We start from the raw sequence: 70545 nt of genomic DNA on the forward strand, positions 1-70545 counted from the left end.
GTTCCACTATTGCCGCCCTAGTTTCCGTCATATCGGTGTTATGTTCCCGGATTTTGCGTTCCTTACGCGGTTGGGTTATAATGGGAACCCCTTGATAGTTCGCCTTAATTAAAGCTTTTCCAGCAATGCCCAACCTTGGTTTTACCATTCGCCACCTAGCCTCTTTTTCCCTTGGGTTACCGGAGCCCGAGGGTCATCTTATTTTTAACCCCCCCCCCCCCGGGCCAGTGCTCCCTCTGAGTGTTGGTCCGAACTGAGCTGCCTGCGGGGCCACCTCGGGGAAACTTGAGGGTTGGTTTTACTCGTAGCTAGTCTCATCTGAGTGTGCCCTGAGAACGAGATATGTGCAGCTCCTATCGGGATTTGTCGGCACATTCGGGCGGTGTTGCTGGTCTTGTTTTAACCTATCGAAGTGTCTTGAATTACCGAGATACCGAGTCTGATTGGAACGTCTTGGGAGGAGGTCTATTCCTTCGTTGACCGTGAGAGCTTGTCATGGGCTAAGTTAGGACTCCCCTGCAGGGATTGAACTTTCGAAAGCCATGCCCGCGGTTATGGGCAGATGGGAATTTGTTAATGTCCGGTTGTAGATAACTTGAACCTTAACTTAATTAAAATGAATCAACCGAGTGTGTTACCATGATGGCCTCTTCTCGGTGGAGTCCGGGAAGTGGACACGGTGTTGGAGTAATGTTTGCGCAGGTTATTCTCTAGTTTCTCGCTCGTGCTTTGCCTCCTCTTCTCGCTCTCCCTTGCGAATAAGTTAGCCACCATACTTGCTAGTCGCTTGCTGCAGTTCCACTCATATTTTACCTTGCCATACCTATAAGCTTGGATAGTCTTGATCGCGAGGGTACGAGATTGCTGAGTCCCTATGGCTCACATATTACTATTACACCAGATGCAGGGCCTGATGATTCCGCTCCAGGAGACGCGTGTGAGCTCAAGTGGGAGTTCGACGAAGACTCTCAACGATACTATGTTTCCTTTCCCGACGATCAGTAGTGGTGCCAGTTGGGGGTGAACGGGACCGTGTCGCATGTTGGGTTCTCTTTTATTTTGGCACCATAGTCGGGCCTTGAGTGTATGGATGATGTAATGTTGTTTATGTACTTGATTGACATGGCGAGTGTAAGCCAACTATGTTATCTCCCCTTTTATTATTATTACATGGGATGTTGTGAAGATTTCCTAACTTGCGACATATGCCTTCAATGCGATTATGTCTCTAAGTCGTGCCTCGACACGTGGGAGCTATAGTCGCATCGAGGGTGTTACACTCCTGGAGTTCTATGGCCTCCAGCTGCACAACCTCACGCCTGCCTCCATATTGCATATCGCGGGCTTCGTAGCCCTTTGCGAGCTGTTTTTGGGCTGCGAGGCTCATTTCGCGTTGTGGAAAAGGCTATTCTGCCTTGTGCCCCGTTCTAAGAAGGGGTCAATATATCAAGTGGGCGGAGCCGAAGTGTGGCGCATCGCCGGGACCGGATATCTATCCGGAACTTCAAAGAAGGTGTCCGAAGACTGGCCTTCGGAATGGTTTTATATAGAGGACGTCCCGCTGCCGGATCATGTCCGGATCGGCCTCCCTGAGTTCGACAGTGCTCCCCTGAAGAAGCGCCTCAGCTGGCGTCCACGGAGCCCTCAGAAGGAAAGCGACAAGGACGTTCTTTACCTGATGGGCCGGATAAGATTGTTAGCTCATTCCGTACTTACCATGATCGGGGTCATGGCCGCATGCATCATGCGAGGGGTGCAGCCGCTTCAGTATAGAGGTCATCCCATGTGGGACTTCAACGGGGAGGACGACGCCACCCGCCACGGCCGTAAGGGGCCGGATTTGGCTGCCGCTCTAATAAAGATCTTGTCCACTTTGTACAAGGGAGAAGAGGAGGAATTTCTCCGCGTCAACCCACAGGGTGGATTTTCTATGTACAATCCCCCAAGTTGGGTAAGTGGACACTTTTACTTGCCCATCCGTTTTATATTCCCATTGTTAAATATTCAGTCTAATGACTTCAACGCAGGAACTGCGCCAGGCTGTTAAAGAAATAAACAGCCCTCCTCCACAACCCGAGGATCCGGGACAGTTCCTCGACCCGGCCTCTCAAGAGGATCTGGACTTATCTGTGGAGCTGATCGATGGTGTGTTTCATCAATTGAGCAAGGACAACGCCTTGGTAGCCATTACGGCCGATTACCCAGGGCTACTCCCAGCCTCACATGTAACTGAGACCGAAGTCCCAGCACTTTGAAAAGGGATCTATCCTCGCGTGTTTTCGATTGCCGTATGACAACCGTGTTTTGCAGGGGAGGTCCTTGAGACGGGAGGCCAAGCCTGCGGCGACTAGCCAAGAGGCGGCAAGGCCCCGTGGGCTGAAAAGAAGTGTGGTCCGGACTGAGACGCCGGCACAAAGGTATAGCGCGCCATCTTATTCCCAGGTGTTATTCCTTCAAGGCATACTAACGCTCGTGCTCTCTTCAGGACGAAGAGACCTCGCCGGACTATATTCGGAGAGGTTGCCAATTGCGCCTCCACCAGCCAGGCTCCAAAGCCTGGTCCGGAAGCGGAGGCGAACACGAGGTGCGCACTGGACGCTCCTCCGATAGAGGATGCGGACAGGCTGTCTGCCACCAATTCCGAGGTGGAGAGTGCCATGAACCACATGCATCGCCGGGCAGTTCTTCGTGACGCTTGTTTCTCCCAAGAGGCATTGGATGCCTTCAATTCGGGAGATGCGTATCTCTGTGCCGCTCAAAATGGTCTAGCCAGAGCCACGGAGCAATATGTAACAGACATACGGGTAAGAAATTTTTTGGTAATTATATATATACCGGTAGCCCCCGAGACTTGAAACAGTTAGAATAACTGATTTAAGGATCATTTGTTATGCAGGTTCTTACAGAAAAGAATACCCTACTGTCCCAGGAGCTGGAAGAGTGCAAAGCCCAACTTAAGGCCGCACTAGCCGCGGTAGGGGAGCCCAAGGAGACCCCCTCTGGTAATATACGCTTTGAAAGATAAGTATTTTGCGAAGTGCGGCGTGGGTGCAAATCTAACAAATGAAATTGCAGATGGCGCCGGATTAAATCCAGAAGAGCAACAACTCCGACGCCAGCTGAAGGCTGGTGAGAGCATGCTGACAAAGGTGAGGCGAGAGAAGAACGATCTCCAAGATGCCAACACCAAGCTGGGCATTGAACTGAAGGATGTTCGTGCCCAGCTGTTGGACTCCGTCAAGGAGAATCAGCGGCTTCGACGCGGCATATATAGTAAGTGCTTAAACGAACTTTGAAAAAAGAGTTCGACGAGGAAGTCGACTAATAGAATAATGTCTATAGGTATGCTAACATGTCGTCCTGCAGAGGAAATGCCCGGTTCTACAGGTGACCTTCTTCCCGAGCTCTCACAACTACACGAGCGAGTTCGGCAGGTGATGCAAAGCGTCGCCCAGGCCTTGTGGCCATCCGTCTCCATGCCCGAAGGCCTTGGAGAGCTTGTAGAGAAGCTGAAGGGAGTGCGGCGGCGCTTCCGATTGTGGAAGATGTCGGCCTGCCGTCAAGGCGCTAGGGAGGCCTGGGCCATGGTGAAGACGCGGTACACGAAGGCTGACCCAAACCACATGGCCGAGGTCAGACCTGTGGGGGCCGATGGGAAGGAGATCCCTGTGAGCTTAGTATACGGCCAGGTAGAATTGGCCGCAAAGTATTCCCAACAGGTCTGTAAACTAGACAGCCTGTTAGATGGTATTGAAGAGGAATACAATCAGTCAGATTGACTATGTAATTATAATTGACATGTGTAATGCCTTCTAGCCGGATTGTAGATCATTTGTCATGGCCGACCTTTTCGCTTCAACCTCGGGACCTGACGGTCCGGAGTGTGTCCGAATACCCTCATGGTTATATAAGAACCGGGGTATGCATGGAGACCAGGCATAGGGGTCATTAGTGCTTGAACAGACAAGTGCCCAACTAGTTATGTTATATTACATGGTTAGTAAGAAACATCTTCCAGGGAGAATAGTTCCATTAGGGGTTCCTTTCCCTGGGAGGCATGCCCTAAAGTGCATGTCCATTCTGCAAAAAGGGACGCAGGAAAAACATCTGGGGGCGTATAGATAAATAAGTGAAAAAAAGATCACCTTTAGTTCACCGACCGAATATTCCCTTAAGAACGCTAGCTTTCGGCTTCACCCAGTCTGAGGTACACATCCGGCTGACTCGGCAGTAACAATCGCAGAGGTGCTTCCTTTACCACCTAGCCGAACAATCGGGAACGTAGGGGTAAGCACAGGAGCCAGGCAACCCAGCTTGGCCAAAACTTAAGTCATATTGATGCATATAATGGTGAATAAAAGGTACATGCGGAAGTGTGACACATGTGTTGGGCATGAAGCCCGTATAAATAAGCTTCTGTTTAAGGAAGCCCCCAGGTTTAATGAGCGTGGATAGCGCATCACTGTATGAGCCTTTAAAGGCTATAAGAGAGAGAGAGAGGAGAGAAGGAGAGAAATGTAAGACAGAAAGTATATAAAAAATGGACAGAGGAAGGAGACGAACACAAAGTCCGACGCTAGGCGTAGAATCTTCGGAGACGGGCTGCGTTCCATGGGTTCGGCTCGAGTTGGTTATCCGATGCATCTCGCAGGCGGTACACTCCACCAGTCAGGACTTGGTCAATTATGAAGGGACCTTCCCACTTGGGCTTGAGTTTGTCCTTTTTCTTGTCCGGCAGGCGTAGAACTAATTCGCAAACGTTGTAATTTTTGGCCCGTACTTCTCTGCTTTGGTATCTTCGAGCCTGCTGTTGATAGAATGCGGAACGGGCTTTTGCCACGTCACACTCTTCCTCCAAGGCGTCCAAACTGTCCTGCCGATCGAGCTCGGCTTCTCTTTCTTCGTACATGCGCACTCGAGGTGAGTCATGAATTATGTCGCAGGGCAAAACTGCCTCTGCGCCATACACCATGAAGAATGGTGTGTATCCGGTGGTGCGATTTGGCGTGGTCCGCAGCCCCCAGAGTACGGAGGCGAGCTCCTCTACCCAGTGCGTATTAGAGACCGCACTAATCTGGGTTTGATGCCGCTCATGATAAGACCATTTGCACATTTGACCTGGCCGTTAGTTTGTGGGTGATAGACGGAAGCATAATCGAGCTTGATGCCCATGTTTTTGCACCAGAGTTTTACCTCGTCAGCCGTAAAGTTCGTGCCGTTATCAGTGATGATGCTGTGGGGGACGCCGTATCGGTGTACAACCCCGGATATAAAGTCTATCACCGGTCCGGATTCGGCCGTCTTAACAGGCTTGGCTTCTATCCATTTGGTGAACTTATCCACCATGACCAGTAAGTATTTTTTCTTGTGGGTTCCGCCTTTAAGGGGTCCAACCATGTCAAGCCCCCAAACCGCGAAGGGCCAAGTGATGGGGATAGTTTGGAGGGCGGTGGGTGGCATATGGCTTTGGTTTGCAAAAAGCTGGCAACCGACGCATCGTTGGACTAAGTCCTAAGCGTCTGCCCGGGCCGTCGGCCAATAAAAGCCTGTACGGAAGGCCTTGCTTACAAGGGACCGAGCTGCAGCATGATGACCATCGAGTCCGGCATGAATTTCAGCCAGGAGGTTCCGCCCTTCCTCTTCGGAGATGCACCTTTGAAGGACTCCGGTAGCACTTTTCTTATAAAGCTCTCCCTCATGGACTTTATAGGCTTTAGATCGCCGCACTATGCAGCGTGCCTCATTTTGGTCCTCGGGGAGTTCCTGCCTAGTAAGGTAGGCGAGGAATGGTTCTGTCCACGGGGCGATGACGGCCATTATTACGTGGGCTGAAGGTGTTATTTCATTGGCAGAGCCTCCAATTATGTCAGAGTGTTCGGTGTCGGGCAGTGTGGTTGGGTCCGGGCTGTTATTGCCGGGTTCCCCTTCCCATACTATGGATGGCTTGAACAGCCTTTCCAAGAAGATGTTGGGGGGGACTACATCGCGTTTTGCGCCGATGCGTGCCAGGACATCTGCCGCCTGATTATTTTCCCAGGCTATATGGTGAAATTCGAGCCCTTCGAACCGAGCTGACATTTTTAGGACGGCGTTGCGATAAGCTGCCATTTTTGGATCCTTGGCCTCAAAGTCTCCATTTATTTGGGATATTGCGAGGTTCGAGTCCCCGCGCACCTCTAGGCGTTGAATGCCCATGGATACTGCCATCCGGAGACCATGTAAAAGGGCCTCATATTCGGCTGCATTGTTGGAGTCTGTGTACATTATCTGGAGTACGTATTGAATTGTGTCTCCTGTGGGGGACGTCAAAACGACGCCAGCCCCTAGACCGGCCAACATTTTGGAGCCGTCGAAGTGCATGACCCAGTTTGAATATGTGCCGTACTCTTTAGGGAGTTCGGCCTCCGTCCATTCTGCGACGAAGTCGGCCAAAACTTGCGACTTGATAGCTCGTCGTGGCTTGTAAGTTATGTCGAACGGGAGGAGCTCAATGGACCATTTTGCAATCCGGCCCATCGCGTCGCGGTTGTTTATAATATCGTTAAGTGGCACTTCCGAGGCTACTGTTATTGAACACTCTTGAAAGTAGTGTCGCAGCTTTCGGGATGCCATAAATACCGCGTACGCAATCTTTTGATAATGCGGGTACCGTGACTTGCACGGAGTAAGGACAGTGGACACATAGTAGACTGGCTTTTGAAGGGGGAATTTGTGTCCGTCCGTTTCTCGTTTGACGACGAGCACTGCGCTTACGACCTGACGGGTCGCTGCAATGTATAATAGCATTGGTTCGCCAATGTTTGGTGCGGCCAGGACTGGGTTTGTTGCCAAGATGGCTTTTATTTCGTCGAGTCCAGCCGTGGCTGCATCCGTCCACTCGAAGTGTTCGGTGCGCCGAAGGAGGCGGTAAAAGGGTAGGGCATTTTCTCCCAAGCGGGAGATAAAGCGGCTTAGAGCCGCCACGCATCCGGTTAATTTTTGTGTTTGTTTGAGGTCCTTCGGGATATCCAATTGTGACAGAGCTCGGATCTTGGCTGGATTTGCTTCAATTCCTCTACCGGATACAATGAAGCCCAAGAGCTTTCCGGCTGGAACGCCGAAAACACATTTTTCTGGGTTGAGCTTGATGTCGTATGTTCGGAGGTTACCGAATGTTAGCCTCAAGTCATCTACTAGAGATTCGACATGTCTTGTTTTAACGACCACATCATCTACGTATGCCTCCACTGTTTTGCCGATCTGGTTTGCCAGACATGTCTAAATCATGCGCTGATATGTTGCGCCGGCTTTTTTGAGCCCGAAGGGCATTGTGTTGAACCAGAATGGGCCGTATGGTGTGATGAATGCCGTTGCGGCTTGGTCTGACTCTGCCATCTTTATTTGATGGTAGCTAGAGTATGAGTCGAGGAAACACAATGAATCGTGTCCTGCGGTAGCGTCGATAATTTGATCGATGCGGGGGAGAGGGAAGGGATCCTTTGGGCAAGCCTTGTTAAGGTCTTTAAAATCAACGCACAGGCGCCAGGATTTGTCCTTCTTTGGCACCATCACCAGGTTTGCTAGCCAGTCTGGGTGTTTTATATCTTTGATGAATCCGGCCTCCAGTAGCTTGGCTAGTTCCTCTCCCATGGCCTGTCTCTTAGGTTCGGAAAAATGCCGAAGAGCCTGTTTGACTGGCTTGAATCCTTTTAGGATATTTAAGCTGTGTTCGGCCAGCCTGCGTGGGATTCCTAGCATGTCTGAAGGGTGCCAGGCGAAAATGTCCCAATTCTCTCATAGGAACTCTCGCAATGTGGCGTCTACATCAGGGTTTAACTGTGCTGCGATGGAAGCTGTTTTATTGGGGTCCGTTGGATGGACCTGGAATTTGACTATTTCGTCCGCCGGTTTAAAGGAGGTGGACTTGGATCTTTTGTCGAGTATCACATCGTCCCTATTCACCGTGGAGCGCAGCGCAGTCAGTTCCTCAGCCGCTAGGGCTTCGGATAGCGCCTCGAGGGCCAGTGCGGCTGTCTTGTTTTTGGCGCGGAGTGCTATGTCCGGATCACTAGCGAGAGTGATGATTCTGTTAGGCCCGGGCATCTTGAGCTTCATGTACCCGTAATGGGGTATTGCTTGGAAGATTGTAAACGCTTCCCGCCCTAGCAGAGCGTGATATCCGCTACTGAACGGGGCCACTTGGAATGTGACCTCTTTGGACCTGTAATTATCCGGCGTGTCGAACACCACATCTAGTGTGATTTTTCCTGTACAGCGCGCTGCCGGAATGGGGATTATTCCTCTAAAGGTTGTGCTGCTTTGCTCAATGCGGTTCTAGTCTATTTCCATTTTGAAGGGTTTCCTCATAAATGAGGTTCAATCCGCTGCCGCCATCCATGAGTACCTTGGTAAGACGAAAGTCGTCCACTATTGGACTGAGGACCAATGCGGCTGGTGCTCGGGCTGTTCGGAATTTAGGTTCATCACTGGCGTTAAAAGTAATAGCCATGTCACTCCAAGGGTTTATTGTTGCTACTTGGTAGACTTCGGCAAGGCTGCGGAGTGTTCTTTTTCGCATATTATTTGATGCGAAAGTCTCGAAGACTGTTGATATCGTACTGGTGTCTCTGGGGTGGCTTTCTGTGGCTTCTGGAATTAGAAGATCTTTGCCAATTTTTGCCACCTGCCGGAGTATCCAACATGCTCTAAGGCTATGAGTTGGTGTGGCGTCCTCTGCACTATGAATTTTACAGGGTCCATTAAGCCATCCTTCCAGCACGGTTCCGTGCCCTGTAGAGGGCTTTTGCTTTTTGGTATTGAGCCCGGGTGTCTGGCGACGATGCACCCTTTTATTTCGGACTGGGTTTGTATTCAAGGCCGGATTGTCCCAAAATTTTATTTCGGTTTTCCAGGCGCTTTCCATCGCACAGTACTTTCGTACTATGGACGCCAAGTCAGCGAAGCATGTAATATCACGGCGATTTATGGCGTTGAGGATTCCCTTGTCCGTGCAATTATTGCAGAAGAATGAAATTGCGTCTTCCTCGCGGCAGTCCTTTATCCTGTTCATAACCAGGAGGAATCTGGCCCAGTAATGATGTAATGTTTCTTCGGGCTCTTGCCTGATTTGAGATAGATCGCTTATGTACGGGTGGGTGGGTGGAATCAAATCCAAAACCTTACCCAATCTGAGACCCAGGGGCCAAGGAGTTTTCGAACTCGGAAGTTTGGATTCTTGGATGATGTCCAATGAATCTAGCCCGTCGCCCGACTTTAAGTTCAGGTCTTGAATGATGTCCTCCCCTTCACGGGTATCCGGCTTGGAGGGATCGGGAATCCGGACATAGCTAGTCCTTAAGATAGATGAAGGGTCGCCGCACTGTCCCTCTACCACGACAACATGATGGGTGACCCATGGGGAGAGTTAATCTCTCTCAGATCGGGTTTAGGCCCAATCTGGTCGTAATCCGTAGCGACTCCCAGGGCGGCGAAGCAATCCAAGAGCTCGTTTAGGGAAGAGAGCTCCATTGGATCTAGCTGCTCGGCGAATTCCGAGTTGACGTGAAGATTGCTTTCGATGACCCGAGAGGTCATCGTTGGCACAGCAGCCGAACAAGCGGTCATAAGGAAACTACCTAGCCTGAGAGTCTGGCCGACAGCCAAAGCTCCCTTAGCAACGGTGCCGTCTTTAAAGACGGGATGAGGCATCCTTTCTGATGGCGACGACACAGAGGAACTCTCAATGAAAGCACCAATGTCGATGTCAAAACCGACGGATCTCGGGTAGGGGGTCCCGAACTGTGCGTCTAGGCAGATGCTAACAGGAGGCAGGGGACACAATGTTCTACCTAGGTTCGGGCCCTCTTGATGGAGGTAAAACCCTACGTCCTGCTTGATTAATATTGATGATATGGGTAGTACAAGAGTAGATCTACCACGAGATCAAGGAGGCTAAACCCTAGAAGCTAGCCTATGGTATGATTGTTGTTCCTACGGACTAACCCCCCCCCCCCGGTTTATATAGACACCGGAGAGGGCTAGGGTTACACAGAGTCGGTTACAATTGTAGGAAATCTACATATCCGTATCGCCAAGCTTGCCTTCCACGCCAAGGAAAGTCCCTTCCGGACACGGGACGAAGTCTTCAATCTTGTATCTTCATAGTCCAGGAGTCCGGCCGAAGGTATAGTCCGGCTATCCGGACACCCCCTAATCCAGGACTCCCTCACTTATTCTTGAGCAGTTCGAGAAATTGGGATGAGAATTTGATAAAACAGTTGTTCTATCCATGAGGAGATCTTAAAGATGTGTATTCGATCTTCAAGGGATGGTGATTTTGTTGTGTGGCACTTTGAAAAGAATGGGTTGTTTTCTGTTAGAAGCACGTATAAATTGGCGCTGAATCTCAAGGACCGCAAGGAAGATTTGGGCCAAACCAGTGGTGATGTGAATGGGGAGAGAAGGCTTTGGGATATTATTTGGAAGACGAATGTCCCACAAAAGATCAGGATTTTTGCATGGCGAGCGGCTTCAAATAGTTTGGCGGTTCAGGTTAATAGAGTTTCTCACCACCAAATTGGCTATGCTATTTGCCCTATTTATGGCATTGAAGACGGAAATATTTATCATGCACTTGTGATGTGTCCTAAGGCTCGTGCTTTTTGTTACGCTATGAGGGATGTGTGGAATATTTCGAAAAAAGATCTTTAATTTTTCAGGTCCAGACTGGCTCCTTGTTCTTCCGGATCAATTGAATTCTCATGTTCGTGAGCAAGTTTTATTTATTTTGTGGAGAGCTTGGCACTTAAGGAATGATCTAATTTTTCATAAAGGGGAGGAATCTCTCTTTTGCGGCTTTGTTTAAAATATGCCTTACATTCAACATGAAGTGACACTAGTTTCTCTTTTGTTGTGGTACGCTTTTGATATTTATTTTTGCAAAATTAAAAAATTAGCATGTAGTATCAAGAAGGACATCCATGGTTTCTTTCAAAAATTCGCAAAATGAAAAAGGTATATTTTTGTCCCTCAAGTTTACAACAAGTAGACATTTGGCTAGTCATCTTTTCTCTGTTACATTTTGTCCTTCATGTTTCGACACCAGGAATGTTTCGTCCAAAATCAGAGATAAATGGTAAGCCACAGATGCGTCATTAGTTTTCTGGTAAACCGTAGGGACCATTTCGCAAATAACAAATAAACTAAGGACTAAGATGAAAAAATGACCAAAAGAAAGATCCCTTGCCTCTCCCGCGTGATTTCTGGTGAAAAATTGTAAGCCGTTGGCCTTGCTGCATTCGCACCGCTACCTCAGGCAATCGTGCCAATGGGACCACGCCGCGCCCAGGGGACGGGATTAGCCGATGATTGCGGTGGCACACTAGAGGGTGCCTCCTCCAGCACACCCGTGATGAGGGCCATGGCTTTGCCATTACAAGCGGAGATCTGCGTGCAGTTGCTGCTAAGGTCGAGCCATTTGCGCTCAAGTCTTTGATGGACCCTTGCCATGTTGTGCAAGCTCAAAGGCATGGTCATGAGGGCTATTGGGGCAGTGAGCTTGTTGCATCCCTCGACGCAACTGACACCCTGCTCCCCGTCTTGGTCGCGTCCGTGACATCCGCTCTAGAGAACGTCCTCGCGGTGCTCGATGTCTGCTACTTCTTGAGCTTGCATTGGTTTTTCCCTTGAAGAGGAAAGGGTGATGCAGCAAAGTAGAGATAAGTATTTCCCTCAGTTTGAGAACCAAGGTATCAATCCAATAGGAGACAACGCACAAGTCACCGAATACCCGCACAAACAAACAACAACTTGCACCCAATGCGATAAAGGGTTGTTAATCCCTTCATAGTTTACTTGCAAAAGTGAGATCTAATAGAGATAGATAAACAGTAAAATAAATATTTTTGGTATTTTTGGTTTATAGATCGGAAAGCAAAAGATTGCAAAAAGAGTAAATTGGAAACTAAAATTATAGATCGGAAACTTATATGATGGAAAATAGACCCGCGGGCCATAGGTTTCACTAGAGCCTTCTCTCAAGATAGCAAATAATACGGTGGGTGAACAAATTACTGCCGAGCAATTGATAGAAAAGCGCAAAGTTATGAAGATATCTAAGGCAATGATCATGAATATAGGCATCACGTCCGTGTCAAGTAGACCGAAACGATTCTGCATCTACTACTATTACTCCACACATCGACTGCTATCCAACATGCATCTAGAGTATTAAGTTCATAAAGAATGGAGTAACGCATTAAGCAAGATGACATGATGTAGAGGAATTAACTCAAGCAATATGATGAAAAACCCATATTTTTATCCTCGATGGCAACAAATACAATACGTGCCTTGCTGCCCTTACTGTCACTGGGAAAGGACACCGCAAGATTGAACCCAAAGCTAAGCATTTCTCCCATTGCAAGGAAAACCATTCTAGTTGGCCAAACCAAACCGATAGTTCGAAGAGAATTACAAATATATCAAATCATGCATAAAAAGAATTCAGAGGAGATTCAAATAATATTCATAGATAAGCTGATCATAAATCCACAATTCATCGGATCTCGGCAAACACACTGCAAAAGAGTATTACATCGAATAGATCTCCAAGAACATCAAGAAGAACATGATATTGAGAATCAAAGAGAGAGAAGAAGCCATCTAGCTACTAGCTATGGACCTGTAGGTCTGAGGTAAACTACTCACGCTTCATCAGAAGGGCAATAGAGTTGATATAGAAGCCCTCTATGATCGAATCCCCCTCCGGCAGGATGCTGGAAAAGGCCCCTAGATGGGATCTCATGGGTATAGAAGGTTGCGGCGACGGAAAAGTGTTTTCGTGGATGCCTCTATGGTTTGGGGATATATGGGAATATATAGGCGCAAGAATTAGGTCAAGGAGTGCACGAGGGGCCCACAAGGGTGGGGGCGCACCCTCCATCCTCGTGGCTCTTCTGACTTCATCTCCAAGTCTCCTAGTTGTCTTCTGGTCCAAGAAAAATCATCGCGAAGGTTTTATTCCGTTTGGTATTTCTTTTTTGCGAAACTCAAAAACAAGGAAAAACAGGAACTGACACTGGGCTCTAGGTTAATAGGTTAGTCCCAAAAATAATATAAAATAGCATATTAATGCATATAAAACATGCAAAACAGATAATATAATAGCATGAAATAATTAAAAATTATAGATACGTTGGAGACGTATCAATGTCGTCTCCTAGCTTTGGCTCCCGGAGTGTTGCCTTTCAGCATCATCGACATAGATGGTGTGGCACTCGTCGGCGTCCTCGTGTCCACACCATACTGATGCTCCAACGCTCGTGTCCACGCTGTAGTGGCGCTTCGACTATATAAGAGGGCAAAGGGGGTGGGCACGACACACAAGCGGATTAAAGCTGTGGATAGTCTTTGTGCTCTGGGAACGCCGTGCGGGGCGTGCCATCTCAAACTGCTTAATTTATGGTTTTGAATGAAACATGTGTGATATTGACACCTGAGGGACAAAATGTAAACGAAAAAAGTCGAGGGGCCAATTATCTACTTGTTGTAAACTTAAAGGACCAAATAACAATTTTCTCTTGCAAAACTTGAAGTAGACTCTCTTGGGTGCAAACCTGGGTTTTTTTAGACAATCTCGCGAAGCTTTTATTTAAGTCGTCACAATGTTTACAGGGACGAAAGATAGATCACCTGGGTCACCTGGATCGAGAGGCATTCGACAGGCAGATCCGATTTCCCCTTACTTGTTTTTGATTGCAGTGGAGGGCCTTTCGTGCCTTTTAAAGTCCAGTTCTCAGTCATCGGTACTAGAAGGAATCAAGGTGGCACCATCAGCCCGGCTGTGAACCACCTCTTGTTTGCAGATGACAGCCTGCTGTTTTTCAAAGCGAGTGTTGAGGGGGCAAATGCGGTTTCAAACCTATTGGATGCTTATTGTGGGGCATCTGGCCAAAGAGTAAATAATGATAAGTCGACTATTTTATTCAGTAAGGGGTGCCCTCAGACCACCCGAGACAGTGTGAAAACTGCCGTTCAAGTCCATAGAGAATCCTTAAGTGACAAATACTTGGGTATGCCAACAGATGTGGGCCACTCAAAAAACGGCACATTCAAGTACCTTCGAGACCGAATGTGGGAGAAGGTCAAGGGTTGGATGGAGAAGCTACTATCCTCAGCGGGAAAGGAGGTTCTAATCAAATCTATTACTCAGGCTATCCCAGTTTACTCTATGGCGTGCTTCAGGTTACCGAGAGGTCTGTGTGACAGTGTTACGTCCATCATAAGGCAGTCCTGGTGGGGCAGCAAGCAAGGTAAACGGAAACCAGCGTGGGTATCGTGGGAGATCATGGCGAGACCAAAATATATGGGAGGTTTGGGCTTCCGCGACCTTGAGATATTTAACCTTGCGTTACTGGCCAGGCAAGCATGGAGATTGCTAGACAATCCAAACACCCTAAGCTCTTTAATCCTCAAGGCCGCATACTTCCCTGAGACAGGCCTATTGGAGGCCGAACTGGGATCGCACCCCTCATAGATCTGGCGGGCCATACTGGACGGAAGGGATATAATGAAGCAAGGTGTCATTAGAAGAATTGGGACAGGAGAGCACACGCTTATATGGGAACACAACTGGATCCCGAGGCAAGAGGTCCCAAGGCCAATCACTTCCTTAGTTCCCAACCCGCCCATCAGAGTTCATGAACTTATAGATGCGACAACATCCATGTGGAAAGTGGAGGTAGTCCGGTCCATATTCATCCCTATAGATGCTGAGGCAATATTGAAGATACCTTTGTGCACAAGGAGAGTGGAAGATTTCTGGGCCTGGAGCAGAGAAAAGAGAGGTAATTTTACTGTCAGGTCAGCATACCATATGATACAAAACACTAAGCTCAACCGCGAGAATTGGCTGTATGGCACCGAGGGCACTTCTGGCAACGATGAAGGAAGCAGCTGGTCGTCTCTCTGGAAGACAGAAGTACCGAACAAGATCTGTGTGTTCCTGTGGCGTTTGGCGAGAGAGTCTATTCCCAGATATGATATCCTCCATCACCGCCATATGGCAACTTCGCCGGCATGCCAGCTGTGCGGGGCGGCAGATTCCCGGAGGCACGCCTTGCTCGAGTGCGCGTTGTCGAGAAGTGTCTGGTCCTTGGCACCGGAACACCTGGTCGAGCAAATGAGCACATGTGATAATGCCTGCGCCAAAACATGGTTGTTTACTTTGAAGAGCACATTATCGCATGCGGACTTCACCAGACTCGGGGTCACGTTGTGGGCAATCTGGAGTTCTAGGAGGAAATTGATCCACGAGGGGATACATCAAACGCCATATGCAACGAATGGTTTCATTGCTGCTTTCATCAGCGACCTTCAGGTTGTGGCGAAACCGCAGGGTCGGCCCAGGGTGGTTCAGCCTAGTCCGGCAAGGTGGATACCGCCACAGGAAGGGAATTGCAAGATCAATGTTGATGCTGCACTTATGAGGACCAGGCCGGTTGGTGCGGTTGCAGCAGTATGTCGGGACAGGCATGGGATCTTCTTGGGAGCGTCCACTGTCACCTTCCACGGCATAGATGATCCTGCGACGCTGGAGGCGTTGGCAATACGGGAATCACTAGCCTTGGCGGACGATCTTTACGAGCGCAGAATTTCAGTAGCCTCAGACTGCAAAGTAGTTGTCGACGACATCAAGCAAAGGAGTGCAGTGGCATATGGTGCTATCATTAGAGAGATTGTAGATCGATCAAAGTTTTTTATTTCCTGTCTTTTTAGCCATGAGTTTAGGAGCTCGAATGTCAAGGCTCACAATCTAGCAAAGCATGCTCTCTCACTTGGGGTAGGCCGCCGTGTGTGGGTGCAAACCTGATGATATGGGTCGGGCTGGCCTTTGTTGGCCCTTCTATAAAGGGGTTGTGTCAGCCCGAAGTCCTAGCCGTGAGGAGGATTGGCTTGGCACGCCAGATAAAAAGGTTGCCACAGGTTGCGTTTCGGTCTACACAATTTCTTTTTTAAAAGAAAAAAACAAAAAATACAAAAATATTAAAAATCTAAAAAAATATTTTAAAAATACAAAAGGTCGGCCTTTTTGCGTGGCGGGTCAAAGACCGGCCCGGCCCTTTTATTCGTGTGCCGTGTGCCTGGCCCGTGCCCGGCCGAAAATCCATGCCCACGGGCTGGCCAGGTTTGCCTGGGTCCGCTCTCGTGCAGGCAAGCTTTCGCGCTTTTCCTCTTTCCGGTCCGTCTTACCCGAACTCGGTCTGGTTGGACCAACTCGCGCTCCATCTCGGAAAGCCCGTACATCGACACGGCGCGGCGGAGCCACAGGCTCTCGCCGGGCTCGCGGCGGCGGCGGCGGCGGCGCGCGGAGCAGCTCGCTGGCGAGCGCGCCTGCGCACCACCCGCATGAGGGGGAGGCCACACGACGGCGGGATCCGCCGCGCCGTCAAGAGAGACTGCTGAAAGGTGCGTGGTTGTTACCGCTGCTGTCGTTCCTACTTCCTAGTGGTCAGATTGCGCACAGTAGCTTTTAATTTTCCCGGAACGAGGGGCGGGGGGAGGGTTGCGCCTTCGACACGACTGATGATTTGCTGCCCGGCGTGTCACATGAAGATTCGTAGAACAGCGATAGGAAAAAGGCATGTGCAGTGACCCTGTCTGCATTGCAGGATTCAGGGAAATTGACAGTTGTATGCAAAGGTTAATTTGTTAACAAATTGGAGTGTGAGTCTGGTTAAGAAATCTTTTTTGAAACAACATCCCGTGACCGCGATGCTATTTCTAACGCAGTTGTCGTTAGCGAAAGTTCGTATGTGTCAAACCAACCATTTGACATTAGCAGGGTTGGCTTCAGGTGAGGTGAATCGTCCATTAACTTGTGAAGCACTTCGCCTTGCTGGACGAAAGCACGCGGAAGCTTTCTACCGGCCTTGATGGCTCGTTCTTCCCGCTGCCAAGATCTGCATCATTCAGTGTGTGGATGGGATAACATTCTTTTAAACCGCCGCTTACCTAAAAGGGTGCCGAGACGTAACGTTTAAGTTGACTGCTTTGCATTACAGGAATGCTTGCGAAGCTCGCCCAAACTTGAACACATCAACAGCTTGGTAGTATTAAATGACTGACTAATGAATTTCTCAGCGTTTCATTTAGATTTAAGATTATCTCAATCTCGTTTAGCATCGTGTGCATGTGTGTATTGTCACCAAGCCATTTAAAACTTCTAGAATGCTGGAGGTTATTTACTGTACCTTCTCGTTTGCCCGATCATGGGAAGTTGGTGATGGTTGTGTACAAGAAAAGAAGTTTAACTAACACAGGGAAGATGCAGTGGTATCAGTATGGAACCATTATTTGTTGCTAGTGATGAGACATACTAATGACCGCTGAAAGGTAGCTTCTACCTTCCGCATCTAGTTTATATTTATCAGAAGACTGCTAGCAGGTTGCATACTTAGAAGATATGTTCACATTGCCGTATCCATACTGATCCGCGCTGTGTTTCTGGAGTTACCTGATGAACAACGACACTGAAATATATTATAGCTGGAAGCTTCATATATAATACTTTTACTTAATCCAACGTGATGCTGTCATGAAGAAGGAAATTTTCATTTGTGTAGGGCAAATATGGAATATCATGATAGGCAAGTGAACAAGTGATCATAATGTTTCTTATTTTGGTCTTATCTACAACAGATTATCCAGCAGTCGGTGTTGTAAAGGCGTACATCGTATGTACCAATGCATATCACTGCTATATAGTATAATCTTCAATGCTTCCAGCCTCCTACAGCATTTGCAAATTATCCCGCTGATCACAATTTTCTGTTATTTCATACAGCAAAGATAATAGAATAATGGTTTTATTTTTTAACAAGTCTGGGCATGTTGAGCTAAGTCCTGCAAATCGATGGATGTATCCTTTGTGTAAACAAGAAAAAAGTCCTCCCTCAACTGATAAAGAACAAAATTTATGGTTTTGCATGCTAATTAGTATTACAATCCCTGATCGATCATAGTCTCTATGAACACACATATACATAACCTCATATTGACTGCCGCTGTGTCTGGGAGAGGCTGCTGTATTGACATGTTGAATATTGTTGAGATCTTTAGATACTGTTCCAGTAATTTGTTCGTTGTGCGTTGACGCTCATGATTTTTCTTCTTCTTGAAATATCTGTGGCAGATCCTCAATAGTGTGCAGTTTACTGATTTCGAACAAGGAAAAAACATATCGTACCAAAGCAGACTCTCCTCTTGAGGGTGATACTTGCCATGCCCTTGATACCAGTGGTTGTCGTACTCCTTTTGAGTTTGTTCACGTTGGTGGCCTAATAATTGATTGGCCAACTAAATCACTATTATATCTTCAGCTTCATGGTTACTGTCCACTAACACGTTATGAACGGGTTGGTTTTCCAAAGGAGCAGTCTGGCTTGTCTAGAGAGTGAGGCACAGGCTTACAACAGCATTCACATTCATTTCCTAATGAGGTAAGCCTATCAATGTTCTCTGTTGGTTGGATTCGTTTGTTTTATGCACCATTGATCAATTCGAATGTCAAAGAAGCAACAACCATGTTCTTTCCGTGACAACTTAATGCTCATCTTAGTTTAACTGTGTACTACAAGAAAGCAGTAAGGTTAACAAGGGTTGGTGGAGAGTAGAGGTTCTTCATCTAGGTTCTTCATCTAGGTTCTACATGCCAGTATTTAGCTGGTCACGTTTTTTATCATGTACAATTTTTATGTGATTCTAGCACCAAGATAGAAAATTGTGTTGTTGGATTATGCTCCAAAATCCCAGTTTCAGATAAGAAATGCTCATCATGTGATAATTCACCTACATTCTTGGATTTTTGTCAGATTCATTCTAGCCAGGGCTCAGTAAAATGATGTTGGTTTGACGGGATACAAAGGCCTACAAACCTTCTCAAAAAGCAATGTGATTAATGCCTTTTGTGTCATGTGCGCGTTTGTTGATTGTTGTATTGCAAATGAAGTCAAGCCTTCCTTTGCGCTGTACTTCTCCCAAGGTTCACATCATTAATCAACTTTGTACTTCTAGTAAAGGTTTGCCTTTTGTTATGCTCGTCGGTTTGCTGCAATAATGCATGGGATTAATTATGTTTATTGTGAAATGGCTTTATCTGATGGAAGTGAAGTCTGATTATGAAACACTTAATGTTTGAAATTACATGGCAGTCATGTTTGTAACTACATCATTATGAATCTGATTGTGTGAGAAACTGATACAGTGAAAATAGATAGGAAAGTTCTTTTGTTGTCAGTGACGAGCTTGTACCAAAATGTGGATTGATTCATAAGTAGAAAATAATGATACTAAACTCTGCCCCTGTTGATGTGCTCTTTGAAGTTGAAGAGATCAATCCTACGTCATGGATGCGTGAGAGAAATTGACCCGCAACTACTCTCTGTGACCAATTGATAGAATCACGTCAATGCCAAACAGAGTCTCACTGATAAAGTTATCAAATTATTCAACGTCATCACCCAAACAACGACTAAATTAAAGTAGCCGTTTACATCAAAGTTGTTTGTAAGAAACTTGGGCACGCAATCGCTTGTTGTCGGCATGCTTGCCCCACTGCCAAGATTTGTTAGCTAAGCATTCATCTACTCACAGTAGACCTAACAGAGATATATAATTGCATAATTCCTCTTGGCTGCACACTGGGAGGTTTGAAATACAAGTACCTGGATTTCTTGTAGATAAGAGCATTCCACAAGAGTAGCTTTCATGGTCATAGAAAATAGATACTGAACTTCCATCCTACCCGTATGCACTGTGCATTGTTTATGTCCTTTCACTTTCATTTTAATCATTCAAGGAAAACATGAAATCTTTTTTTTCGACATCTGCAAGGTTGATATTGCTTACTCAATATGGATATTTATAGCAGCATAACTGGATAAGTGATGTATATGCCTTGTGTGACACTCGTAGCAATATGCAGTCCAGTAATGCTGGGGGGCATAAATCAATTTATATTTTGTTATTCAATGGTACATCAACCTACGGACATCAATGGATATTTTGTGGCATACATAAACCTACGGACAATAATGGATGTGTTTGTGGAATTATAGGTGGTAGATATCTTTGTTGACTTGGAGATTAGACGGGAAGGAAGAGAAGACTAAAGAAAATACTTAGATTTATGCCTTGGGTATCTCTCATTTAAAGCTGTAGACAGAAACGGAATGTTATGTCTTCAGAACCTAAATGTTTGGATCTTATCTGCTGCTACTAAGTGTCTTTTTCAGCTCATGTGTTATCTAATAAGCATGGAGCCTTTTTATTAGACTGAATTAGCTTGCATGCTAGTTATGGATAAGCAGATCCTTTGGCATAGAGTCATGAATCGAATCTATAAACGATAATATTTTTTATTTCACTTAGAATATGCTATCTTTTACTATGTTCATTTGATCAAAAGCGTCATCTTGTACAATTCAACTTTTATCCCAAAAGCATCATGCAACATTTCTTTTGTCAAAGTTGGAGAAAAGTTGGGCATCCATCAGCATTTTCTTGATTCTCGCGAACATTTTTTCTTATTCACTACATAAGTTATGAGATTAAGAGTTGATTGGCTCACTGCTTTGTTTGAAATTATAATTGACTGCATTTTTGGATGACTTGTTATTTTTCCAACAGGGAACAGTTCGATCCAAAAGTTTTCACAGATGCAAATTCCTTGATGCCATAGACATTGGATGCAGATGAGCATTCTATCTCTCTCAGTCTTGACATAGATTCTGCAGTTGTAGCAAGAAATCTCTGTTTGCTTGCTGGTTGGTCCACTTTTTAGGTGTTCTTAGGTAGGAAAAACAAGCCACAGTATGGATTTGTGATATTTTTTAGACAACAGGTCAACAGCAACAATAGCGTCGTCGCTGTCTGTTAAGGAACAATCCCAAGAGGCGCACTGCAAACAAGGATACAGTTCAGGTCTCTTGTTCTTTCTTTTCCCCCACTCCATCCCCGCTGCATTCATTCCTAGACAAAGCTTAACCCTTCATGTGTTCCTTTCATCTTTTGGGCAGGAAAAACATCTCTGCACCAACCAGGAGAATATCAGTGGGAGCAGTGTCCAGAAAGGCGGCCGCTTATGGCTCGGCGGCATATAGGCTCCAGACGACGCGCTCTCATCTCGCTCACTGGTCGTTGGTCGATTTATCCTGCATAATCGGTGATTTGGCGCTTGTCTGCGGTGTCACAACTGTCGAGCGCCTTACTGAACACTGAGTGCAGTGAGCGAGAAGTTATGTTCTCAAATGTCTGGTGCAGAGACCAGAGTGTCTCCATCTACGGGCTTGCATTTCTTCCATGTGCCAGAGATTCCTTATGTACTTGGCACATTTTTGTTAGTGTTCTAGTGTGTTCTGTCACCTGTTTTACCTCTGTCAGATATATAAATTGTATCTATGCAGAAATGTGAATTGATCAAATGAAGCTTTATTTTTCGAGAGAGGAAATGATAAATGGAGCTTAAATTTACTTTTAGTGTAATCAATCAAGCTTAAATTTACTCCTTTTTTTACAATCAAGCTTAAATTTACTCTTTTTTTACAATCAAGCTTAAATTTACTTTTTAGGGGTATTTACATTTTTTTAGGAAAGGGGTACTTACTTTAGAAAGGGGGTATTTACTACTTTTTTTTTAGAAGAAAGGGGGTATTTACTACTAGGATCGATCAGCGAACTTTTTTTTTAGTAGACGATCAGCGATCTAATTCTGGCATATCAATTGGCCCAATCTTAGCCTGCTAAGAAGAAATGCCTCGTTGCGGGCCCAACGATCGCGCAACAGATGGATAGGCCCAGCCCAGAAGGAGAAAGCACACGCACTAATCCCCAACCCAAAACCCTTCTTCCCCCACGACCCCTCACCCGGAGAACCGCAGGCCGGCGGCGAGGAAGACCAAGACGAAAGCATCACCATGGTGGTCCGGATCCGGCTCGCGCGGTTCGGCTGCCGCAACCGGCCCTTCTACAGGGTGATGGCCGCCGACAGCCGCTCCCCGCGCGACGGCAAGCACCTCGAGGTCCTCGGCTACTACAACCCGCTCCCCGGTGAGGCAGCCCACCTTTCGATCTGTACATGTATCCCCGGCGCCCCACCTCCAACTCCCACCCGGGTCAGCCCCGCTTGGCCGGGCTTGTCTGGGTCAGGATTTGTGGTGCGATTCTGCGCGTGGGCGTGGGGAGCTCTGGTGCTGCTAACTGAAGAATTGCTGATGAGGAAATGTGTCCCTTTTTCTGTTGCTGTCTGCAGGGAAGGATGGTGGCAAGAGGATGGGGCTCAAGTTCGACCGGGTCAAGTGAGTTCTGCCTGCTCCTGATTATCATTTTAGAGAGTATTGTTTAGCTATACTCCTTTTTGGAGAAAAATCTGCTCATTGCAGCTTTTGCTGCACCTACTCTAGAAGTAACATAGAGTAGTAACCGTGTTTGTTCATCCCAGTAGCCTTAATCTTTGATGGCCGGTTGGGCATTTTAGAGGATAAACCTGATTAAATAAGTTATGCCTTTTCTTTGAAACCTAAATAAATCGAGTCTTGTCATTCACATGCCTTGTGGTGGTAGATTGTATCATTGGGGATGTTGAGTAGGTAAAGCAGAAGAAAGACAAGCTAAACTATCTGGTGCTGCGCTATCCTAGTTGATTATAGTGCCAATTGGCAAGCATCATTCACTTCTACGCTTGCTGCCTCCCTCCACCGGAGAAGAAAATTATCGATTTAGTGAATAAGGATATATATATAGTGCTTATTCATCCCAGTAGCCTTATTCTTTGATGGGCGATTGGACATTTTAGAGGTTAAAGCTAAATAGATTATGCCTTCTCTGTGGAACGTAAACAATTCGCGCCTGGCCGTTCTAATGCTCTGTGGCGGTGCATTGTATCATTGGGTATGTTGAGTAGGTAAAGCAGAGGAAAGACAAGCAAAACTATGTGGTGCTGGACTATGCTAGTTGACTGGATGCTAATTTCACAAGCATCATTCAGTTATACAGTCGCTACCTCCATCCATTGGAGAAGGGAATTATTGATTTGCTGAATAGGGGTTCAGGTTTTTCAAGTACATCATTGATTGGATCCATAGTGAGAGTATTTGCTACAAATATGCCATGCTGTTTTTTGCGCCTGCCCTGCAAGACCACATGATATCATACAGCTATAGTGACACCATATAACTATACTTCTGTTGTAGGTACTGGCTATCTGTTGGAGCACAGCCATCAGATCCCGTGCAGCGTATCCTCTTCCGTGCCGGTGTTCTGCCGCCGCCTCCGTTGCTAGCTATGGGCCGGAAGGGTGGACATCGTGACAGGAACCCCATTCATCCGATGACTGGCCGTCCCTTGGATCTTGAGGGTGTCACGATTGTCGATGATCCCAATGCTGCTGAAGGTGATGCTGAAGCACCTACAGAACCTTCGTTGGAGGCGTGATAGATTCTGTTTTGGCATATTGAGTGGTGCTGCAAGACAAAAGAATTTGTTTGTTGTGCTTCTGATAAGATTATGAGCACGTAGTGTATGATCTTCAACAATTTCGTCATGTAACTCTGCTTTGTTAGCCTTTGCTGCACCATGGGTTAGCCAGCCGTCTCCAGTCTACTATGCCGTGTCCTAATATGATTCCTTTTGAATGGATTATGCAATTTCTGCATTCCTTTTGGATGCTCAAGTTGACAAATAATAATTCAAGTAAAGTGTTGAACTGGGTGCCCCATGATCATCTGCGGAGAACCAACATATGCGTGATATCTATGTATGATTATTCCTGCTGTGTGATCCAATCGATGCTTTATCTGATGTGGTTGCAAAGGTGACATATATTGCTTGATTGTGCAACTTAAAAAGGTGCATCTTGTCTTGCGGCATCCTTGTGGATACCTGTGATGTTTGTTTGTGTTGATGTTTTCTTGTGTGATTCCTTCCTTGTATTGGTCAGTTGTCTCACTGCCATGACATGCATGTTGCCTCCTGAAAGCATCTTCAAAATAATTATGTCATAAGCTTCCCAAAATTCTAGACTTATTTAGCTGAAGGGCATGTTGTCATTATGTGGAACATTGTACTGTTTCTCGCTGCTCGTTTGTAAAGGGCTTGTACTTTGATTCCGATAATCGAAATTAAACTGAATAAAACATACTACTCCTTCAACCTTAGTTCAAAACTGGACCACTTTTGGAGGAAGTAGTAGATATATAATTTGAACAAATAGCTGCTCCTTAGGGGTCCTGAAAAACCTGTTTGGTATTCATTCAGTAAAAGAAAGAGCCAATTTACGTCACTGAATTGGCAGCCAAATAAAAAACCACAGGATTTTCATGCTCTTATCCTGAATGACACTTGTGATTGCTAAAGATAATATCTTCGTTTCTGCATTGGACTGTGAGAGATGTGTCCTGTCCTGCCTGCCCACCCACCAGCTGAAACCTGAGCTCTGCCCAATTTGGTGCCATAGTTTGCATGAACAGGTTCAGACTGTACACCTCATCAAAGATATCAAGCCGAGTAAGCCTTGAGAGTCACAGAACATGACTCACTTGATAAATCACCCAATGGTCAATTGGTCAGGGAGCTCAAGAACTACATGATGCAGAGGGAGTTTAAACCTGTGAAGATCCTGAGATCACAGAACATGGTCTCATATTGTCTTGCCAATTATGCCCGAACGGCTCGTAGCACTGCTTGTTGGTTGCAACGGCCACCCCCTTCATTCATAATCTTGTATTAGCCTGTTACTTTGGAATAAAACTTCCTTTAAACCCGCAAAAAAAAAGCCTTGAGAGTCACAGGAGAAGAGAATGTTTGACCAGGAATCAAGGTATATTTTTCCTTTGGGTCTATCTAACTGCATGCCTATTTCTTCTTCCCTAGGCCACCCCCATCATGCCAAACCAACCTCACCAAGAAAAGCAAAGCTTTCCCTGCATGGTTGATGCCTTGATGACAGCACTTGCCCTCACTCTCTTCCTCTTCTTTAAAATCTTGTAAGCATCCTCGCAATGTCTTCTTCCTTCCTTCCGATCGTGACCCCATTTTCCCTTCTCCCATCGACGACGACGTGGGCTGCCGGGTTTTTCCATACACAAGTCACACCATGGGAGAGCCAAGGCATCACTGCAAGCTATGTCTCCTCGTGGCATTGGCGCTGTGGCTGCACGCACCGACGGGCGCGACGACGACGTTCACCATAGCGAACTACTGCGCCTACACGATATGGCCGGGCACGCTGGCCGGTTCCGGCACGCCGCAGCTGTCCACGACGGGGTTCGAGCTCGGGCCGGGGCAGGCGGTGCGGCTGGCGGCGCCGGCGGGGTGGTCGGGGCGGATTTGGGCGCGGACCGGGTGCGTGTTCGACGCGGCCGGCGCCGGCGTCTGCCAGACGGGCGAGTGCGGCGGGCGCGTGGAGTGCCGCGGCGCCGGCGCCACGCCGCCGGCCACGCTCTTCGAGGTCACGCTGGGGAAGGGCGGCGGCGAGGACTTCTACGACGTGAGCCTCGTCGACGGGTACAACCTCCCCGTCGTCGCCATCCCGCGCGCGCTAAGCGGGCCCGGCGCGTGCAACGCCACCGGCTGCTTGGCCGACCTCAACCGATGTAAGTACTCCAGTCTACATCTCCTGCATGCTAGCCTTGCCGTTGCGCGCCATTGCCGGCTCTGACGATCTGGGTGGATGGATCATGGATGGATGGAGCAGCGTGCCCGACGGAGCTGCAGGTAGTCTACGGCGGCGGCGCGATCGCGTGCCGGAGTGCGTGCGAGGCGTTCGGGCAGGACAGGTACTGCTGCAGCGGCGCCTACGGCACCCCGGCGGCGTGCCGGCCGACGTCGTACTCGTCCGTCTTCAAGATGGCGTGCCCGCGCGCCTACAGCTACGCCTACGACGACAGCACCAGCACCTTCACCTGCAGCGCCGACGACTACACCGTCGCCTTCTGCCTCCCCACCTCCGGGTCAGCTCATCAACAACCGTAGCAAACGTACATACACGACACGCGTGTAGCCGTGCGTAGCTAACAGCTTTGTGATCGGCTTTCCGGTGCAGGATAAAGGAGTCGGACGCCGTGTTCCTGGGCGCGCAGATCGTCGGCGGCCGCGGCACCGGTGCTGCCGAAGCCAACGATATCGCGCCGCCGGCGTACGGCAACGGTGGCGCGGGCGCTTATGCACCGCCGACCTACGACAGCCGCAGCGGTGGTGGAGCCGGAGGTCCTTACCTGCCGCCAGTTTACAACTACGGGCCTGGCGGCGACCGCATACCGCCGGCGATGAGGATCTCGTCGGCTTTCACGACGACGGCGGCGACGTACATCCGGCCGTGGCTTCCGCTGCTGCTGCTGCTCCTCTGCTTTGACTGACCGTGTTGGTGTTCCGTTGCCCGCTGCGCAGGAGCTGGCGACAGTTTAAGCTCACTCTGAGTTTAACGGCATCTCCAACCGTTGGCCCCCTCCCGGAGGCATAAAAATCGCTTCCTGGAGGCGAGCCGGCAATACACTCGGCGCTGGGGCGGTTTTGCGCCCAGTCATCGCCCCCAACACGCCCTCAGGCGTCGAAATTGATTCACTTTGCAGCTTAATTTCGGCGAATAAAGGGCCCATATGGACGAGAATAGGTCCATATTCGGCGTGGTTTCGCCATGTCTAGGCGTTCAATTATCAACACAATTATTTCTTATCACATATTTCGTCACAGAAAAATCAAATACTTCAACAAAATAGTACAACAACAAATAGTTCAATACAAATTATATAGTTCAATAAATAAAAACTCGTATTTCATCACACAGCGTCCCCCTTGAGCCTTCATAGGTGCTCAATCAGATCTTTCTGCAGTTGATGATGCATCTGTGGGTCTCGGATCTCCTGACACATACTGAGATAGGCAGTCCAAATTGCCGGTAGCTGGTGATCAACTTCGGCTAGAGGACCCTGCCTGTAGTATGGTTCAATGTCAAACACTGGGTCTTCTTGCTCGCTCTCGATGATCATGTTGTGCAAGATGACACAGCAAGTCATAATCTCCCACATTTGATCTTTGGACCAGGTCTGAGCGGGGTACCGAACAACAGCAAATCGAGATTGGAGCACACCAAATGCCCGCTCGACATCCTTCCTGCAAGCCTCCTGAAGCTACGCAAACCAGGCGTTCTTGTCTCCTGCCACAGGGTTTGAGATCGTCTTCACAAATGTCGACCATCTCGGATAGATACCGTCAGCTAGATAGTACCCCTTGTTGTATTGGTGCCCATTGATCTCAAAGTTCACCGGAGGAGAATGGTCCTCAACGAGCTTGACAAAAACAGGAGAGCACTGCAACACGTTGATGTCATTGTGAGTTCCTGGCATACCAAAGAAGGAGTGCCAAATCCAGAGGTCCTGTGTGGCTACCGCCTCAAGCACCACACTGCAACCGCCTTTGGCGCCTTTGGCGCCTTTGTACATCCCCTGCCAACCAAATGGGCAGTTCTTCCATTTCCAATGCATGCAGTCGATGCTTCCAAGCATCCCAGGAAATCCTCTTGTTGCATTCTGGGCTAGGATCCGAGCAGTGTCTTCCGCATTGGGTGTTCTCAAGTATTGTGGCCCAAACACTGCCACCACTGCCCGACAGAACTTGTAGAAACACTCTATGCTGGTGGACTCGGCCATGCGCCCATAATCGTCGAGTGAATCACTGGGAGCTCCATATGCAAGCATCCTCATCGCTGTCGTGCACTTCTGGATGGAGGTGAATCCAAGAGCGCCAGTGCAATCCATCTTGCACTTGAAGTAGTTGTCGAACTCCCGGATGGAATTCACAATCCTGAGGAAGAGCTTTCGGCTCATCCGATAACGGCGCCGAAATGTTCTCTCGCCATGAAGTGGAGCATCGGCGAAGTAGTCGGAGTAGAGCATGCAGTAGCCTTGGAGACGATGCCGGTTCTTTGCTTTCACCCGCCCCGGCGCCGAGCCACCTCGCCGCGGCTTTTTATTGCTCGCCAGCAGCTGGGCGAGGACGGCGAGCACCATGAGATGCTCTTCTTCCTGGACGTCGGTCGCGGCTTCCTCCTCCAGCAGCGCGGCGAGCTCTTCCTCCTCATCCGAGTCCATCGCCGAGACAGGCAAAACGCCGAACACCTTGCGCTCGGTGGGCGTGTACCCGCCGTTAAACCGCGCCTCCGCGGCCGGAAACGGCCGCCGGAAACGCCCAGCTGCTGTGGGAGGGGCTGCCGCGGCGAAGCGCTGCTATTTTCTGGCGGGGAATGGCTATCTACCGGAGTAGGGCGGCGGCCGTCGCCGGGATATAGCTAGTGGTGGCCGAGGGCGCGGGGGGTGCGAGGCGAGTCGGGGGAAGAAAACCTTGACTTTTCCCCTATCGGTGTGGGCCAGTCATGCTTTTCCCTAGCGCTGGAGCCCCAACTGCTCCCCAGCGCGCCGGGTTCGGCCTGTGACCGCCGGGCGGAAAAAAGGTCCGAACCGGCGATTTTCGGCGTCCTGAGGGCACGACTAGACCGGTTTTTCGGCGCCGGCGCCGAAAAAATGGCTTGGAGGGCCTATTGAGGGCGCGGCTGGAGATGCCCTAACGCAGCCTAGAATAGATGGACGGACAGATCGAGAAGGGCTTTTCATTCATGCCTTGGATGTTTGCACCATCCAAACTTGTTTTCATCCTTCGTGGACATGTTTGCAGATCTCCAACTTACCATACCATTTAGTTGATTAGTTACAGCAGATGCTAGGCCACTAATAGTAAAGATCGGATCCGTCTTACTGTGATTGTTGAACTCCTGAGATCGCTTACAAGTTAGTACAATAGTTGGCACTTATACCTCCCGTGGATTACCTCTCGACAGGACGTGTGTTCATTTTTTTTCATTATAATACATGTTTCATTCATATCATAAAAAATAAAATACAAGTCACGTAAAGACCGACGTGACAAAACTAAAAAAATAGAATAACATCTTTGAATTTGACATCAATGTTCGTCACCTGCCGCCGGCACCACCACAGCAGCCATCGAAGAAAATAATGATAGACCACCTCCTCACCCGAGCTCGACACGGCTCCATCGCTGATATGCAGCTTTGCGAACCTCTAAGGTGGCTCACCAAAAGTGAAGCCATTGTCGTTGAACGAATCAGACTGGGGCAACACCCCAGACACGCCATCGAATTTCAGATCTGACACACCAACATGACTAAGACCCCGAAGAAGAAAACCATACCTACCATCCACGAATCACGAAGCCGGCACACGTTCTGTCTTTCAGATGTCGTCGATGCAAACCACAATCTGCATCCGCTCCCAGACTACATCCCAAGCTCCACGCCGATGCTGGAGCAAACGCCGTCGCAACGGCGAAGTCCAAGGACATAAGTCCACCACGAAGATGCCGCTGCCACGCGACTCCCCTCACCACCAACGACCGAGGTCGCCGGTGGAGGAAAGCCGCTAGAGAACGGCGCTAAAAGATGGCCTCTCCTGACGGCAGCTAAGGTTGAAGGGATAAGAGAAAAACGATCTAATCTGTGCGAGTTGGTACGTGTGTGCAGTATACACACTCATTTGTCGAAAACCTGGGATGAATCCTGTGTAAAGTACGATACATTCTTTTCTTTTTTTCGCGATGAAAAAGAACGATACATGCAGTTCAGGATCACTGAACTTATCCTTCTGACGCGATCGAAAACTGCACAAATACAGTCACACAATTACTCCCTTCGTAAACTAAGAGAGTTATATTTTTTGTGATCTAAACATTTTTATATTAGTTTGGAGAGATAGTACTAAACACAAATATATCCGATACAGACATACGGTCATCAGTTCGCGTGAAAATGGACAAAAATACCTTTATCTAAAACTTCAATACAAAATGGTCTCAGTCTGAAAATATTTCATAAAATGACCCCTTTTGCATGACGCCCAGAGCTAGGGCATCATGCTAGATAGCATGACGACCCGAGATAGGGCGTCATGCTATATGACATGGCGCCCTAGGCCGGGGCGTCATGCTACATGTCGCTACCATAGCACCATAGCCCGAGGTGTCATGCTCTCTAGCACGGCGTCCTATTCGCGGGCGTCATGCAAAAGAAGGCCATTTCATGAAATATTTTTAGTTTGAGATTATTTTGTGTTGAAGTTTTAGATAAGGGCCAGTTTTGTTTATTTTAACCCAGTTCGCTCACTTTCATAATCCACAGTAGAACCTGTGGTCAATGCCCAGATGGTCAACATATCTAGGGGGCCCACTTGCCAGTGTACCGCCTGCCTGGCTAGGCAATTCCGCGAGCATCTCCAGGCCACTCCCAGGCAAACCGGCGAGGTCACAATCCAACTAGCCGCAAATCTGCCCAGACACTCGACCACCGCGCCCCGCCCGCCGGCCGCCGCCGCCTCGATCCCACGCCCCACCGCCTCGGGACAGCCCCGCCGCTCACGCGTCGCCGCCATCGCCGTCCCCGCTCTTCCTCGTCGGGACACCGCGTTCCGCGCCCGCAGTCTCTGGCCGCCTCTGCCGCGCGGATCGCTGGTCCACGGGCGGGATGGACAAGCTGGTGCAGTTCGGGAAGAAGGCGTGGTTCGTGGTGCGGGTCATGTCCGGCTACGAGGAGAGGAGGATCCGGTCCTACAGGCTGCAGCTGCAGCAGCGCCTCCAGCAGGTGAGAAAAAGGCTGGGTCCGCCATTTCTCTGATATGTACTCCTATCTATTCTTTCAATTTTAGGGAAACATCATTCACCGGCCTTCCAAGACTACAACGAATCTTCTAGGCTTCTAGTGGCTGTTTTGTTTTGGAGGATCTCTTGGAATTGGGATAGGGTTGGCCTCCCGGCGTGTGATTTGCGCTCTTAATTTCAGTAGGGCTGACATACAGTTGGTGTTGAATTGGATTCGTCTTCTTCTCGTTAAGTTGTTTGACATGGCTGTAAATGAGAACTGCTTAGTATTAGAAAAAGAAGGAGTGTTGTGCGAATAACTTTGCTCATTTAGTATGGAACTCACAATGAGTATCAGTTGTCCGGCTTGTTCTGTTGGTCATGTCTGGGGGAAAATGTCGCTGTTTCAACTAGCCATCTCCTTTAGTTAGTGTAATGCATCTTACCACAACTGTTTGTTCCCTGGACACTGAATTATCTTGCAAGTTACTTTGGGTTGTAATGGTTAGGAACCCTCTAGAAGCACACCACATATCTGATCAACTTTGTAACTGTTGTGGTCGTGGGTGCACAGGGCTGCAGGAGATATGCATATCCATGAAGGCATTGCGTATGCTATGTTAGACTGTTAGAGATAGGAAGTTTAGGAAAAGGGAAAATTTTGTTTTTGCCACTCTAGATTTTGCCAATTTTCCTTATACCATTCTAGATTTTGACATTTCACTTTTGCCACTCTTAGCTTTTGACAATTATCACAATTGCCACTCCGTGGCAAAAGCAAAATAATTTTATTTCATTTTTGCCACTCTTAGCTTTTGAAATGTATCACAATTACCACTCCGAAAATTTTGCTTTTGCCACCGGAATGGCAATTTAGATAATTGTCAAAAACTAAGAGTGGCAAAAGTGAAATGTCAAAATCTAGAGTGGCATAAGGAAAATTGGCAAAATCTAGAGTGGCAAAAACAAAATTTTCCCGAGTTAATCCAGTAGTATTAAGTATCTTTGTTGGATACATTTGGGTCTATTAGTAAGAGTCTGGTTCTATTAGGAAGATTCCATTTGAACTAGGAAGATAGAGGTATGGTTTGTCTTGAGTTTGAATAGAGATCAGACTTGGGGATCAAGTTAGCTGTCCTATATAAAGGACTAGTGTGTAGCAGATTGAATCAGGTAACAAGAGAATAGTTTGCCAATCTGTTATCCTCCCAAAGCTATGTTCTGCTTCGCAATCCCCTATGCCATGCCATCCGGCCATTCTCATGGTAGTGCTTACCTAGTCTGTTCCAGCAACACTTTTTTGTTTCTGAGTTGATTTCCCTGTCCTAATTGTTGCAAAACATTTGATATTTTTAACTCTATGTTGATAATTTTTATCATTAAACAAAGATAGGAAGGCATTTGTCCTTATGACCTGTCTTACTGTGAGTTGCTGCCACAATTCTTGTGTCATTCTTGTTGTTTGTGTATGCCGGGTGCACTGCACCCGTTTTTTCTCTTTGCACCCTTAACCAGTGGCGGTGTTAGACTTATGAACTTCAGAACTTGTCAGGTACTTAATTTTCTTTTAGCAATGATGTGGCGCTATCATGTAAAGAACACATTATATGTTCCAAATTATGTTTATAGTCAACTAGATTGCATTGATAAGGATACGCTGATCAGTATCGGAGTGATATGTAATTATGGTTACGTAAATACATCATTTCGGAAAAGCGCCAATATGGGGATAAGTTTGACTATTTTTGGAAACAATATAGAAAATATGCTATCAATAAGCCTCAAGCCATTTAGCATATATTTAGTCACTGCAGTCCAATTATCTTCTATCTTTTTATTCATTATTCCAACAAAAGCAAGAACCAACAGCCAATGGGTTCACCAAACATAAAAGTTCAGTTAGAGAGAAAGGGAGGAGGAGGAGGAAATCAGCAGCCTTCCATTAGATAGAATTATACAGGATAGTGGGGGGAAGGGGAGTGGGAGCACCGAGAAAGGCTTCCACCACAGGCACTAGTAGAGCCTGAGAGGTATCGGGGACATATTGGGAAAGAATCAGTATCGGACACGGTATCTGATATGGGTACACTGGTTGCTGGAAGTATCAGTGTTTTCTTGATGGTCAAAATTTACATACAGTCACGCAAACTAATGTTGTAGCTTTGTAGGGCATATTTGGGTGTCGCTTAGCGCTAAAGTTATTTATTCTAATTTTAGCACTGAAATCTTGAAGTCCTCAATCGTCTGTATACTGTCTCTTGTACACCCTCCGGTCCTTTTTACTCTGCATATAAGAATTGTCTGAAGTCAAACTCATATTTATATGAAAAAATATTAACATATACAATGCTAAATTTATACAATATGAAAACTAAAGTCATGACGCATCTAATGTTACTGATTTCACATTCTGAATGTTTCCCTATAAACTTGGTCGAAGTTTACGAGCTTTGACTTCAGACAAATCTTATATGCAAACTAAAAAGGACCAGAGGGAGTATTGAACTATTGCTCACTAGAATATCTTAAACTAACATCAGGAAACTACTACACTAGCTTGCAGATAAGATCGTCCTTTCCAGGTAGTACGTATGGTTGATTATTCATGGTGACATCACCAATCATCTGTAAAGACCAATATTGTACTTAATTGCAATATCAGTTAAACTTCAGTACTGTTTATTCAGGCTCAGGCTAAGAAGAAGGAGATTGAGAAACAACCAGAGCAAGTTATTCTGTCAGAGGTTCGTCAAGTGGTTCAGCAGATGCAAGCTCTCAATCAGCACCTCGAAGAAGCTGTAAGGCATTGTACTGCAAATTTATAGTTAATTACCCAACACTTGCCCAGGAAATGTGTATTGCATTCTGAGAAATTATTTACTACTCCCTCCATTCCATAATTATTGTCATGGTTTTAGTTCAGAGGGTGTAGTTTATGTGCAATCTCACAACTAAAAAAGAGGCAGCGATCATGCTGTCGGCCTTTGGAGAACGAATGAATGATACAGTGGCTTGGTTCTGTTTGATGTGTGTGAAACATGCTTGTTCTGTAACTCCCAAAATAGACTTACTTTTTGGTTTATGTTTCCGATATGGGATCGCTGGCAGTAAACTGAAATGCCACTTGATTTTATACAAACAACTTGTGTAATGACTTGCAATTCGTTCTTTTTATCTTACTTTTCAGGAAACTGCCATAGATGAGTATTTCAAACCGATCGACAAGAATGCTCAGATCTTAACAGACATGCAATTGGAGAAAGAAGAGAAGCAAATGAAGGAGATGCTCCAAGTAATGCGAGGCCAAATACAAATGCAAAGAGAAATCGAGACGAGGAAAGCCGAGGCCAGTGCCGTGGAGCCTGTCGACACCCAAGCGAGTGCAACAACAGCTGAGGTTCCTCCAAAGCAAGAAAACGCTAAATAGATGCTGTCTGCTGTTACATTTTCCATAAGCAAGTTATTATGTGCGCATGGATGGACTCTTTACATGGGCTCTTGCTGGGCTAGGTAATAAGTAGGGATCTACGGCAACACAACTGCCAGTTTTGTACCTCAGGGGGTATTTTTTTTCGCTGGGCAGGGTTCTCGTCTTCTTGGCCCATGTCGTTTCCCGTTCAAGAAGGTAAATCATGGAAGCTTTGTGCAATGTGATGTCGGCTGTGAGTTCTTGAAACTGCACCATGTGCGGAACCAAAATTTGAGTCCTGTCCCAACTCGGAAGCACAATTTTACTTTGGAAGCTTTATGTTTGTGTATTTCGCGGAGGTGCTGGTGTCATCCCCTTCGTTTATTGTCTTCGCTTGAGGTTATTATTTGAGCAGGCGGAGAATATGGGATTCTCGAAGCAAATATTCAACAATGAGGACGTGGCTTCCTTTTGCTGGAAAACGATAGTGGAAAGAGAGAGCAAACCAATGTTCCAAATTGCAAAGGCTCAGAGGAAATAATAAAGCTTCAGGTAATTCACAGCCTCGTCATCATTTGGAAAAACATGAACTTATTATCCATGTGTGGTGAGCTATCTCTAGAACTAGAAGAATCCAGAATATCCTTAGGAGGACCTCTCTTCCTTTATCTTGAGAAGAAGAATAGGAATCTGATCTTGGAAATGCATGTGTTTGCTTCTAGAAGCAGTGACATGGACGGGCTTGGGATTGAATACGTTCTAGACTTCCAGGTCAAGTGAACGGTACGGTGGCCATGTGCCTGTTCTAGTCCAGGTCAAGTGAGTGAACGGTGTCCATACGTACGTCTAGTGTGGTGTGGACGTAGAAAACGACATGACCATCAGCATCCGTGACTAATCCTAATCCTAATCCTAATGATAAGGACGAGGAAGGGTTCCACGTACGAACCACGGTCGATGGAGATATGGACGGGGAGCAGATCGACCAGCTGTGACCCCCTACCTAGCTAGCTGCGCCTCATAGGACAAGCAGCAGCGCGTGAGTGATCAATAATTCGCGCTAATTTGCATGTGGGCTTATTAGAGATGTACGTACAGTACATACATAGGCCTGACGATGATTGGCGTGGCGCATCGTGCACATCAATCATTATCATTAGAGAGAGGATCACATGTGATTGTATGTGTTAATGTGTAGTACTGACCACTGACTCGGCCATGAGTCATGAGCTGATCTTGCTAGCTAGCTCCATCGACCGTGGCACATCTGCACACATGTGTTTGTATGGTCCTCCCATGCATTGCATTGCATGGATAGGATCGATATATGGCCAGACCGTAGACGTGGCGTCAGAACCAACAAACTGGCTTGGAGCTGTGCGAAGATGCATATTCCTCAAGGTATCTCCGGCACACGCACAGTACGCCCAGACGGAGATCGACCGAGATGACCAGTATTTATTTCCCGCGTGCCAATATGGAAGGTAAAAATCTGCATCACAACGTACATACGTACGATAGGTCACTTCACTGTCCCAAAGCTCACAAAATAATTACTACTTCACTGTTCCAAAGGTGCACACGGTGCACAGCTTATTTGGCAAACATATAGAGTACCAATCGGCAAATCACGACAATTAACACGTCGACATAAGGACCATAATTACACACAACCACACTTGGCTCAAGCATCCATCCTTGGCTCGACTCAGAAACTCCTGGCGTTCCCCGTCGGGTTGCCGTCGAACCGCCGGATGCTGAAGTGCCGGAGCTCCACGCCGGCCTCCGCGGCCGTCCCCGACTCGCCGTCCAGCGCCATCTCCGCCAGGATCCTCCCCACCGCCGGGCCCATCTTGAACCCGTGGCCGGAGAACCCGGCGCCGACCACCACGTCCCTCCCGAACTCCTCGCCGCCCAGGAAGTCGATCACGAAGTCCTCGTCGGGCGTCATGGAGTACATGCACGCCTGCCGGACCACCGGCCCGCCCGCGGTCTCCACGCGGCCCGGCATCACCTCGTCGATCCACCGCGCCACGGGCTCCACCAGCCCGTCCTCCCCCGGGCCGATGGCCCAGTCCCGGCCGTCCGGGTCGCACGGCGGCCCGCCGTGCATGGCGATCTTGATCAGCCCCGGGTACTCCATCGACGGCGTGCTATAGATGTAGGGGACGCCGTAGCTCGCGAACGTCGGGAAGCCGGCCTCTGTCGTGAGCTCGCGCTCGTGCCCGGGCTTCACCTTCCAGTAGCAGATGAGGGTGTGCAGCGGCTGCACGGGCAGGTCGGCGCCGGTGACCGACTTGACCAGCTTGCTCGTCCACGCGCCGACGGTGATGATGCACTTGCCGCCGTGGAACTCCTCGCCGGTAGCTGTCTTCACCACGATCGTCGCCGTCGTTCCTTCTCCTGCTCGAAAGATTTACTGCCACTTAATATGGGTTGCACTTCGTGTGTATTTCACTTACCAATTTGCACGTATTATGGAGGTATGAGTGCAAGAATCTTTTTGGTGCATCATCAATGATTGAAATCACTTTTTTTAATTATTTAGAAAACTATTTTTCACGATAAGAATCTTTTTGAAGCACTTGACGGCGCCAGCTGTGCTCGCGGTCTTAAACAATTAGTTGATTTTTTAGAGAAAACCTGCTGCGATATTTTTAGCCACCACTACTCCGTTGGCCTGTAGTATGTGCACCAACCGAAGTGTAATGAAGCAAACTACATGTGATGTGACGTGACAAGTGGAGATACTACTTTCGTTTAAGAAATGACAAATGGGATTATAAAGCAAGAGATTCTTGCTCATTATTTTGGACACGGGAAGGTACGACGATTCCGACTAAAACAGCAATCATTGTACACTACTCAAAGTGCTCCCCCTTGCATGTAAGGAAGTGGAAATTATTGATATGGCGCGACAGTTCATAGGTGCGGACAAATTTGCTCTGTGAAGATGGCCAGATCAGGACATGATCTGTATAAGATGCCATACCAGGGATGGTCCATGAAAATGCTGACTCAGCCGCTCGGCACGGCACCGGCTCACATGCAGGAGCCGGTGGATCGAATGCTTCCAAGGAAATTGGTTGGAGGTGAGACGAAGAATGAAGACGTGCGAGCGTGCGACACGGCCGCGCTCTGTCGGTTTACTCACCTTTCCTGGCGACGTCGACGACCTCCGTCCTGTCCCTCACGACGGCGCCCATCTTGGCGGCCAGCGCCTGGAACATGGCCACCGCCTTGGTCGCCTTCATCACCCCGCCCAGCTCGCTGCTCGCCGCCGCCCACCCGTCGGGCACCCTGAACGCATCCGCCCACGATGGGCGTGGCGCGTCCGCCGCCGAGGCGAGGAAGGTGGCACCGCCGTTGGCGACGGAGGCGACGAACGCCGGGTCGTCCCGCGGGCCCAGGTCGAGGTGCGGGGTGGGCGTGAGCACGGCGTACCCGGAGTCGCGCTGCGCGTCGTCCCAGAGGCGGCGCGAGAGGCGGACCATGGGCGGGTAGCGCGGCTGCGGGTAGGTGGCGCGGATGGTGCGGGACTCGCCGTGCGACGACCCGCGCTGGTGCAGCAGGTCGAACTGCTCGAGCAGGAGCACGCGCGCGCCCCGGGACGCCGCCGCGTGCGCCGCGCAGCTGCCCATGATGCCCGCGCCCACCACGATCACGTCGAACGACCGCTCGGCCGGCTGCGCGGCCATGGTTGCTGTTCCTGTGCCTGTGGTACGTGCGTGCTCTCGAAGTGAAGGGTGTGCGAGGCAGGAACCGGGAGGGAGGCAGGCTTGTGTGTATTTAAAGACCGGTTTTGCTGTCAGGCACAACCGACGACCGTCCGTCCAGTTTGGCCGCTACTTGTGCAGATGTGCTGGCTTGGTATTGAAGGGCTAGCTTCTTCTTCTACTTATTTTGTTATTCGTCAACACGTCAATATTTCCGTCCATCTACATGCAAAGCATGCCTGCACAATAGAGGTGACAAGAGTGTTGAATGGACTCCCCTTCTAGCTTTTTGGTCACTAGCCTTATGGCTGATAGTGCCGGAGCCCCTTTGATTGAATGATAAAAGCTCTCAATTCCTTGCAAAAAAGAAAAGAAAGTTGTGCTGCCTTGGGTTGGCTTGAATTGGACTGGCCTTTTCTTTTTTCTTTTGAGCCCGACTGACCCTTCTTTTGCTTGCAACCGATTTCGTCTTTCTTTTTTCAAACCTTGCAACCGATTTCGTTTGTTGCTGGGCCACAGTTTGGACACATGTTATAGCATCAAGGATTCCTTAAATGCCCCATATATATCTAGGCGGACGGTCCAATCAGTGACCGATCATAATTATGACCCAGCCAAACTTTTTAAACTGGCCCTATATGTTTGGACTGACCGGCACCTGCATATCCAGCTCAAATCTTCGACGGATATGAGGAGGCACAGACGTGCCTGACGCGCGGCCGCCACATCAGATCCAACATACATGACCCCCCTCCCCCCACAAATTTCACCAAATCTCCCCGACTTTGCCGAACCAGCCCTTTTCTCTCATTTCTTCTTCCTCGTTCGCGCCGAGCCTACCTTAGCTCCTCCTCTATCCCAACCCCTCAACGCCACCACCGCCGCTGCACAACTCTTCCCGCCAGTCTCGCTGCTTCGGAATCTGTCGCTGCCCCAGATGTCGTTGTGGTATGTCTGGCTATTCTCGGACCGCACCTTGCCCTCTTTGTGTTCGACAAATTGTCCGAGCATTTTTTTTGCTTCTTTCATAGGCAAAACAATGGATCCGGAAGGTTCGTCGGATGAAGGGTATAAAAACAAGGATCTTGATGAATTCATACAAGAGGAGTTCTTCGATTCGTCGGATTCAGATCAATGCGCCGAGATGGTGATGACCATGAGCATCCTATGGACAGGGAGGTGGAGCACATTGTGAACTTCAAGGGTTCGATCAAAGGGAGAAGAGTTTTTATTCGAGATATGGTCGTTGGAGGACGGCTGCTCTACACAGACTACTTTAAGCAGAAATGCACCGCTGGTCTGTACTTCAAGCTCACCAGGGATTATTGCAGACAATTCTCGTTCTGTGCTAAGCAGGAATGCACTGTTGGCATGAGGATGCTGGCACTAGGTACCGTCGTCGATGCCATTGGTGAGATGGTCTGTATGGAGAGAGCACATGCCTAAAGACCGTTGTGAGATTTGCCCACACATTGGTGTAGGTGTTTGGAGCAAAGTATCTGAGGGAACCGGATGTGCAAGATATAGAAAGGTTGATGGCTATTGGAGCAGCGAGAGGCTTTCCATGTATGCTTGATTCATTTGATTGCATGCGTTGATAACGGAAAACCTGCCCCAAAGGCCAAGGCCAAAAGGCCACCATCATACTAGAAAGTGGCATCAAGAGACTTGTGGATTTGGTATGCCTGGTTCTCACAACGACATTAATGTGCTCTAACGATCTCTATTATTCAGGAGACTTTGTAATGGGGAAGTGACCATGTGCTACTACACCGTAATGGGCACAATTACAACATGGGGTACTACCTTGCTGATGGTATATATCCTCTATGGGTGGCATTTGTAAAGACCATATTCGATCCCTATTGCATCAAAAAAGCCACTTTGTAGCAATGCAACAAGTGACAAGGAACAATGTGGAGAGGGGCAATCGAAGTGGTCCAAGCTCGTTTGGGTATTGTTCGTGGAGTTGCAATTATGTGAGAATCAAAGACTTTGTGGCAGCCGATGACATGTTGTGTCATTTTGCATAATATGATTGTTGAGGATGAGCATGAAGGGGTGGCCTGAACCATGATTTTGAGAAGTCTAAGGAACAAATCTACATCCATGAAGTGCATATCATATTCTGAATTTTTTTGGAGGTGTATCATCGTCTTCGAGATCATCAGGTGCACGAGTGCAAGTGCTCAATAATCTTGTGGAGCATACACGGATCCACAATAGAAACCAAAGAGTTTAATGTTTGAATTGTGCATTTGAAATCAATTTTACGTTTGAACTATGTATTTTCGATATGAACAAATGTTATTTTACGTGTGATATACATGTGTATGATCGACATGCATGGATTTTTCATGTACTTGAGGGTTGTTATATGAGGAGTGTGGTGTGGTTAAAAAATCTTGGTTTCAAAAAATCTTCACACATTTTTTTTCATGATTTTCAAACAAATCTTGAATTTATAAAAAGTTTGCGAATTTTTAAAAATGTATTATTTGAATTTTTTTACAAAAGTAAAATAGAAATAAAAAAACAGAAAAGGAATGAAAACAGACAGACTGAAAAGCGGCCCAGCACATTCCGGCGGGAGGGGGTGCGCGTTTGGTCGTTATCCAGGTCGGGGATTGAGACGAGCTAGCCCAGTAGAACTTATCTGAACCGGTTTGGAGAAGCTTTTATGGACCAGGTTTAGAAGTTTTGGCGTGGGCTTTTCTTCTTCTTTTGTTTTTATGTGTTTACTGTATCAGTTATCTTTAGTTTTATAGCTTTTTTTATTTTAAAATATATGTTGTATATTTTCTGGGTACACTTGATTTTTAATACACGTTGAAAATTTTCCAATTATAAGATGAACATTTTTCTAAATACATGTTTGAATTTTTTTTAAATCCATGTTAAACATTTTCAGGATACACGTTGAATATTTTTTGAACTCACGTGAAATATTTTTCAGATACACCTTGCACATTTTCTAGTGCACACTGAACATTTTGTGAATGCATGGTAATTTATTTTCATAAATGCCATGAATATTCACAAATGCTATATTTTTTAAAAAAATTAGAACTTAGAACAAAATTTTTAAATGTCATGGACACATTTTTTCTAAATGTCGCGAGCTTATTTTTGAAACCCCCGGATTGTTTTAATATGCCATGATTTTTTTTTTGAATGATGTGAAACAGTTTTGAAAAAAACGCAAATATATTTTTTAATTATAAAAATAGTTTGAAAAAAATTGATGAACACAGCGTGTGGTCTTTTTTTAATGTCCTGAGCACATTTTTGTGGTACAATTTTTATAATAAAATTCACATTGCATGAATATTTTTGAATGCGTTATGATTTTAAAAAATTGAAGTAAATATTTCTTAATACATGTTTGAAAAATATTTTGAAATATAAAAAGGAAAAAATAACAAACAAGTGGACAAAGAAGAAGAAACTAGGTCGGTCTGCTACAATGACACCACATGTGAGAGGTCCTTCTATCTCGGTACAAGCGAGACAAAGACACTCTCCCCCTATCGGTTCCTCTCCACTTCTATGTCTTCCTTGTTTTTTGTTCTTTCCCCCGTTGCTTCGCTCCCTATGCAAGGGTTTGTTCTTTTGTCTTTGCCCAGTAGATTCATCACTATAGGTGAGCATTGCTGTTTGACTAGAGATGATACCTGATACGACTTCAATGTATCTATAATTGTTGATTGTTCCATGCTATTATATTATCCATCTTGAATGTTTTATATGTATGATTATACTATTGTGTATCATTTTTTAGGACTAACCTATTAACCTAGTGCCCAATGTCAGTTGTTGTTTTTTCCTCATGTTTTTGTCTTTTATAGAAAAATCAATACCAAACGAAGCAAAACTTTTTGACAATTTTTTTTGGACAAGAAGACACATAGGAAGCTTCGGGAGGAGGCCAAAAGGGCCACTGATGGCAACAAGCCTGGAGGTCGCGCCTTGGGGGGGGGGGGGGGGGGCTCCAGGGCTTATGCCCCCCTGGCTCCTCCAACCCTAATCTCAGTTCTATAAATACCAAATATTCCCCGTATATCAGAGGGCACACCAAAAATACTTTTCCGCCGCCGCAAGTTTCTGTCCTCTTGAGATCCCATCTTGAGATTTTTTTTAGTACTCTGCCGGAGGGGGATTAGATCACAGAGGGTCTCTACATCATCCTTGCCGCCCTTTCGATGATGTGTAAGTAGTTTACTACAGACCTACAGGTCCATAACTAGTAGCTAGATGCCTTCTTCTTTATCTTTGATCTTCAATACAATGTCTCCTCGATGTTCTTGGAGATATATTCGGTGTAATCTTCTTTTGCGGTGCGTTTGTTGAGATCCAATGAATTGTGGATTTATGATCAGATTATCTATGAATATTATTTGAGTCTTCTCTGAACTCTTTTATGCATGATTAAAATAGCTTTGTATTTCTCTCCGATTTATTGATTTGGTTTGGCCAACTAGATTGATTTTTCTTGCAATGGGAGAGGTGCTTTGTAATGGGTTCAATCTTGCGGTGTCCTCACCCAGTGATAGAATGGGTAGCGAGGCACATATTTGTATTGTTACCATTAAGGATAAAACGATGGGGTTTATTTCATATTGATTGGATATACCCCTCTATATAATGTCATCTTGCTTAAGGCGTTACTCCTTTCTTGTTAACTTAATACACTAGATGCATGCTGGATAGCGGTCGATTTGTGGGGTAATAGTAGTAGATGCAGGCAGGAGTCGGTCTACTTGTCACGGACGTGATGCCTATATTCATGATCATTGCCTTAGATATCGTTATAACTTTGCGCTTTTCTATCAATTGCTCAAAGTAATTTTCTTTACCCACCGTATGCGTTCTTTCAGGAGAGAAGCCTCTAGTGAAAACTATGGCCCCCGGGTCTATCTTTTATCATATTATTTTTAGATCTATAAAACCAAAACCCAAAAATACCTTGTTGAAATTTATTTATCTTTACATTATTTTGCACCTTTATTTATCTATCATACCTATCTCTATCAGATCTCATCCTTGCAAGTGATCGTGAAGGAATTGACAACCCCTTTATCGCGATGGGTGTAAGTATTTATTTGTTTGTGCAGGTGCTACCACTGGAGACTTGTGTGTTCCTCCTACTAGATTGATACCTTGATTCTTAACTGAGGAAAATACTTATCTCTACTTTGTCACATCACCCTTTTCTCTTGAAGGGAAAAACCAACGCAAGCTCAAGAAGTAGCAATACCCCAAGCGTTATTGTGTAAGTTGTTTGAAACATTATTATTTGTTTTAACAATATGATAATGTGAACTAAAATATATATTATCTATTGTATTTGATTATTATATAACTACATGATATTTATTAAATATGCGTAGCGTGCATGGTGCATGTTGATGTAAGCCTTTTCCATGCATGCTGGCCTGCATGATGCATGTTAAAGCTGACATTTTTTCCATGAATGATAGTATGGTGAGTTGACACAGTTGCATGTTGAGAAAATTAGATTAGAGTGAATGTGAATCAACTAAGTGGGTATATAGGATTTAGTCCTCGTTATTTATAGCATGTCGGTTAAATCCTTGATTGTGGCGACTAAGTGGGTGGTGGGTTGGACAAAAAATTCCACACCTCTGGATCTAAATCCGATCTGATCATGGGTCGAATTTGCCCGTCCGAGATCCTAAGATCTCGGATCTGGTCCAACATCTTGTTGAAAGCAAGAAGGTCGGTTTCGCCCATCTTTTGACAGCGGGCGGTGCCGTGCTGGACTCTAGTCAAGGTGCTGCAAAATGTCACCTTGGAGCTTTTATAGGATAGGCTCGACGCTTGTGCTGATGAGAGAATACTCGGACCCAAGCTCAAGGCCGGACATCGAAGACATATCTCATCAGGGCCCTGCGCCGGGATCGAGTACGAAGTGTGGGGGAGGGTGTTCTCGGGCCGATCTGACATCTGGCCCTAAGAGGTGAGCTCGATACGTGATTCCATGGTGTTTTTCGTACTGCCGAGTCAAGCGGTTTGGTCTAGAGGTGAATCCTCTACCTGGCTGAGATGGCCAGCTAAATCACCACATAACACGATGCTGTCGAATATGAGGAGTTGACCGGGGACAAAGATGTCCTCATGACCGGTGTCGTTGTCTGTCTGAAGATGAACCATCGAACTCATGTGATCACCTGGCGAGACCTGTATGGGCCACAAATGTTGATGCTGAAACCGGCAAATCTCGATAGGGGGTCCTAAGCTTGATGATCAGAGTTAGATGGTAACAAGGAAAGTAGGGACACAATGTTTTACACAGGTTTGGTCCCTCTTGATGAGGTAAAACCCCATGTCCGGCTTCTTATATATTGATTGTGATGGGGTACAAAGTACAGATTGATCTACATCGAGATCGTATGGGTATTGTCTAAGCTTTAAAACCATGCAAATGTATCTTCGAGCCTCTACAGACTAAACCCCATAGCTTATATAGGCACCGGGGGTATTTAGGGTTTACAAATGGATGGTTACAATCTTAGAGATAAGCATCCCGGTTAAAATACACTTGAAGTGTACACAAAGTCTTCAGGAGATCTTCATCTTGATTCCGCCGAGGTCCAGGGTTAATATGGCCATGCCATCAATCTTCATTAGGTCCTCGGCCAACCCAGTACCGGTGGGCCGACGTGGCAAGTACCCCCTAATTCAGGATACCAACAAGGATCTACCCATATCTAACGCTGGAACGCCGGCTGTAGCTCCTTGAGCAAATCCATGAAAGGCATGATGCCCGGATCGCCGCGGGGCTACCTCCGGACGCAGTGGATTTGGAGGACTTGGAGGTTGAGGAGGAGGAGGTTGAGGAGGGGGAGAAGGAGGAGAAGGAGCCGGAGGAGCCGAAGGAGGATGTGCAGGACGCTGGGGACGCAGATCTGCAGGCATTATAGAAGGCGATCCTTGATTTCTCCAGTCGGAATCAGAGGTGGCGGCCAGACACCGTCGTCAGCAAGAGGTGGAGGCGGAGCACGCCGAGGAAGTCAACGAGATTCTCTCGTATATGGATGGGGAGGAGAAGGAGGAGCCGGAGCCCTCCTACGCGCCCATCCACCCGGCACCCGACACCGACGTTGTGCACATCTCCGACGATGAAGCGTAGTGGCTAGGGTAGCGACTAGAGTAGTATGTTGGTTTATTTTGCATGGTTTGTATGGATTTAGGGGACGGAATATGAGAGACTCAAATGCATAGCATTAAGTTTGATGCGTGACCAATCACTGTCCGCGGGCGTTTGAGGGGGTCAAAATTTTCCAAATCCGACTATAGATGCTCTGAGCACATCCACCTCCAGCTCGTGCAACACCATGTTGTGCACCCTGGCACACGAACCACTAGGACCGATGATTACCATCAGTAGTCCACCTCTTCGCCTTGGCTCTATGCACACAATTTACCAGGGAATCTAGATGCCCCTTCCGGCTGCCGCAGGAGCACGACACACCACCATCTTGGCAATCGTCGGGCGGTAGTGACCGCAGGAGGAGCAGGGGAGGAGCCGTAGGCGCGTCGAGGGATGTGAAGCCTCCCGGGTCGCCCAGGAGGACGACACGACAGTCGCTCGGGTTGGCACGCAATTCTCGGTTCGCACTCCAACCCGGTCGTGGTGGCATTAGCACATTTGGAATAGATCGAAAAGTTGTGTATGTCAATCGATTTAGAGGCGTATAGAAGGTCTTCTCTTTCTCTATGTTGAAAAAGTGTGTTTGCCTATAGAAGCAATGAGATAAGCAGATTTGGACTTCGCTTGGGATTTGAACACATTCATGGGCAAGTGAGTGGTGTCCACCCATCACTGCCTGCCGTGCACAAGTCCATCTACTCGAAAACGACTCACCATTGGCATCCATGGCTACGACCTACGAGTGGTGCAAATGCACGGGACAGGTGGCACGCAATTCTCGGTTCGCACTCCAACCCGGTCGTGGTGGCATTAGCACATTTGGAATAGATTGAAAAGTTGTGTATGTCAATCGATTTAGAGGCGTATAGAAGGTCTTCTCTTTCTCTATGTTGAAAAAGTGTGTTTGCCTATAGAAGCAATGAGATAAGCAGATTTGGACTTCGCTTGGGATTTGAACACATTCATGGGCAAGTGAGTGGTGTCCACCCATCACTGCCTGCCGTGCACAAGTCCATCTACTCGAAAACGACTCACCATCGGCATCCATGGCTACGACCTACGAGTGGTGCAAATGCACGGGACAGGTGACTCACTCCACATCGATCGGTAGCTCTCATCAGTAACGACAAGAAAGGGACCGCTCGTTGTCGATGGGGATATCATATCATGCATGCATCTACCATGCTACTCCAGTCCAGCTAACTAACGGACAGACATCACTGTGCGAAAGCTCACATAAAAATATTTCTTCTAGTGGGGAGAAAAATGAACATATTAAAGTTGCACACAGTGCAGCAGATTATTGGCAATCACAGACCAATTGGACGGCAATCGCGGTGGTCACACACAGCCACGGTGAAGTGAACGACGTCGACGGCAATTTTCACCTCAGTGACTCGTGGCGTTCCCCATCGGGTTGCCCTCGAACCGTCCGATCAGGTAGTGCTCGAGCTCCAAGCCGGCCTCCGCCGCCGTGCCCGACTCGCCGTCCAGCGCCAGCTCGGCGAGGATCGTCCCGACGGCCGGGCCCATCTTGAACCCGTGACCGGAAAACCCGGCGCCGACCACCACGTCCTTCCCGAACTCCTCCCCGCCCAGGAAGTCGATCACGAAGTCCTCGTCGGGCGTCATGCAGCACATGCACGGCTGCCGGAGCACCGGCCCGCCGGCGGTGTCCACGACGCCCGGCATAAACTCGTCGATCCACCGCGCCACGACCTCCGCGATCCCGCCCGCGCCGGTCCCGGTGGCCCAGTCCCGGCCGTCCGGGTCGCACGGCGGCCCGCCGTTCCTGCAGACCTTGATCAGGCCCGGGTACTCCATCGACGGCGTGCCGTAGAAGCCGGGCTCGCCGTAGGTCGCGAACGTCGGGAAGCCGGCCTCCGTCGTCAGCTCCTCCTCGTGCCCGGGCTTGACCCTCCAGTAGCACACGAGGGTGTGCACCGGCTGCACGGGCAGGTCGGCGCCGGTGACGGACTTCACCAGCTTGCTCGCCCACGCACCCACCGTGATGATGCACTTGCCGCCGTGGAACTCATCGCCGGTGGATGTCTTCACCACGATCGTGTTTCCTTCTCCTGACCAAAAGATTCTTTAGTGAAACCGATTGCAATAATTGAGAGCTACTCCGTTGGCTTGTTGCCTGCTTCCATCATGTAGGGCAAGCAAAATAATGAAGTACGGAGTGCACTACGCTACACCTACATGTGACGATGCAACAGTTCATATATATGCACGGGAAAAAATTCATCCAACAAATGTAAAATAAACACGCATTTGCTCTCTAAACGTAGCAAGATCAGGACATAATCTGTAAAACGTCAGAGCAGAATGTTTTTGCACGATACCAAGCTACGAATGGTGCATGAAAAAGTTGACGCAGCCACTGGGAATGCTCCGTCTGTCACTCACTCACCTTGCCTGGCGACGTCGACCACCTCGGTTCTGTCCCTCACGACGGCGCCCATCTTGGCGGCGAGCGTTTGGAACATGGCCATGGCCTTGGTCGCCTTTATCACACCGGCCGGCCCGCTGGTCGCAGCGGCCCACCCCTCGGGCACCCTGAACGCCTCCGCCCACGCCGGCCGCGAAGCGTCCCCCGCCGGGGCGAGCTCAGTGGCGCCGCCGTTGGCGATGGCGGCGACGAAGGCCGGCGAGTCCCGGGGGCCCAGGTCGAGGTGCGGGGTGGGCGTGAGCACGGTGTACCCGGCGTCGCGCTCGGCGTCGTGCCAGAGGCGGTGCGCGAGCCGGACCATGGGAGGGTACTGCGGCCGCGTGTAGGTGGGGCGGGTGGTGCGGGACTCGCCGTGCGACGAGCCGCGCTGGTGCAGCAGGTCGAAGCGCTCGAGCAGGAGCACGCTCGCGCCCCGGGCCGCCGCCGCGTGCGCCGCACAGCTGCCGATGATGCCCGCGCCCACCACGATGACGTCGAACGAGCGCTCGGCCGGCGGCGCAGCCATGGTTGACGTTCCTGTGGCTGCACCGGCGTGCGTGCTCGGCGCGAGCTTGCTCTGGAGATTGGAGAGTGAGGCAGAGGGGGATAGGAACCAGGCGATAGAGAGCGAACTTGTGTAGGACGGGCTACTTGTAGGCCGTGGCCGTCATTTCAAAAGATTGACAATGATAATTCCAAGTTAAAAAAATCCTGTAAAAACTTATACTGGGTGGCAGATCTGTAATTTTTTCTTAAAAAATTCTATGATTTGCAAGTTAAAAAAGAAAACAAAATCCCTGCCCACCAAAATAAATGTTGGCCCATTTTCATGTATGTATATTTCTTTTCTGTATAAGCTACGCATCAAAGTATATTGTACTAATGAAAATTTTCTCAAATGTCTTATATATGTATTTACATTTTTATATTTCTTTTGCACTGTAAAAATGGTATTTTAAAAAGGGCTACATATAACCTGTCCTACGTTGGCAGCCAGGAGATAGGCCTATTTAAAGACCGCGACTACCAGGGTGAAAATCAAGAGCCTCAAGACTTGTAAATTGTTAGACTTATGGTCTGCCAAACTGCTCGACACCCTTAATGGATGTAACTATCTCATATATATGAAAGGGTACACAAAAGTGTATAATACAATATATGAGGCATATACAAAAGTCATATGTAAACACAGCCCAACAACCTCCCTTAATCTTAACTATATCCTAAGGTACAAATCATGTTAAGATTGCGCCTACAACCTATAAACTGAGGCTGCGTTAGAGGCTTCGTGAAGATGTTAGCAAGTTGATTTTTAAAGGAGGTGAACTTGATATGAAGTAGTTTCTGTGCAACATGTTCTGTCACAAAGTGATAGTCAACTTCAATGTGCTTCGTTCGAGCATGAAATACTGAATTAGATGACAGGTATGTACCACCAATGTTGTCACACCAAAGGACAGGCGGCTGAGTTTGAGAGACTCCCAACTCTCTCTCAACAAGGACTGTACCCATATGATATAAATTGTAGCATTAGCAACCGTCTTGTACTCAGCTTCAGTGTTACTCCGAGACACTGTGGCTTGTTTGCAAGCATTTCAGACGATCAAATTAGGACCAAAGAAGAATTGATATTCCCCCCGTAGATCGCCTGTCATCAAGACTCTCAGCCCAATCTACATCAGAGAACGTTGAGAGGCCTGCTGCTGCCGCCGGTTATTTTTCATGCAATCTATAAAAAGACTTATATTTAAAAACAAAGATAGTATATATGAATTTTTAGTTTGGTAACCACATGTCCCATGCGGTCACGTTGATCGCGTACCTAGTACTCCATCACTTGATGCACACTATTTTTTTTACACAATACAGAGGCAAACATTCATACATACGTACATACACTCATCTCTATAAACACACGCACATAGTGGCATAGTCAGGCCCCAGGCTATCTGGACCGTGTGGCCTGGGGCGTGGAGCGGAAAACCTTCGGTGAATGTAGCTACAGTCTTGTACTGTAACTACAGTAAATGTTGTAGCAATAACGATGGCCCTGGACGTGCAGATATTCTAGCTACGCCACTGCATGCAGGCACACACTATCCTTATGAGCATCTCCGAGAGACTAAACCGGCACATCATATTGAGATGGACAAAGTCGACACAGATGACTTCGCAGTCAATAGGAATGTCTTCTTTCACTGAACGCACATCGCCAAAAGACATGAACTAAATTCAGAAAAATGCGAGCACAAGTGTCATGTCTATGACTTGAACCCCGTGCCTTGGGGATACCACTTTCCTCCTAACCATCCAATCCAACCTTCCAACCACAGGGTGGTTTGCGCACTCTACATTTTTCATGTGCCATGAATAGATCCATACTTTGTGATGTACTCTACATTTTCCTTATTTTCTTTAAGTTGTTTTCTATATTTTATTTTTTTCTTTTTGGTAATATCAATGCAATTAATTAAATCTTATTTAGAAAATTAATTTGTTTATTGATGTTTATTTAATTTTTTGTCATCATGTTCTTTATATTTTTCTTCATTTTCCTTTTTATTTTAGGTGATACCGGTGCCCTCAATTCATTCTACCTTAAAATAATATTGCTATTTATTTATTTTTTCTTCTCCTTTTACATATGTTATTCAGTTTTGCTGTTGGAAATGCAGCGGATATTTTTTTCAGTTCAGTCACATTTTTTCATTTTCATGTGTGTTTGTTTTTATTTTTCATTTATATTTTGAGTTGTATTTTCTTTTGGTGGATGTCGTGTACTTTGTAGGTATACATGTAAATATTATACAATGTGTGTGTAAATTGTACTAGAGTACATAAATTATACTATAATAATTTTATTCTTGCATATTATAAAAAAGTGCAATTCTGTGTAAATATTGTGCAACTTTTTGCAATTATTTGTTTTAAGTATTTTAATCTTCTATCTTCTTTAAGGGTAATACCAATGCCTCCAATTCATTTTTTCTTGCAAAACTTCACTTTTCGATCGTTTGCACTGTTATATGCTTACTATAAAAAGAAATGTTATTTGTGTACATGTTTTGTCATCTTTTTTTATTTTATTAATTCTTCTTTAAGAGTAATACCAATTTCACTAATTTATACTTCCCTAGAAACATTTCTTTTTATGTTTTCTTTTTTTAGTATATAGAAGGATGGTGGAAGATGAAGGCAGCTAGGCCTTTTGATCTCGATCTGGCAGTAAAGAGTGATTTGATTTTAGTTGTTTTCCTTTTAGAGTAATACCAATGCTCTTAATTCATTTTATTATAACATATATTTCTTTTCATTTTAGTTTATGATTTTTTAGTATATTTCTTTGTTCATTAATAAGAATAAAGTGACAACCACGAAAAATTGTGTTCTTTTTCTCGCTTGTGCTAATGTTTCGGGCTCCTTTTTATTATTGTTTGATCATGTGATTTCATTGTCGTTCAATTCTCTCCTATATTTTTACGTCTGATAGTGGTTTGATGAGGCAATTAGTGACACTACTTAATTTATGTTAACAACTTAAATGAAAATCATAACTATTATTTTGCACCAGTTTATATTTGTTCTTACACAATATGGAAGAGTGGAAATATTTTTGTATCATTTTCTTACACAATATGGATGAGGCAATTTGTTCTTACACAATATGGAAGAGTGGAAATATTTCCGGCTACTTATTTATTTCTTAGAAAACTTTATTTTTTATGATTTGTTGAACTTTTATATTTATAAAAAGAAATTACATCTTTGTGCAAAATGTGTGCAAATATTTTTCATCTTCTTTTTAGTTTCATTCTCATTCTTCTTTAAGGGTAACACAAATGCCATTAATTCATTCTTTCGCATAAACAGTCATTTTTGTGTTTTTTTAGTATATAGAAGCCTGGGGGAAGAACAAGGTAATGAAGGAAATATGCCCTAGAGGCAATAATAAAGTTATTATTTATTTCCTTATTTCGTGATAAATGTTTATTATTCATGCTAGAATTGTATTAACCGGAAACATAATACATGTGTGAATACATAGACAAACAGAGTGTCACTAATATGCCTCTACTTGACTAGCTCGTTGATCAAAGATGGTTAAGTTTCCTAACCATAGACATGAGTTCTCATTTGATTAACGGGATCACATCATTAGGAGAATGATGTGATTGACTTGACCCATTCCGTTAGCTTAGCAATTGATCGTTTAGTTTGTTGCTATTGCTTTCTTCATGACTTATACATGTTCTTATGACTATGAGATTATGCAACTCCCGTTTACCGGAGGAACACTTTGTGTGCCACCAAACGTCACAACGTAACTGGGTGATTATAAAGGTGCTCTACAGGTGTCTCCAAAGGTACTTGTTGGGTTGGCGTATTTCGAGATTAGGATTTGTCACTCCGATTGTCGGAGAGGTATCTCTGGACCCACTCGGTAATGCACATCACTATAAGCCTTTCAAGCATTGCAACTAATGAGTTAGTTGCGGGATGATGTATTACGGAACGAGTAAAGAGACTTGCCGGTAACGAGATTGAACTAGGTATTGAGATACCGACGATCGAATCTCGGGCAAGTAACATACCGATGACAAAGGGAACAACGTATGTTGTTATGCGGTCTGACCGATAAAGATCTTCATAGAATATGTAGGAGCCAATATGGGCATCCAGGTCCCGCTATTGGTTATTGACCAGAGAGGTGTCTCGGTCATGTCTACATAGTTCTCGAACCCGTAGGGTCCGCACGCTTAACGTTCGTTGACGATATTGTACTATATGAGTTATGTATGTTGGTGACCGAATGTAGTTCGGAGTCCAGGATGAGATCACGAACATGACGAGGAACTCCGGAATGGTTCGGAGATAAAGTTTGATATATGGGATAATAGTGTTTGGTCACCGGAAGGGTTCCGGAATTCACCGGAAGGGGTTCCGGATGTTTCCCGAAATGTTTGGGTACGAGAACACTTTATTTGGGCCAAAGGGGAAAGCCCACAAGGTTTTTGGAAAGCGCAAAAGGAAGTTTTGCGGAGTCCAGGGGCCAAACGCCAGGGTCCCTAGCGTCTGGGTCCAGACGCCGGGAACCCTGGCGTCTGGCCCTGGAGTCCGAGAAGGACTCTTGCCTTTCTGGTGAAACCGACTTTGTGGAGGCTTTTACTCCAAGTTTCGACCCCAAGGCTCAACATATAAATAGAGGGGTAGGGGTAGCACCCAAGACACATAAAGAAACACCAAGCCGTGTGTCGGCAACCCCGTCCCCTCTAGTTTATCCTCCGTCCTAGTTTTCGTAGTGCTTAGGCGAAGCCCTGCGGAGATTGTTCTTCAGCAACACCGTCACCATGCCATCGTGCTGCTGGAACTCATCTACTACTTTGCCCCTCTTGCTGGATCGAGAAGGCGAGGACGTCACCGAGCCAAACATGTGCAGAACATGGAGGTGTCGTGCTTTCGGTACTTGGATCGGTCGGATCATGAAGACGTACGACTACATCAACCGCGTTGATATAATGCTTCCGCGAACGGTCTATGAGGGTACGTAGACAACACTCTCCCCTCTCGTCGCTATGCATCACCATGATCTTGTGTGTGCGTAGGAAATTTTTGAAATTACTACGTTCCCCAACAGTGGCATCCGAGCCAGGTTTTATGCATAGATGTCATATGCATGAGTAGAACACAAGTGAATTGTGGGTGATATAAGTCATACTGCTTACCAGCATGTCATACTTTGGCTCGGCGGTATTGTTGGATGAAGCGTCTCGGACCGACATTACGCGTACGCTTACGCGAGACTGGTTCTACCGACGTGCTTTGCACACAGGTGGCTGGCGGGTGTCAGTTTCTCCAACTTTAGTTGAACCGAGTGTGGCTACGCCCGGTCCTTGCGAAGGTTAAAACATCACCAACTTGACAAACTATCATTGTGGTTTTGATGCGTAGGTAATAATGGTTCTTTCTAAGCCCGTAGAAGCCACGTAAAATTTGCAACAACAAAGTAGAGGACGTCTAACTTGTTTTTGTAGGGCATGTTGTGATGTGATATGGTCAAGACATGATGCTAAATTTTATTGTATGAGATGATCATGTTTTGTAACCGAGTTATCGGCAACTGGCAGGAGCCATATGGTTGTCGCTTTATTGTATGCAATGCAATCGCCCTGTAATGCTTTACTTTATCACTAAGCGGTAGTGATAGTCGTGGAAGCATAAGATTGGCGAGACAACAACGATGCTACGATGGAGATCAATGTGTCGCGCCGGTGACGATGGTGATCATGAAGGTGGTTCGGAGATGGAGATCACAAGCACAAGATGATGATGGCCATATCATATCACTTATATTGATTGCATGTGATGTTTATCTTTTATGCATCTTATCTTGCTTTGATTGACGGTAGCATTATAAGATGATCCCTCACTAAATTATCAAAGTTTAAGTGTTCTCCCTGAGTATGCACCGTTGAGAAAGTTTTTCGCGCTGAGACACCACGTGATGATCGGGTGTGATAGGCTCTACGTTCAAATACAATGGGTGCAAAACAGTTGCACACGCGGAATACTCAGGTTAAACTTGACGAGCCTAGCATATAACAGATGTGGCCTCGGAACACGGAGACCGAAAGGTCGAGCGTGAATCATATAGTAGATATGATCAACATAGTGATGTTCACCGTTGATACTACTCCATCTCACGTGATGATCGGACATGGTTTAGTTGATATGGATCACGTGATCACTTAGAGGATTAGAGGGATATCTATCTAAGTGGGAGTTCTTAAATAATATGATTAAATTGAACTTAAATTTATCATGAACTTAGTACCTGATAGTATCTTGCTTGTCTATGTTGATTCTAGATAGATGGCCCGTGTTGTTGTTCCGTTGAATTTTAATGCGTTCCTTGAGAAAGCAAAGTTGAAAGATGATGGAAGCAATTACATAGACTGGGTCCATAACTTGAGGATTATTCTCATTGCTGCACAGAAGAATTACGTCCTGGAAGCACCGCTAAGTGCCAAGCCTGCTGCAGGAGCAACACCAGATGTTATGAACGTCTGGCAGAGCAAAGCTGATGACTACTCGATAGTTCAGTGTGCCATGCTTTACGGCTTAGAACCGGGTCTTCAACGACGTTTTGAGCATCATGGAGCATATGAGATGTTCCAGGAGTTGAAGTTAATATTTCAAGAAAATGCCCGGATTGAGAGATATGAAGTCTCCAATAAGTTCTATAGCTGCAAGATGGAGGAGAATAGTTCTGTCAGTGAACATATACTCAAAATGTCTGGGTATCATAATCTCTTGACTCAACTAGGAGTTAATCTTCCTGTTGATAGTGTCATTGACAGATTTGTTCAATCACTGCCACCAAGCTACAAAAGCTTCGTGATGAACTATAATATGCAAGGGATGAATAAGACTATTCCCGAGCTCTTCGCGATGCTAAAGGCCGCGGAGGTAGAAATCAAGAAGGAGCATCAAGTGTTGATGGTCAATAAGACCACCAGTTTCAAGAAAAAAGGGCAAAGGGAAGAAGAAGGGGAACTTCAAGAAGAACAACAAACAAGTTGCTGCTCAGGAGAAGAAACCCAAGTCTGGACCTAAGCCTGAGACTGAGTGGTTCTACTACAAACAGACTGGTCATTGGAAGCGGAACCGCCCCAAGTATTTGGCAGATAAGAAGGATGGCAAAGTGAACAAAGGTATATGTGATATACATGTTATTGATGTGTACCTTACTAATGCTCGCAGTAGCACCTGGGTATTTGATACTGGTTATGTTGCTAACATTTGCAACTCGAAACAGGGGCTACGGATTAAGCGAAGATTGGCTAATGATGAGGTGACGATGCACGTAGGAAATGGTTCCAAAGTCGATGTGATCGCGGTCGGCACACTACCTCTACATCTACCTTCGGGATTAGTATTAGACCTAAATAATTGTTATTTGGTGCCAGCGTTGAGCATGAACATTATATCTGGATGTTGTTTGATGCGAGATGGTTATTCATTTAAATCAGAGAATAATTGTTGTTCTATTTATATGAGTAATATCTTTTATTGTCATGCATCCTTGAAGAGTGGTCTATTTTGCTAAATCTCGATAGTGGTGATACACATATTTATAATATTGAAGCCAAAAGATGCAGAGTTGATAATGATAGTGCAACTTATTTGTGGCACTGCCGTTTAGGTCATATTGGAGTAACGTGCATGAAGAAACTCCATACTGATAGACTTTTGGAACCACTTGATTATGAATCACTTGGTACTTGCGAACTGTGCCTCATGGGCAAGATGACTAAAACGCCGTTCTCCAGAACTATGGAGAGAGCAACAGATTTGTTGGAGATCATACATACAGATGTATGTGGTCCAATGAATGTTGAGGCTCATGGGATATCGTTATTTTCTCACCTCCACAGATGATTTAAGAAAATATGGGTATATCTACTTAATGAAACATAAGTCTGAAACATTTGAAAAGTTCAAAGAATTTCAGAGTGAAGTTGAAAATCATCGTAACAAGAAAATAAAGTATCTACGATCTGATCGTGGAGGAGAATATTTGAGTTATGAGTTTGGTCTTCATTTGAAACAATGCAGAGTAGTTTCGCAACTCACGCCACCCGGAACACCACAGCGTAATGGTGTGTCCGAACGTCGTAATCGTACTTTACTAGATATGGTGCGATCTATGATGTCTCTTACTGATTTACCGGTATCGTTTTGGGGTTATGCTTTGGAGACGGCCGCATTCACGTTAAATAGGGCACCATCAAAATCCGTTGAGACGACGCCTTATGAACTATGGTTTGGCAAGAAACCAAAGTTGTCGTTTCTGAAAGTTTGGGGCTGCGATGCTTATGTGAAAAAGCTTCAACCTGATAAGCTCGAACCCAAATCGGAGAAATGTGTCTTCATAGGATATCCAAAGGAGACTATTGGATACACCTTCTATCACAGATCCGAAGGCAAGACTTTTGTTGCTAAGTTCGGAAACTTTCTGGAGAAGGAGTTTCTCTCGAAAGAAGTGAGTGGGAGGAAAGTACAACTTGACGAGGTAACTATACCTGCTCCCTTATTGGAAAGTAGTGCATCACAGAAAACTGTTTCTGTGACACCTACACCAATTAGTGAGGAAGCTAATGATTAATGATCATGAAACTTCAGAACAAGATACTACTGAACCTCGTAGATCAACAGAGTGAGATCCGCGCCAGAAGTGGTATGGTAATCCAGTTCTGGAAGTCATGCTACTAGATCATGATGAACCTACGAACTATGAAGAAGCGATGGTGAGCCCAGATTCCGCAAAATGGCTTGAAGCCATGAAATCTGAGATGGGATCCATGTATGAGAACAAAGTGTTGGACTTTGGTTGACTTGCCCACTGATTCGGCAAGCAATTGAGAATAAATGGATCTTCAAGAAGAAGACTGACCTGACGGTAATATTACTGTCTACAAAGCTCGACTTGTCGCAAAAGGTTTTCGGCAAGTTCAAGGGATTGACTACAATGGGACCTTCTCACCCGTAGCGATGCTTAAGTCTGTCCGAATCATGTTAGCAATTGCCGCATTTTATGATTATGAAATTTGGCAGATGGATGTCAAAACTGCATTCCTGAATGGATTTTTGGAAGAAGAGTTGTATATGATGCAACCAGAAGGTTTTGTCGATCAAAGGGAGCTAACAAAGTGTGCAAGCTCCAGCGATCCATTTATGGACTGGTGCAAGCCTCTCGGAGTTGGAATAAACGCTTTGATAGTGTGATCAAAGCATTTGGTTTTATACAGACTTTTGGAGAAGCCTGTATTTACAAGAAAGTGAGTGGGAGCTCTGTAGCATTTCTGATATTATATATGGATGACATATTATTGATTGGAAATGATATAGAATTTCTGGATAGCATAAAGGGATATTTGAATAAGAGTTTTTCAATGAAGGACCTCGGTGCTGCTTACATATTGGGCATTAAGATCTATAGAGATAGATCAAGACGCTTAATTGGACTTTCACAAAGCACATACCTTGACAAAGTTTTGAAGAAGTTCAAAATGGATCAGGCAAAGAAAGGGTTCTTGCCTGTGTTACAAGGTGTGAAGTTGAGTAAGACTCAATGTCCGACCACCGCAGAAGATAGAGAGAAAATGAAAGATGTTCCCTATGCTTTAGCCATAGGCTCTATCATGTATACAATGCTGTGTACCAGACCTGATGTGTGACTTGCTATAAAGTCTAGCAGGGAGGTACCAAAGTAATCCTGGAGTGGATCACTGGACAGCGGTCAAGAACATTCCTGAAATACCTGAAAAGGACTAAGGATATGTTTCTCGTTATGGAGGTGACAAAGAGCTCATCGTAAATGGTTACGTTGATGCAAGCTTTGACACTGATCCGGACGATTCTAATCGCAAACCGGATACGTGTTTATTAAACGGTGGAGCTGTCAGTTGGTGCAGTTCTAAACAAAGCATTCGTGGCGGGATCTACATGTGAAGCGGAGTACATAGCTGCTTCGGAAGCAGCAAATGAAGGAGTCTGGATGAAGGAGTTCATATCCGATCTAGGTGTCATACCTAGTGCATCGGGTCCAATGAAAATCTTTTGTGACAATACTGGTGCAATTGCCTTGGCAAAGGAATCCAGATTTCACAAGAGAACCAAGCACATCAAGAGATGCTTCAATTCCATCCGGATCTAGTCCAGGTGGGAGACATAGAGATTTTGCAAGATACATATGGATCTGAATGTTGCAGACCTCGTTGACTAAGCCTCTTCCACGAGCAAAACATGATCAGCACCAACGCTGTTGGATTTCGGGTTCCGGCAGACCCTTGAGGTTCGAACACTGGGGTGCGCGCGGAGATCTCTCCCCTACCGATCTACGTCCAATCTCCTCGCGTGATCTAAGCTGGAAACAATGAACAACACAAGGGACACGAGGTTTATACTGGTTCGGGCCACCGTTGTGGTGTAATACCCTACTCCAGTGTGTGGTGTGGTGGATTGCCTCAGGGGCTGATGATGAACAGTACAAGGGAAGAACAGCCTCGCGAGAGGTGTTCTTGAGCTGGTGCGATGAACTGCTAGGGTGAGTTCAGTCGCCTCTCTCTCTCTGCTAGGTTCTACCAGATCTCTAGCCGTCTCCCTCCTAGATCGCTCTCTGGATCCTTCTATATTGTTCCCTCTCTCTCCCTACTCGTGGTGGCTAGCTCTATTTATAGAGGCCATGTGCCTCTTCCCAAAATAATGAGCGGGAAGGGCGCCAACAATTGGCCATTTTGAAGGGGAACATCTAGTACAAGTTATCCTGACCAAAGGTGGTCTTCGGCTGCCAAAAGCACTGGTGATGACGCCGTCTTGGGCTCCACGGTGACCTCCGTCCTGCCGCTCTCTGGTCTTGGTCTCGTTGCACCGGAATGGTAACCTTTGCCGATGCCTTGGCCTGTGCTTGCCCCCTTTGCACCAAAGGGGAAACAAGGACACTGCGCAGGCCGGCGCCCGCCTGGTCTGATCGTCATGGCTTGCGTCACGGGCTCCTCGTGAGGTACCCCTGCCTTGATCTCTCCGCCTCCTCGCGAGCCTGCCTGATGAGGCTGCCTCTGAGGAAGCTTCCGGTCGTCCGCCCCGCGAGGCTTGGCCCCTCGCGAGGGTCTTGAGCTTGAGCTGATGAAGATGGGCCACGCTGGGCCCCCACTTGAGCCACGCCGCAGGCCGCAGGCAGGCAAGTCTGGGGACCCCCGTTCCCAGAACGCCGACAGTAGCCCCCGGGCCCAAGGCGCGCCCGGGCTTGGCCTAGCAAGGAAGCGAAGGGGCAAGCGTGAAGCGCCGCGGGACCTAACAGCCTGTGGCCTTGGGCGCCGCGTGGCGATTGATTGGACGTGAGCGACTACGCTTCCCCATGATGCCTCGGCGACCGCACGACTTGACAAGTCCCTGCATGCAGAGAAACCGGTCATGATTACCTGCGATCGTGGTGCTCGGCGGTTGGCCTCCTCCAGCTATAAGTACGGGGCTGGGCGAGCCCCTTCAGTCCATCCCTTCCTGCTGCTCCTTTCCTTCTTCTTCCTCGTTCTTGCTCCTCCTTACGCCAATGGCACCAATCCGCCAGTTTTCTGCAGAAGAGAAGGGAAAGGCCCCCCGAGAGGGTCCTGACCCACTTCCGCCGAAGAAGCGGCCGGTCCTCTACCACCGAGATGAGGGTGCTCAGCAGGAGGCACCGAGGCCCTGGTACGAGCGGCCGCCGCCTGGGTTTCCACTACCCTTGCACGCCCGCGTCGTAGGTCCTGGGGGAGAAGGCGTCGAGCAACTTCGACGGTGCCGCCGTCGACACCGGCGAGTCACGTGGTGCGCGTCGTTCCTCCTGGAGTCCACGCCGAACGCTCCTCTCGCGAGCTCGTGCTCCACGCCGCCATTACTCCAAGCTCTTGGATTAGCCTCCCTCCTTCCTTCGCCTTCGAGATGACGCCGAGCGGGGCTCTGGAGCTATGGCTGCAGCATGCTGACTGCAGCACCCTTGCAACCAGAGCGGAGGTCGCGGTCGTCGCTCCGGGCAGGTCTTCATGACCCGGGGCTGGGGCGAAATCGCCCGGGTCTGCCGGACGGTAGGTGCCCTCGTAATTCATCTTGAATACGACGGCGCCTCCCTGATGTTCTTCAAGGTCTTCGATGCTAAAGGGCGCTGGCTGGAGTGCTACCCCAGGGAGAGCGGCAGGGGCAACGAACTGGCGAGGACCTGGCCTGCCCATCGCCCCCCAGCAGCTCCTCAGGCAACAACGGAGGAGCTAGGGAATCGAGCGGCTCCCCTGAGCTCCTCGCGACTCCAGAGATGAGTGACGACAGCTATGAGCCCCCAAGCTCGCGCGGTGCTCGGAGCGGGGCAGCTGCGTCCAGCCACCGACGCCACTGATCTGGATGGGGTTGGCGCCGGCGTTGGGAAGCCCACTGTTGACGATGGCGTCCCTTGCGGCGGTGCGGGCGATTAGCGTTCCTTATGATTAGTACTCTTGTTCCCTGCGAGGAATCGAAGCAACACCCCGTGGGGGTATGTAAGGCGCCTGCCATGTCTTTTGTGAACATTATATCTCAATATGAATCAATGCGAGGTGCTTGTCCTGTCTTGGCTTGGCTCCCCCTTTTTATCCTCGCGAGGACTTGGCGCTCTATGCTGACAGGTCCCAGTCCCCAGGCGGGCTTCACCCATCGCTGATATGCTAGGTCGCGATGACGTGGTCAAGGCCAGGAGGTGAGCGGCCCGAGGTCCGGTAAGAGCCCCCGAGTCGCGATGCTCGGGAGGTCCCCTTTAGCGCTCAAGCAGCCCTCGCTGGGCGAGAAAGGAAGGTAACTCGCCATGACAGCCGCACTGGGCGAGGGTTTTGCGCTGCATTGGTCCAACTCTTGTAAGGGCGTGACTTGTCTCTTGAGTTTGGTGTAGTTCCTCGATGAAGCGCCCGACCCGAGTGGTGGCAGCTGAGGCGCTGCTGGGTTAGGTCCTCGCGAGCTTCTTCCCACTCCCCCGCACTTTCCTTAATGCTCTACGTCCTCAGGTCCCGGCCCTCGAGCGAGCTCAGCCGCCGCTGGTATGACAGGTCGTGATGCCGTGGGTCAAGGCCAGGGGGTGAGGGTTGGAGAGCCAGTAGGAGCCCATGAGTCGCGATGCTCAGGCGCCCCCTTTTAACGTGCAAGCGGTTCGTGCCGGAGAGAGGGAGAGTCATCTCGCGAGGTCCCTAGCATTGCTCCTGGAGTAGGTCCTGCACACCAATCATGAAGAGAAACAAGACCTGTTGTTACGGTTGCCGGCCAACCTTTGTCGCTCCGGGGAAGTGATTGGGGCACTGAGGGCCTTGTGAGGTGGCGCCTTGCGGGGCTGCCGTGGCCAGAGCTCGACCACTCAGATTTATCGGCGTTGCAGGGACGGACCCGTGCGCAAATGCCGTGCCAGAGCGAGCGGCTCCATAGGTAGGCATCAATCGAGCAGACGATTAGGCCGGGTACGTTAAGCACGCAGGAGGAAATTCATTTTAAGTAGACGCAGGAAAAGAAAACGCCGCTGGGCCAGACCCGAGCAGCTCGGGGATGATGCAGCCCGAGGGGCGCCCCCAACAAGGTAAGTAAAGAGTATAAGCAAAACGGATACATGCCGCAGGGACGGACCCACGCGACCTGGGAATGATGCGGCCCTGTGGGCGCTCCCAGCTAAAAATGGAACTTAGAAAGATGTCACCTGGTGCCGTTGAAGATGGAGTGGTGTTGAAGAAGCGCGCGATGTGCGATGAAGGCGTCGACCCTCACGAGCCCCCAGCCCCAGGAGCCTCGGGAGGCTCCGGGGGCACAGGCGGGTCTCCGAGGGCCATCTCCATCTCCACCAGGACCGCACAATGCCTGACCTCCTGAGCCTCCAGAATGCTCCTCAGCAGACGCTGATGAGCGGCGACCGCGTCCGGTAGGCCGAAAGGCATGCGAACGTAGCTGTGGGGTGGACCCTCGCAACGCCCCACACGCGAAGGCCAGAGGCGCAGAGCCGCGGCTCGGTTGAGCCCTGGCACGTCGATGCAGACGCGCAGCCCACCATCCTCGCCTGGATGTGGGGCCACGGTGGGTAAGCGGCGGCTGCCGCTCATGATTCTCAACTCCTGTAGCTCCTGGGTGCTCCTTGCGATGAACTCCTGTGGGTTTGGTCTTCCTTGCCTTGTACCTTTCGGAGGGAAATGTGCCTGGAAGCACCCCTCCAAGTGGTGCCCGAGCACCTCCCTCGCAACCTTGGCAAAGTCAGTGGCTCTCCAAGAAAGAGCCCCGGAGCCCTGCCTGAGGAGGGCGCCGGGCGCGCCTTCCTATGCGAGGGAGGGTGGCTCCCTGATTGGGCGCAGATCCTGACGCAACACCTCCAGAGGCGCCTGCCTCCTTGTGGCTTGGTCCATGCGAAACCTTCTTCTTCGTAAGGGTCGCCTCGGGAAGTCTTCCGTTCCTGCGGTCCTGGTCTTCGATTGCTGCGGCTTGGAACGCGCGCTCAAGTGAACACATTGCGTCCCTTTCTTCACAGGGTACGGTGATGACCCCACCGCTTCCTGGCATCTTGAGGACATTCTATCCATGGTGAGTCACTGCCATGAACTTGGCCAGGGCTGGGTGCCCGAGGATGGCGTTGGAGGTCAGACGGATGTGGCCGACGTCGAAGTCGATGAGCTCGGTGCGGTAGTTGTTGCGCTGCCCGAAGGTGACTGGAAGGCGAACCTGCCCTATTGGAACAGTGGAACCATCAATGACTCCTGAGAATGGTTTGGTTGGCTAAAGCTGATCGTACGGCACTTGGAGATTGTCGAACGTCTCGACGGACAGGACGTTGAGTCCTGCTCCGCCGTCAATGAGGGTCCTGGTGACCTGCACGTTGCTGATGACTGTGGAACAAAGCATCGGGAGGACCCCGGCCATTGCCGCGCACTTGAGCTGATCCGTTGAGCTGAACGTGATAGCGCACGCGGACCACCTGAGAGGGCGCGTGGCCTCAAGCTTGGGGAGGACTGCATTCACCTCGTGAGCAAACTGCTTGAAGATGCGCTGTGAGGCTGGGGCTTGCGCGTCACCCAAGATGCAAGCGATCACGCACGGCTCCTGGAAGCCCCCAGCTCCCTTGTCTTGATGTTGGTATTCGTTCCTCCTTGGCGGTGGCGGCAGAGGAGGGAGGCCTGCGTTGCCGTGCGGGCGATCCTCACGAGGCTGATCTCTCCAGCCTCCCTCGCGAGGCTGGTCCTGCCAGCGATCCTCGCGAGGTCGGTCACGCCACCCTTGGCGAGGGCCACTGTCTTCCCATCGTCCGCCACCTCTTCCTCCTCCTCGTCCATAGCCCCTGTCGTTGCGCTCGGGGCGTCGGCCGACACGCCCATCTCTTACAGCCCTGAGCTCTTGACATTCGTTGGTGTTGTGGGTGTGGAGGTCGTGGTACACGCAGTACCGGCTGCCCTTGGATGACTCAGGCTGATCCCTGCCTCGCTTGGTGTCTAGTTCCGCTGCAAGCACGGTAGCCCCTTGCGCTTCACATCCTTGGCCTTGGGCTTCTTCTCTTCTGGGTCGGCAGCCAGGAGTTCGAGGAGGGAAAGGCGCCATTCCTCAGCCCTGGTGCACTTGGTCGCCGAGTTGAACAGCTCCAGGGATGTGCACAGGTCTTCATGGATTGCTAGCTCCTCCTTCATTTTGATGTCGCGTACGCCATCGGAGAAGGCCGAGATGATGGCGTCTTCAGTCACCTTGGGGATCTTGAGGCGAGCATTGTTGAAGCGCTGGATGTATTTTTGCAGGGTTTCCCCTTGCTGCTACTTGATGCGGCACAGATCGCTCATGGCCGGGGGCCGGTCGCGAGTGCCCTGGAAGTTGGCGATGAAGCGAGTGCGCATCTCGTCCCAGGAGGAGATCGTGCCAGGAGCCAGGTGCGGGCCCCGTCCTTGAGTGCCATGGGAAAGCAGTTCGCCATGACCCTTTCGTCTCCATTGGCGGCTTCGATGCACAGCTCGTAGAGCTGTAGGAACTCCGCGGGGTTCACCGTGCCATCGTAGCGAGGGGGCAGGTCAGGCTTGAACTTGCCTGGCCATGCGACGCTACGTAGCTCGAGGGTGCGAGCACGGCAGCCTGCTATGGCCACCGGTGCCTTTTGCTGGTACTGGGCTTGTTCCTAGGGATTACCGCGCGCCGCCGCTTGGAGCAGCGCGGGGTCTTGGCGTGGAGGTGCAGGGACGCGATCTTGGCGCGCCGGCGCTGGGAGCGCGCGAGCACCTTCTTGGGGACGAGGGATCTCTTGGCAGCTCCTTTCTTGCTGCGCAGGCGCCGGACGGAGGGTCTCGCTGAAGGAAATATGCCCTAGAGGCAATAATAAAGTTATTATTTATTTCCTTATATCATGATAAAATTTTATTATTCATGCTAGAATTGTATTAACCGGAAACATAATACATGTGTGAATACATAGACAAACAGAGTGTCACTAGTATGCCTCTACTTGACTAGCTCGTTAATCAAAGATGGTTATGTTTCCTAACCATGGATAAAGAGTTGTCATTTGATTAACGGGATCACATCATTAGTTGAATGATCTGATTGACATGACCCATTCCATTAGCTTAGCACCCGATCGTTTAGTATGTTACTATTGCTTTCTTCATGACTTATACATGTTCCTATGACTATGGGATTATGCAACTCCCGTTTGCCGGAGGAACACTTTGTGTGCTACCAAACATCACAACGTAACTGGGTGATTATAAAGGAGCTCTACAGGTGTCTCCAAAGGTACATGTTGGGTTGGCGTATTTCGAGATTAGGATTTGTCACTCCGATTGTCGGAGAGGTATCTCTGGGCCCTCTCGGTAATGCACATCACTTAAGCCTTGCAAGCATTGCAACTAATGAGTTAGTTGCGGGATGATGTATTACGGAACGAGTAAAGAGACTTGCCGGTAACGAGATTGAACTAGGTATTGGATACCGACGATCGAATCTCGGGCAAGTAACATACCGATGACAAAGGGAACAACGTATGTTGTTATGCGGTCTGATCGATAAAAGATCTTCGTAGAATATGTAGGAGCCAATATGAGCATCCAGGTTCCGCTATTGGTTATTGACCGGAGACGTGTCTCGGTCATGTCTACATTGTTCTCGAACCCGTAGGGTCCGCATGCTTAAGGTTACGATGACAGTTATATTATGAGTTTATGCATTTTGATGTACCGAAGGTTGTTCGGAGTCCCGGATGTGATCACGGACATGACGAGGAGTCTCGAAATGGTCGAGACATAAAGATTGATATATTGGAAGCCTATGTTTGGATATCGGAAGTGTTCCGGGTGAAATCAGGATTTTACCGGAGTACCGGGAGGTTACCAGAACCCCACGGGAGGTATATGGGCCTTAGTGGGCCTTAGTGGAAGAGAGGAGAGGTGGCCAGAGATGGGCCGCGCGCCCCTCCCCCCCTTTGGTCCGAATAGGACAAGGAGAGGGGGCCGGCCCCCCTTCCTCCTCTCTCTCCTCTTTTCCCCCCTCCGCGAATCCTATTCCAACTAGGAAAGGGGGGAGTCCTACTCCCGAAAGGAGTAGGACTCCTCCTGGCGCGCCACCTCTTGGCCGGCCAGCCCCCCCTTTGAGCCTTTATATATGGAGGCACGGGGCACCCCTAGAGACACAAGTTGATCCACGTGATCATATTCTTAGCCGTGTGCGGTGCCCCCTTCTACTATAGTCCTCGATAATATTGTAGCGGTGCTTAGGCAAAGCCCTGCGACGGTAGTACATCAAGATTGTCACCACGCCGTCGTGCTGACGGAACTCTTCCCCGACACTTTGCTGGATCAGAGTCCGGGGATCGTCATCGAGCTGAACGTGTGCTAGAACTCGGAGGTGCCGTAGTTTCGGTGCTTGATCGGTCGGGCCGCGGAGACGTACGACTACATCAACCAAGTTAACGCTTCCGTTGTCGATCTACAAGGGTACGTAGATCACACTCTCCCCTCTCGTTGCTATGCATCACCATGATCTTGCATCTGCGTAGGATTTTTTTTGAAATTACTACGAAACCCAACATCTCGCCCTGGGGCTGTGCGCCTTGGAGCCACGACGCCTTCTTGCGGAGGAGGTGGTGGAGGCACCTCATGATCCTCGCCTCCTACGCGGAATGGAGGGCGAGGCAGCGAGAAGGACGACAAGGGGGAGCCCCCTGCGGCGCTTACGAGCTCGGTGATGCAGGCGAGCCAATCCTCGTAGAGGTCGTCGACGGGGCGGTAGTGCAGGAGCTCTCTTGCCAGGAGCAGCGCGGCGTGCACGTCCGTGGGGGCGCGACGGGCATGGGACGGCGAAGCGGTGATACGTCTCCAACGTATCTATAATTTTTGATTCCTCCATGCTATATTATCTACTGTTTTGGACTATATTGGGCTTTATTTTCCACTTTTATATTATTTTTGGGACTAACCTATTAACCGGAGGCCCAGCCCAGAATTGCTGTTTTTTTCCTATTTCAGTATTTCGGAGAAACAGAATATCAAACGGAGTCCAAACAGAATAAAACCTTCGGGAACGTGATTTTCTCACTGAACGTGATCCAGGAGACTTGGACCCTACTCCAAGGAGTCAAAGAGGCGGTCACGAGGGTGGGGGGGGTGCGCCCACCCTCCTAGGGCACGCCCCTTGCCTCGTGGGCCCCTCGGTGCTCCACCGACGTACTCCTTCCTCCTATATATACCTACATACCCCCAAACGATCAGAACAGGAGCCAAAAACCTAATTCCATCGCCGCAACTTTCTGTATCCACGAGATCCCATCTTGGGGCCTGTTCCGGAGCTCCGCCGGAGAGGGCCATCATCATGGAGGGCTTCTACATCACCATAGCCTCTCCGATGAAGTGTGAGTAGTTTACCTCAGACCTTCAGGTCCATAGTTAGTAGCTAGATGGCTTCTTCTCTCTTTTTGGATCTCAATACAAAGTTCTCCCCCTCTCTTGTGGAGATCTATTCGATGTAATCTTCTTCTTTTTGCGGTGTGTTTGTTGAGACTGATGAATTTTGGGTTTATGATCAAGTCTATCTATGAATAATATTTGAATATTCTCTGAATTCTTTTATGTATGATTGGTTATCTTTGCAAGTCTCTTTGAATTATCCGTTTGGTTTGGCCAACTAGATTGGTAGTTCTTGCCATGGGAGAAGTGCTTAGCTTTGGGTTCAATCTTGCGGTGTCCTTTCCCAGTGACAGAAGGGGCAGCAAGGCACGTATTGCATCGTTGCCATCGAGGATAACAAGATGGGGTTTATTTCATATTGCATGAATTTATCTCTCTACATCATGTCATCTTGCTTAAAGCGTTACTCTGTTTTTAACTTAATACTCTAGATGCATGCTGGATAGCGGTCGATGAGTGGAGTAATAGTAGTACATGCAGAATTGTTTCGGTCTACTTATCACGGACGTGATGCCTATATACATGATCATGCCGAGATATTCTCATAACTATGCTTAATTCTGTCAATTGCTCAACAGTAATTTGTTCAGCCACCGTAGAATACTTATGCTCTTGAGAGAAGCCACTAGTGAAACCTATGGCCCTCGGGTCTATTCTCATCATATCAATCTCCATCACTTTAATCTTGCTTTGCTTTTTACTTTGCCTTTACTTTTTACTTTGCATCTCTATACCAAAAATACCAAAAATATTATATCTATCAGATCTCACTCTCGTAAGTGACCCTGAAGGGATTGACAACCCCTAATCGCGTTGGTTGTGAGTAGCTATCGTTTTGTGCAGGTACGAGGGACTTGAGCGTGGCCTCCTACTGGATTGATACCTTGGTTCTCAAAAACTGAGGGAAATACTTACACTACTCTGCTGCATCATCCCTTCCTCTTCGGGTAAATCCAACGGAAGCTCAAGAGGTAGCAAGAAGAATTTCTGGCGCCATTGCCGGGGAGTCTACGCAAAAAGTCAACATAGCAAGTACCCATCACAATCCCTATCTCTCGCATTACATTATTTTCCATTTGCCTCTCGTTTTCCTCTCCCCCACTTCACCCTTGCCGTTTTATTCGCCCTCTCTTTCCCAATCTCCTTCTCCTTCTCCTTCTCTTTCTTCGTTTGCCTTTTTCTCGCTTGCCTTTTTGTTTGCTCGTATGGTTGGAATAGTTGTTTATTTATTACTAAACAGAGAACCTAAGATCTATGGATCCTCATCCGCTTGCTAATCTTTTTAAGAGATCCAATTATGATGAACCAATTGCTAGTAAGTTTTGTGCACTAGATTATCTTTATGAAGTTTTGCTTGAAATTCGTGAATCTGAAAATTGTGATGAAGTACTTTATGGAGTAATTAACGATAGATCTTTGAATAAAAATCATGATTGCAATGATTTTACTATAAACTCTCTTGATGTCAATTGTGCTAATAATATGCAAAACCCTAAGCTTGGGGATGCTAGTTTTGCTATGTCCTCTACTTGTTGCAATGACCATGATTGGGGTGATTCTTCTTATGATATTGAAAATTTATTTAAGCCCCATGATGAATATGAGATTGATAATAGTGTTTGCAAAAGTGGGTTTGGAAGAGTGTCAACTTTAGATCCCACATATTTGGAGAATGTTCAATCTTATGATTTTTTTGATAAAAGTGGGTCTGGAAAGGTCATGACTTTAGTTAATGTTAATCCCACTATTTTGGAAGAGTGTCAAATTTGCATGCATATGGATCGTGTTGAAAATATTTTATGTGATAGCTATTTTGTTGAATTTGATTATGATCCTACATATAATTATTATGAGAGAGGAAAATATGGTGGTAGAAATTTTCATGTTACTAAATTACCTCTCGTTATGTTGAGATTGCTATTGTTTCTTTCCGCTTCCTTGCATATGCTAGTTGCTTGCCTTGATAATTTGTTTGCCTATAAGATGCCTATGCATAGGAAGTATGTTAGACTTAGATGTGTTTGTCACGTGTTTTATGATGCTCTCTTTGTGCTTCAATTCCTGTCTTTCATGTGAGCATCATTGAAATATTATGCCTAGCTATAAGGCCTTAAAGAAAAGCGCTTGTTGGGAGATAACCCAATATTTATCCTTGCTGTTATTTAATAAATAATTTATTTAGCCTATGTTATGGTTGTGTTTTTTTGTGTTTAATTAGTGTTTGTGCCAAGTAGAACCGTTGGGAAGACTTGGGGGAAAGTCTTGTTGAACTTGCTGTAAAAAACAGAAACTTTAGCGCTCACGAGAACTGCTGTCATTTTTATTTGAAGAGTGCTATTTAATTAATTCTTTTTGAAGATGATTAATAGATTAATTCCTCACGTACAGCAATTTATTTTAGAATTTTTTGGGTTCCAGAAGTTTGCTTTAGTTACAGATTACTACAGACTGTTCTGTTTTTGACAGATTCTGTTTTTCGTGTGTTGTTTGCTTATTTTGATGAATCTACGGCTAGTAAAATAGTTTATAATCCATAGAGAAGTTGGAATACAGTAGGTTTAACACCAATATAAATAAATAATTAGTTCATTACAGTACCTTGAAGTGGTCTTTTGTTTTCTTTCTCTAACGGAGCTCACGAGATTTCTATTGAGTTTTGTGTTGTGAAGTTTTCAAGTTTTGGGTGAATTCTTTTGATGGATTATGGAACAAGGAGTGGCAAGAGCCTAAGATGGGTATGCACATGGAACCCCCAAGATAATCCAAGGACACCAAAAAGTCAAAGCTTGGGGATGCCCCGGAAGGCATCCCCTCTTTCGTCCACTTCCATCAGTAATTTACTTGGAGCTATATTTTTATTCACCAACATGATATGTGTTTTGCTTGGAGCGTCTTATATTATTTGTGTATTTGTGTTTTAGTATGCCACAATCATCCTTGCTGTACACACCTTTTGATAGAGCCATACATGAATTAAAATTTGATAGAATACTCTATGTGCTTCACTTATATCTTCTTGAGCTATGTAGTTTTGCTCTATGTGCTTCACTTATATCTTTTGAGTGTTATAATTTTGCTCTATGTGCTTCACTTAGATCTTTTAAGAGCACGGTGGTGGATTTGTTTTAAAGAAACTATTGATCTCTCATGCTTCACTTAAATTATTTTGAGAGTCTCTTAATAGCATGGTAATTTGCTTAATAATAATATGTTTGGTATTCAAGATTTGTCAAACTTTCTTTTGAGTGTGTTGAATACTAAGAAAAGATTGAAGCATGATAATTGTTTTGAGATATGGAGGTGATAATATTAGAGTCATGCTAGTTGAGTAGTTGTGAATTTAAAGAATACTTGTGTTAAAGTTTGTGATTCCCGTAGCATGAACATATGGTGAACCGTTATGTGATGAAGTCGGAGCATGATTTATTTATTGATTGTCTTCCTTATGAGTGGCGGTTGGGGACGAGTGATGGTCTTTTCCTACAAATCTATCCCCCTAGGAGCATGCGCGTAATACTTTTCTTTGATAACTTCTAGATTTTTGCAATAAGTATATGAGTTCTTTATGACCAATGTTGAGTCCATGGATTATACGCACTCTCACCCTTCCACCTTTGCTAGCCTCTCTAATACCGCACACCTTTCGCCGGTATCATAGACCCACCATATACCTTCCTCAA

General features: G+C 47.3%; 5 protein-coding genes and 1 long non-coding RNA gene across 6 annotated transcripts; 4 read left to right on the top strand and 2 right to left on the bottom strand.

Moving 5' to 3' along the window:
* The first annotated feature begins 16200 nt into the window (after positions 1-16200).
* LOC125509856 lies at positions 16201-20962 on the top strand. The gene is made up of 3 exons (XR_007284246.1): positions 16201-16446; positions 18173-19021; positions 20668-20962. It is a non-coding gene; the product is annotated as an uncharacterized LOC125509856 (long non-coding RNA).
* Positions 20963-21859: 897 nt separating this feature from the next.
* Positions 21860-23753, top strand: LOC125509855 (30S ribosomal protein S16-2, chloroplastic/mitochondrial-like). Its single transcript, XM_048674886.1, has 3 exons — positions 21860-22086; positions 22289-22334; positions 23229-23753. The coding sequence occupies exons 1-3, from the start codon at positions 21954-21956 to the stop codon at positions 23467-23469; spliced, it is 420 nt and encodes a 139-aa protein (XP_048530843.1). The 5' UTR covers positions 21860-21953; the 3' UTR covers positions 23470-23753.
* Positions 23754-24927: 1174 nt separating this feature from the next.
* Positions 24928-26742, top strand: LOC125509853 (pathogenesis-related thaumatin-like protein 3.5). The gene is made up of 3 exons (XM_048674884.1): positions 24928-25628; positions 25730-25985; positions 26078-26742. Exons 1-3 carry the CDS (start codon positions 25130-25132, stop codon positions 26388-26390), a joined length of 1068 nt encoding a protein of 355 aa, XP_048530841.1. The 5' UTR covers positions 24928-25129; the 3' UTR covers positions 26391-26742.
* Positions 26743-30317: 3575 nt separating this feature from the next.
* On the top strand, positions 30318-34433 carry LOC125509854. Its single transcript, XM_048674885.1, has 3 exons — positions 30318-30679; positions 33363-33473; positions 33863-34433. Exons 1-3 carry the CDS (start codon positions 30563-30565, stop codon positions 34100-34102), a joined length of 468 nt encoding a protein of 155 aa, XP_048530842.1. The 5' UTR covers positions 30318-30562; the 3' UTR covers positions 34103-34433.
* Positions 34434-35615: 1182 nt separating this feature from the next.
* Positions 35616-37871, bottom strand: LOC125509857 (probable sarcosine oxidase). Its single transcript, XM_048674887.1, has 2 exons — positions 37239-37871; positions 35616-36487 (listed from the first exon to the last, which is right to left on the bottom strand). The coding sequence occupies exons 1-2, from the start codon at positions 37780-37782 to the stop codon at positions 35793-35795; spliced, it is 1239 nt and encodes a 412-aa protein (XP_048530844.1). The 5' UTR covers positions 37783-37871; the 3' UTR covers positions 35616-35792.
* An 8329-nt stretch (positions 37872-46200) lies between these two features.
* On the bottom strand, positions 46201-48048 carry LOC125509858 (probable sarcosine oxidase). The gene is made up of 2 exons (XM_048674888.1): positions 47391-48048; positions 46201-47052 (listed from the first exon to the last, which is right to left on the bottom strand). The coding sequence occupies exons 1-2, from the start codon at positions 47932-47934 to the stop codon at positions 46364-46366; spliced, it is 1233 nt and encodes a 410-aa protein (XP_048530845.1). The 5' UTR covers positions 47935-48048; the 3' UTR covers positions 46201-46363.
* Positions 48049-70545: the final 22497 nt, after the last annotated feature.

The sequence above is a fragment of the Triticum urartu genome, chromosome 5 (genome assembly GCF_003073215.2).
Source record: "Triticum urartu cultivar G1812 chromosome 5, Tu2.1, whole genome shotgun sequence".
Lineage (NCBI taxonomy): Eukaryota > Viridiplantae > Streptophyta > Magnoliopsida > Poales > Poaceae > Triticum > Triticum urartu.

Bases quoted from the DNA above. Each gene is read 5' to 3' on its own strand.
- LOC125509855 (XM_048674886.1), top strand. From the start codon at position 21,954: ATGGTGGTCCGGATCCGGCTCGCGCGGTTCGGCTGCCGCAACCGGCCC. The intron at 22,087-22,288 runs GTGAGGCAGCCC...TGCTGTCTGCAG, and splicing joins CTACTACAACCCGCTCCCCG to GGAAGGATGGTGGCAAGAGG. The intron at 22,335-23,228 runs GTGAGTTCTGCC...CTTCTGTTGTAG, and splicing joins CTCAAGTTCGACCGGGTCAA to GTACTGGCTATCTGTTGGAG.
- LOC125509853 (XM_048674884.1), top strand. From the start codon at position 25,130: ATGGGAGAGCCAAGGCATCACTGCAAGCTATGTCTCCTCGTGGCATTG. The intron at 25,629-25,729 runs GTAAGTACTCCA...TGGATGGAGCAG, and splicing joins CTTGGCCGACCTCAACCGAT to CGTGCCCGACGGAGCTGCAG. The intron at 25,986-26,077 runs GTCAGCTCATCA...TTTCCGGTGCAG, and splicing joins TTCTGCCTCCCCACCTCCGG to GATAAAGGAGTCGGACGCCG.
- LOC125509854 (XM_048674885.1), top strand. From the start codon at position 30,563: ATGGACAAGCTGGTGCAGTTCGGGAAGAAGGCGTGGTTCGTGGTGCGG. The intron at 30,680-33,362 runs GTGAGAAAAAGG...CTGTTTATTCAG, and splicing joins TGCAGCAGCGCCTCCAGCAG to GCTCAGGCTAAGAAGAAGGA. The intron at 33,474-33,862 runs GTAAGGCATTGT...CTTACTTTTCAG, and splicing joins ATCAGCACCTCGAAGAAGCT to GAAACTGCCATAGATGAGTA.
- LOC125509857 (XM_048674887.1), bottom strand. From the start codon at position 37,782: ATGGCCGCGCAGCCGGCCGAGCGGTCGTTCGACGTGATCGTGGTGGGC. The intron at 36,488-37,238 runs GTGAGTAAACCG...TCTTTCGAGCAG, and splicing joins CGTCGACGTCGCCAGGAAAG to GAGAAGGAACGACGGCGACG.
- LOC125509858 (XM_048674888.1), bottom strand. From the start codon at position 47,934: ATGGCTGCGCCGCCGGCCGAGCGCTCGTTCGACGTCATCGTGGTGGGC. The intron at 47,053-47,390 runs GTGAGTGAGTGA...TCTTTTGGTCAG, and splicing joins GGTCGACGTCGCCAGGCAAG to GAGAAGGAAACACGATCGTG.